At 43.4% G+C, this 72,089-nt stretch overlaps 1 protein-coding gene and 1 pseudogene across 1 annotated transcript; one reads left to right on the forward strand and one right to left on the reverse strand.

Annotated features, from left to right (window-relative positions):
* Positions 1–9,886: 9,886 nt before the first annotated feature.
* LOC106561544 (protein FAM163B) lies at positions 9,887–47,855 on the reverse strand. Its single transcript, XM_014125622.3, has 3 exons — positions 46,348–47,855; positions 13,545–13,660; positions 9,887–11,985 (listed from the first exon to the last, which is right to left on the reverse strand). The coding sequence occupies exons 2-3, from the start codon at positions 13,635–13,637 to the stop codon at positions 11,584–11,586; spliced, it is 495 nt and encodes a 164-aa protein (XP_013981097.1). The 5' UTR covers positions 13,638–13,660; positions 46,348–47,855; the 3' UTR covers positions 9,887–11,583.
* Positions 34,482–59,087, forward strand: LOC106561099 (dopamine beta-hydroxylase-like; annotated as a pseudogene).
* The last annotated feature ends 13,002 nt before the right edge of the window (positions 59,088–72,089 follow it).

Here is a 72,089-nt window from a genome sequence, read left to right on the forward strand (position 1 = left end):
CCTTCCTCTGACACCGCCTGGTATAGAGGTCCTGGATGGCAGGAAGCTTGGCCCCAGTGATGTACTGGGCCGTTCACACTACCCTCTGTACTGTCTTGTGGTCGGAGGCCAAGCAGTTGCCATACCAGGCAGTGATGCAACCAGTCAGGATGCTCTCGATGGTGCAGCTGTAGAACCTTTTGAGGATCTGAGGACCCATGCCAAATCTTTTCAGTCTCCTGAGGGGGAATAGGCTTTGTTGTGCCCGCTTCACGACTGTCTTGGTGTGCTTGGACCATGTTAATTTGTTGGTGATGTGGACACCAAGGAACTTGAAGCTCTCAACCAGCTCCACTGCAGCCCCGTCGATGAGAATGGGGGCATGTTCGGTCCTCTTTTTCCTGTAGTCCACAATCATCTCCTTTGTCTTGATCATGTTGAGGGAGAGGTTATTGTCCTGGCATCACACGGCCAGGTCTCTGACCTCCTCCCTATAGGCTGTCTCATTGTTGTCAATGATCAGGCCAACCATCAATCAATCAAATTTATTTATAAAGCCCTTCTTACATCAGCTGATGTCACAAAGAGCTGTACAGAAATCCAGCCTAAAACCACAAACAGCAAGCAATGCAGGTGTAGAAGCATGGTGGCTAGGAAAAACTCCCTAGAAAGGCCAGAACCTAGGATGAAACCTAGAGAGGAACCAGGCTATGAGGAGTGGCCAGCCCTCTTCTGGCTGTGTCGGTTGGAGATTATAACAGAACATGGCCAAGATGTTCAAATGTTCATAGATGACCAGCAGGGTCAAATAATAATAATCACAGTGGTTGTAGAGGGTGCAACATGTCAGCACCTCAGGAGAAAATGTCAATTGGCTTTTCATAGCCGATCATTCAGATTGTCTCTAGAGAGTTGAAAACAGCAGGTCTGGGACAGGTAGCACGTCCGGTGAACAGGTCAGGGTTCCATAGCCGCAGGCAGAACAGTTGAAACTGGAGCAGCAGCACGACCAGGTGGACTGGGGACAGCAAGAAGTCATCAGGCCAGGTAGTCCTGAGGCATGGTCCTAGGGCTCAGGTCCTCCGAGAGAGAGAAAGAAAGAAAGAGAGCGAAAGAGAGAAAAAGTGAGAGCATACTTAAATTCACACAGGACACCGGATAAGACAGGAGAAATACTCCAGATATAACAGACTGACCCTAGCCCCCTGACACAAACTATTGCAGCATAAATACTGGAGGCTGAGACAGGAGGGGTCGGGAGACACTGTGGCCCCATCCGACGATACCGATACAGGGCCAAACAGATATAACCCCACCCACTTTGCCAAAGCACAGCCCCCACACCACTAGAGGGATATCTCCAACCACCAACGTACCATCCTGAGACAAGGTCAAGTATAGCCCACAAAGATCTCCCCCACGGCACAACCACTGTTGTGTCATCGGCAAATTTAATGACGGTGTTGGAGTTGTGCCCTGCCGTGCATTCATGAGTGAACAGGGAGTACAGGAGGGGGCTGAGCACGCACCCCTGAGGGGCCCCCATGTTGTGGATCAGGGTAGCGGATGTGTTGTTACCTACCCTTACCACCTGGGGGCAGCCCGTCAGGAAGTCCAGGATCCAGTTGCAGAGGGAGGTTTTTAGTCCAAGGTTCCTTAGCTTATTGATAAGCTTTGAGGGCAATATGGTGTTGAATGCTGAGCTGTAGTCAATGAATAGCATTCTCACATAGGTGTTCCTTTTGTCCAGGTGGGAAAGGGCAGTGTGGAGTGCAATAGAGACAGCATCATCTGTGGATCTGTTGGGGCGGTATGCAAATTGGAGTGGGTCTAGGGTTTCTGGGATGATGGTGTTGATGTGAGCCATGACCAGCCTTTCAAAGCACTTCATGGCTACAGACGTGAGTGCCTCGGGTCGGTAGTCATTTAGGCAGGTTACCTTAGTGTTCTTGGGCACAGGCACTATGGTGGTCTGCTTAAAACATGTTGGTATTATAGACTCGGACAGGGAGAGGTTGAAAATGTCAGTGAAGACACTTGCTAGTTGGTCAGCGCATGCTCACAGTACACGTCCTGGTAATACATCTGGCCCTGCGGCCTTGTGAATGTTGACCTGTCTAAAGGTCTTACTCACATCGGCTGTGAAGAGGGTGATCACACAGTCTTCCGGTACAGCTGGTGCATGTTTCAGTGTTATTTGCCTCGAAGCGAGCATAGAAGTAGTTTAGCTTGTCCGGTAGGCTTGTGTCACTGGGCAGCTCTAGGCTGTGCTTTGTAGTCTGTAATGGTTTGCAGACCCTGCCACATCCGACAAGCATCAGAACTGGTGTGGTACGACTCCATCTTAGTCCGGTATTGATGCTTTGCCTGTTTGATGGTTCGTCGGAGGGCATAGCGGGATATCTCATAAGCTTCCAGTGTAGAGTCCCGCTCTCTGAAAGTGGCAGCTCTAGCCTTTAGCTCAGTGCGGATGCTGCCTGTAATCCATGGCTTGTAGTTGGGGTATGTACGTACGGTCACTGTGGGGACGACGTCATCGGTGCACTTATTGATGAAGCCAATGACAGATGTGGTGTACTCCTCAATGCCATTGGAGGAATCCCGAAACATATTCCAGTCTGTGCTATCAAAACAGTCCTGTAGCTTAGCATCTGCTTCATCTGACCACTTTTTTATTGATCTAGTCACTGGTGCTTCCTGCTTTAATTTTTGGTTGTATGCAGGAATCAGGAGGATGGAGTTATGGTCAGATTTGCCAAATGGAGGGCAAGGGAGAGCTTTGTATGCATCTCTGTGTGTGGAGTATAGATGGTCCAGAGTTCTTTTCCCTCTGGTGGCACATTTAACATGCTGTTAGAAATCTGGTTAAACTGATTTAAGTTTCCCTGCATTAAAGTCCCGGCTACTAGGAGTGCCCCCTCTGGTGAGTGTTTTCTTGTTTGCTTATGGCGGAATACAGCTCATTCAATGCTATCTTAGTGCCAGCCTCTGACTGTGGTGGTATGTAAACAGCAACCAAGAATATTGATGAAAACTCTCTCAGTAGGTAACGTGGTCTACAGCTTATCACGAGAAACTTTACCTCAGGCAAGCAATGGCTCAAGACTTCCTTAGATATTGTGCACAAGCGCATCATTAAGCTCGGGGTCCTGGGTCTGAACTCCACCCTGTGCAACTGAGTCCTGGACTTCCTGACTAACCGCCCCCAGGTGGTGAAGGTAGGAAACAATACCTCCACTTCACTGGTCCTCAACACAGGGGCCCAACAAGGATGCGTGTTCACCCACTCCTGTACTCCCTGTTCACCCATGACTGCGTGGCCACACACACCCCCAACTCAATCGTCAAGTTTGCAGATGACACAACAATAGTATGCCTGATTGCTAACAATGACGAGGCAGCCTGCAGGGAGGAGGCGAGAGCCCTGGCAGAGTGGTGCCAGGAAAATAACCCTCAACGTCAACAAAACGAAAGAGCTGATCGTGGACTTCAGGAAAAAGCAGAGGGAGGTCGCCCCATCCACATTGACGGAGAAGGTGGAAAGCTTCAAGTTCCTCGGCTGATGATCTGAAATGGTCCACCTACACAAACAACGTGGTGAAGATGGCTAAACAGCGCCTCTTCAACATCAGGAGGCTGAAGAAATTTGGCTTGGCCCCTAAGACCCTCAAACTTTCACAGATGCACAATTGAGAGCATCCTGTCGGGCTGTATCATCGCCTGGTACGGTAACTGCACAGCCTGCAACCGCAGAGCTCTCGACAGGGTGGTCTGCACAAAGCATTCCCGGGGGCACACTGCCTGTCCTCCAGGACACCTACAGCACCCGATGTCACAGGAAGGCCAAAAAGATCATCAAGGACATCAACCACCCGAGCCATGGCCTGTTCACCCCACTATCATCCAGAAGGCGAGTTCAGTACAGGTGCATCAAAGCTGGGGCCGAGAGACTGTAAAACAGCTTCTATCTGAAGACCATCAGACTGTTAAATAGCCATCACTAGCCGGCTACCACTTTGTTACTCAACTCTGAATCTTAGAGGCTTCTGCCCTATATACATAGACATGGAATCACTGGTCACTTTATTAATAATGGAACACTAGTCACTTTAGTAATGTTTAAATACCGCTTTAGTCATGTCATGTGTATATAATGTATTCTATTCTATTGTATTTTAGTCAATGCCACTCCTATCAAGTTATAAGGTAAGACCCAGATGCAGACTGTAACAATGTTTATTACAAAAGGGGCAGGCAAACGACAGGTCAAGGCAGGCAGGGGTCAATAGTCCAGAGAGGGTGTAAAGGTACAGGACAGCAGGCAGGCTCAGGGTCAGGTCAGGCAGAGGTTGGTAATCCAGAGTAGTGGGGCAAAGGTACAGGACGATAGGCAGGCTCAGGGTAGGCAGAATGGTTAGAACTGGGAAACTAGAAAACAGGAGCAAGCAATAGGCTGGAGCATGGAAACAAAACGCTGGTAGGTTCTCCGAACAAAACAAACTGGCATCAGACAAGCAGAGAACACAGGTATAAATAAACAGGGGATAATGGGAGACACCTGGAGTGGGGTGGAGACAGGAAGGACAGGGGAAACAGATCAGGGCGTGACGCCACCTCTAGGGACGCCACCTCGCGTCCTACTGGGCGCATAGCTGGTTGAGCGGGGTGCCGGCGCTGGAACTCAGAGATGAGGCCTGGGTCCAGGATGTCCTTAGCAGAGACCCAGCACCTCTCCTCTGGGCAATAACCCTCCCAGTCAACCAGGTACTGGAATCTCCTGCCCCTAGTCGAACCTTCAGGAGTCAAAGGGCTGTGAGACATGGTTTTAATTCTAGACACAGGAAAGGTAGGAAGTATACGGAGGGTACAGGGCGGCAGAGGGGTTAATGATCTTGGAGCGGGGGGGAAAGGTCTCGGCTTCCGGGGGTGTAGCCGCGGGACTATAGCGACAAGCACAAAGATAGGTGAAACAGATCAAGGCATGACAACTCCGACAATGCTCGTCCTAATATTTATATGTTTCTTAATTCCATTATTTTACTTTTAGATTTGTGTGTATTGTTAGATGTTACTGCATTGTTGGAGCTAGGAACACAAGAATTTCGCAACACCCACAATAACATCTGCTAAATATGTGTATGTGACCAATAAAATTTGATTTGATTTGATTTAGAGTGGCCAGACGTAAGCCACATCTCAGTAAAAGGCACATGACAGCCTGCTTGGATTTTGCCAAAAGCCACCCATGAGAAACAGATCATGAGAAACAAGAATCTCTGGTCCGATTGAACCTGAATGGCATGAATGCCAAGCGTCTGGAGGAAACCTGGCACAGCAAATCACCTGGTCAATACCATCCCTACGGTGAAGCATGGTGATGGCAGCATCATGCTGTGGGGATCTTTTCAGCGTCAGGGACCGGGAGACTAGTCAGGCTTGAGGGAAAGATGAACGGAGTCTCTGAATGTCCTTGAGTGGCCAAGCCAGAGCCCGGACTTGAACCCGATCTCAAACATATCTGGAGAGACCTGAAAATAGCTACACTCCCCGTCCAATCTGACAGAGCTTGAGGATCTGCAGAAAAGAATGGGAGAAACTCCCCAAATACAGATGTGTCAAGCTTGTAGCGTTATACCCAAGAAGACTCGAGGCTGTAAGCACTGACAAAGGTGCTTTAACAAAGTACTAAGTTAAGGGTCTGAATACTTATGTAAATGTGATATTTCAGTTTTTGTATATATATACACATTTGCAAACATTCCTAAAAATCCTGTGTTTTCCTCTCATTATGGAGTATTGTGTGTAGATTGATGACGATTTAAAAAATAGATTTTTTAGAACAACAAAAGTGAAGGGGTCTGAATGCTTTTCCGAATGCACTGTATACAATGGGGGTTTACATTTACATTGTTAACAAACAGAGTAAATGAAACAAGCTTATATTTTGGGTTGTGATGGGGTACGACAGTTGAACTAAGTTCCTGAGGAAATATAAGTTATGTTCTTCAAGATTTTTTTTTTTTAAAATTATTATTGAAACATTATCTTCCAACAAAAAAAATAGGATGGAATATTGTTTTCAAAGAAAAAAACTAAAATGTAGCTGGCTTGCTTGCTAACGTTATGTGTATGATCTTATTATTCGTATCTCAAAGCCATTTTCTTGGCTAGTTATAGCCTAATGTTAGCTATTTAACGTTGAACCTGGTTGGTTAGTTACCTGCAGATTCATACAGGGTAGTAACGTAATGAGTTGGGATTATGGTTCATGGTTTACCTAGCTAGCTAGCTACATGTCTTAACAAAAGACTCCACTATGCAAGTAACCATTTTGGCTGCGTTCGTAAATTCACTCTGAACATCTACTCCGATTTCAGAGCACTCTCGTCTGAGTGTGCCAGAGCGCAGAATAACTGATGAATTTACGAACACTCAACACCCATTGAATATGGCCAATGTCAGTAAACGTTGGCAAAAAAAGTAATTCAATTGTTCCCAGCAGCACAGTTACAGTCACCAACGCTCTGGATAACATGAAAACAGCCTAACCAGCTCTGCTAGGACGTATAAAATGGTCAGAGTTTGGGTGGCGGCTAAAGTTTAAGAGGGTGTGAACGATGCTGAATGGGTGTAGACAAAGAAGAGCTCTCCAGTAGGTACCAAAACATTAAAAGGCCTTTTTCTCAAAAATGAGGTTACAAGTTTTTCAACTTTCAAAGCAGAATTACTTTCCCATTGTTCCTCAAATTATATACCATTTTATAACTCTGTGTCTGCTTTTATCCAATGTAAAAAACACAATTTCAAATGTTGCTACATAAGCCTGAATCAAGGCAGTCGGTCACAAATGTGTGCAGTAGAGGGTTCATTTACAACTAAAGAATCTAGCTTTAAGTTACAGTGAATAATGTCTTTATAACAGTCTCAGTGACAAAATCTGATTACAGTCGTTTGAATATGTCAAATTATTGGTCATAGCAGAACAATGTGGATGCATTATAAGGTACTTTTTTACCTCTGTGACAAAAAGACAAAAAGGAGACAATGACATAATTGGTGTCCTGTCTGTCCATTGTGGTAGGTCTATTTAATTCTTACATGAACCAGGGTTGAGTCATCCTATGAGTAATTGCAGTTCCCTCTGAAATCGCATCATCCGTTTTACTGTGTGAAACACCCCACACTATCCTGACTCAATGCTTTATCAGCAAAATATGTCTCAGATTCATTGTCATGTCAGAGTCATTTCCAGAAAAAAAACATTTTATTTTCATCACTATCATCTCAAAGAGGTGTGACTGTAGCACTGGAAAGAGACTTTATAGCTGTGGTCTTTACAGAGTACACCCTGAGTTTTTAGGAGATTTCTCCATCACACTTGTAGCAGCATGAGGCCATGTTTCCCATCACTGGTCTTCAACTAGTTAGGAAGTGACTTGTTTTATATGCATTTATATATCCATCCAATGTCTGTCATCTTTGATGTCAATTACAGTAACTGTTTACTCCATATTTCATAACTCAATGGACATTATAATTGATGCTGATGAATATGTGATGTTGTATAACTCTGAGTAAATAAGATTTGAGGAGGTCTTTAGGGGGAGGTCCTTAGCCATGTCCATAGTAAATTGCCGTCACTGTAAATAAAAATGGGTTCTTAACTGGCTTGCCTAGATAAATAAAGGTTAAAGGTTAAAAAATAAAATACAAAAATGTAATTGTAAGAAAATGTATATTTGCTTTCGTTGTAACAACTACTGTAGAGATGCACATAAAATACTATAGATTTTCACAAACTTTTATTAGTAACCATGTGTTCCTTAGTCATACAGTTGAAACAATGACAGAAACATGTTTTACCATAGAGAGCTGGAAACAACGAAAGTGTATCATAAAATGCAAATACTGAAAAAAAGCAATACTGTAGTTCCGCAAAGAACACCAATACTGTAAAAATAATAATAATAATAAAAGTTAAAATAAATGTAATATAATCATGTACTTAAACCTGGAATCCTTAATGGTGAAACAACCACGTCCTTTTGCGATATTACAACAACAAAGAGGTTACTGTAAACAACAAACAGTTTTTTCCCCTCGGATATCATTGCACGTGTGATAGAAGAGCACAATATGTACTGAAATTTTCTTAGCATGCTGTGCGAAGCTCCTCAACTCCGCAACAAAAACAATAACAATGGTGGTGGGGCGGCCAGTGGCGCTGATTCCATCTTTAATATCTGTCTCTCACATACAATTCCTTATGACACTACATTTTCGGTGGGGCTCAGTTTTTAAAAGGAAGAGAAAATATTGAAAGATAATATGTATGCATACATTTATGTATGTACAGTGCATTCGGAAAGTATTCAGACCCCTTGACTTTTTCCACACTTTTACATTACAGCCTTATTCTAAAATTGATTCAATTGTTTTTTTCCCTCATCAATCTACACTCAATACCACATAATGACAAAAACATGTTTTTAGAAATTTTAGCAAATTTATTACAAACAAAAACTGAAACATTTACATAAGTATTCAGACCCTTTACCTACTACATTGTTGAAGCACCTCTCCCTGACGATTACAGCCTCAAGTATTTTGGGGAATGACGGTACAAGCTTGGCACACCTGTATTTGGGGTGTTTCTCCCATTTTTCTCTGCAGATCCTCTCAAGCTCTGTCAGATTGGATGGGAAGCGCCGCTGCACAGCTATTTTCAGTTCTCTCCAGAGACGTTAGATCGGGATCAAGTCTGGGCTCTGACTGGGCCACTCAAGGACATTCAGAGCTCTGGAGAAGGATCAAGGATCTCTCTGTACTTTGCTCCGTTCATCTTTCCCTCGATCCTGACGATTCTCCCAGTCCCTGCTGCTGAAAAACATCCTCCAGCCACCACCCTTTTTCACCGTAGGGATGGTGCCAGGTTTCCTCCAGACGTGATACTTGGCATTCAGGCCAAAGAGTTCAATCTTCGTTTCATCAGACCAGAGAATCTTGTTTCTCATGGTCTGAGAGTCTTTAGCTGCTTTTAGACAAACTCCAAGCGGGCTGTGTTGTGCCTTTTACTGAGGAGTGGCTTCTGTCTGGCACTCTACCATAAATGCCTGATTGGTGAAGTGCTGCTGAGATGGTTGTCCTTCTTGAAGGTTCTCCCATCTACACAGAGGAACTCTGGAGCTCTGTCAGCGTGACCATCGGGTTCTAGGCCACCTCCCTGACCAAGGCCCTTCTCTACCGATTGCTCAGTTTGGCCTGGGGTCCAGCTCTAGGAAGAGTCTTGGTGGTTCCAAACTTCTTCCATTTAAGATTTATGGAGGCCACTGTGTTCTTGGGGAACTTCAATGCTGCAGCCATTTTTTGGTACCCTTTCCCAGATCTGTGCTTCGACACAATCCTGTCCCGGAGCTCTACGGACAATTATTTCGACCTCATGACTTGGTTTTTGCTCTGACATGCACTGTCAACTGTGGGACCTTATATAGACAGGTGGGTGCCTTTCCAATCAATTGAATTTACCACAGGTGGACTCCAATCAAGTTGTAGAAACATCTCAAGGATGATCAATAGAAACAGGAAGCACCTGAGCTCTATTTCGAGTCTCATAGCAAAGGATCTGAATACTTACGGAAATAAGGTATTTCTGTTCAAAAGAAAATTATATATTTGCAAAAATGTCTCAAAACCTGTTTTCGCTTCATCATTATGGGGTATTTTGTGTAGATTTGTGTGTAAAAATAATATTTAAGCCCTTTTAGAATACGGCTGTAACGTAACAAAATATGGGAAAAGTGTAGGGGTCTGAATACTTTCCGAATGCACTGTATGCGTGTCTGTGTGTTTGTTTGCATGAATGCACATGATGCAAGAATAGATAAACTAAATAAAAAGGCCCATACCGTTCGGACAAATTGTTTAATTTGCTGGGATAAACAAACAAAACAACAACCGTGTTCGCTAGTCAACTGGTGGTGGTAAAAGGAAGAAGAAGAAGAAAGAGGCAAAGCATCCAATACAGATGGAGTGACAGGACAACAACATAAGGGAGCCAATCAGATTCCAGCCCCCACCCCACATTCACTCTGATTTAATCTCTGCAGTAAATAATCTGATAGAAAGAGTGGCCCGTGGGCATAAAAACACAACCCGTCTCTCCATCCCCATCCTGACTATACTGTGCACAGAGCACAGTGCTTCCTTCAGTCCTGCTTGCAGAGCTCAGAGAGAACGATCATACTCTCCCAGGCCTCTAAATCGAGTGCCGAGTTCATCCTTCTAGTCCAACAAGGCGAGTGGAGAGGGAGCTAAACCAAGTCCAATCCAATCGAATGAAGATAAACCACAAAACGTTGTTTAGATTTATTAGCCTATGGATCTCAGATTTTAGACAACACAAGGAATCCGGTGAAAATACCACGATTTGAAACTCCAGTGAACAAGATAACCATAAATTACATAATAAAGTGTATAAAATATCTTTTTTTTTCTCGTCTGTATGGTTTTTCAGCACTCATCAGACATGAATAGCATAGATGCTGTTTCACAATATTCAGTAATGATAACGACTGAAGTAAAACTTAAAAAAAGGACAACTATTTTCAAAACCCACTTAGCTTGTTTATCCCAACGGGTTAAGCCAACCCTGGACACATTCTGTTTGGTAAATCACATTAATAAATAACTTAACTTAAACGCCCCCCTTTAATGTCCTTTTAATGTTATTGCAACCCAATTAGAGTCTAAAAAAGTAGGATAACGTGTTGTGTACAGTGCTGGCTAGGATTATTTCCATATATCACTTCCTTCGTATGTAAAACACACACCTCTCATCCTAACTTAATCCACATTGAGATTAAGAACAGAATCCCAATCTCCTGCTTTATGTACAAGAAAAGATCAAGCCATCACCACTGGTTGGTCTTCCATGAGAAGCAGCAAGTCTCTAATGCTCTCGTAGCAACACGGCTCTCTCTCTCCCCCCAAAAAACTGCATGTAGAAAACAGAGCAGAGGACTCCACCCCCTACTTTCCAACACAAGCCTTTTATCTCCTACATTTTTATGGTCTTTGACATGTTGTTCCTCCTCTCTTCCTCAATTTCCAAACCATGATGCGATGGATGAATAATCCATAACTTGGGATGTGATCTGCTCCGGCCCCTTTCTGGTGATCAGGCTGGAGATTGGTGGAGAGACACACTAGTGCGAGTAGCCTCCATAACTCTCCTCCTTATCACCATGGTTTCTTGGTTTCTTTAGCAGCAACTACACAAAGTCTGTTTTTTTGGTTATTTAAAGGTAGAGTTGATTTGGTGGATTTAAACCAGAAGGTGGTTTAGGTTTAGGGTAATCCAACAGTATGAGTCCAGACAGTGTAGAAACTCTATGGTATTTCAGGGTCAACCTCCTACTGTACCACAGACCAAGCAGAATGAGGAGAGGACAAACTCGCAGATTTATCTTTTCACCAGTTAATGTGTGGTTATAACTGAGAGTAAGACCGAGGTTCATGGGAGAATCACAGTCCCACTATCTGTCCCCATTGTATTATCCATCGATTTCCATGAGTCCTCAATGCCACCGGGTAGCGCTAATGCCGCTAAACGTCAGTGCTGATGCTGCAGCTGCGGTTGAACATGTCCTTCATAGTGACCGACCGGGTCAGGTTGAGTTTGTGGTAGCTGGGCATTTCTAAGGGCAGGTCCAGGTCATGTTGCTGGACACTGCGGTAGCTGATGCGGTCGCCGCCGTTCCGCAGTCCGTCCGGGTGCTGCAGGTAGAAGGGCAGCTCATGGTGCGTGCACGACGGGCAGAATGTCTGCGAGCGCGTCAGTTTACGCGCCAACGGCGGTGTGAAGAGGGCGGGGCCGTTGGGATTGGAGGCGGCGGCCGACGCCGCCACAATGTTGTGATTGGAGTGTACAGGCGGGAGGCGGGACGTCACAGCGAAGTCGGGCTCCTCCTCCTCCGACTCCGACTCCTCCTTCTTACAGCAATAATACTGTCAGGGAGACAAGAAACGAGGAGAACTTCAATATTCACTGCATATCCTTGAGAATAAGACATCTTCTACTTCGTACAGCATTAATAAGGTCAGAGAGAGGGAAAGAGGGGAGACTGAGGAGATAAGGACATTAATAATCGCAGCATGTCTATCACAAAGAATAAAAAAAAGTTTTAGGTCTATTTGATCTGTGACCAACCTGGGTCAAACAAGAGTGTCAAATACTTTAAGACTTAAAAGTCTCTTTTGGAAAGTCCATTACCAACATGAAGAGAAACAATAATTGAAGAGAAACAAAACATTCAGGAGATGATACAAAGAGCAATCCATTAAAATGTACAGCTATAGTACTTGAATGAGATGGCAGGCCTGTTTTAAATCTATGCTGCCTTTATGAAACCGTCTCATGTGGCACACATTGAAGTTTGGTAAGCTGTTACCAAACATTACATTGAGCTATTACACAGCATTACACTGAGAGGGAGTCTGGAAAAGAGAGTAAGCATGCATGAGAGAGAGATGGGAGATTAACCTAGTATTTATACAATTACACTAACATGACTCTGAGAAAAGGAGCTGGGTGTCTATCTTTTAGCTGAATAGAATAGGAATGGATGGTTAGTTAATTAAATGTCATCTCTTTCTGACCCACTTACTGTCTTATGGTAATACATTGTAATGGAGAAAAAAATTCTCAACACACCCCACTCTCCCCTACCAGGTTTTACACTATAATTTAAGTAAGGTTCCAAACATACCCCCACTCTCCCCTACCCAGTTAAACACACTAAGTCTTTATACCTTATAATGTAAAAAGTGGCCAAATTTACCCCACTCTCCCCTACCCAGTTAAACACACTAAGTCTTTATACCTTATAATGTAAAAAGTGGCCAAATTTACCCCACTCTCCCCTGCTCAGTTCTCTACACAGCCTTTATACACTACATTGTACATCTTGTCTCAAGTTATCCCACTCTCCCCTACCCAGTTCTATCTACACACTGAAGGTTTGATGATCACAAAACATCAGATATTCCAGAACCAAAGAACCCTTCTGCATCAAAACATGTAGTCTAGTGAGAGAGTTCTGAACGCTCTGAGAAACACTCATCCAGCAAGCTGTGCGAGGGGGAACATATCCAAGTCTGTATGTGCAGCTTGAATATACAAAGGGTGTGTGATGTTGTGATGTCTAACTGCTTACGGAGTGTGTGGTGATTGTGACGTGGAGCTTCCTGTACCACATAGTCTGACCTCGGAGAAGAGGGGAACAGTCCAGAGGGGCACATCTTGATGAAGACATGTTTGCTGAAGCGCGTCAGTGCTAAAGGAAACTAAATAAAGGCTTTTCAAGTTTAGATTGAATTACATGGTGTGCCATGCCTTTTTGTTTTTGGCTTTCAGTTTTACTGACGCAGATTATTAAGCACCCAGTCAGAGGTCTCAATCAGAGGTATAGAGTGACTTGATGCTTATTGTGACAGTAACGGTTCAGTGACAGCACATGGTCTGACCACAATGAAGAGAGGACTAGAGGGTTGTAGGAGGGGCTTACCTGCAGCCTACAGTAACACAGTACTGCGATGATGCACAGTAAGATAACTGTAGCTAAAATACCGCCTGTGATGACCACTGTCCCGGCTGTCATTCGAAATCCTCTCCATCAACAGCCTACAGAATAGAAAGAATGAAAGAGGAGGGGGGGGATAATTGAGAGAGAGAGAGAGAGAGAGAGAGAGAGAATGGAAAAAGAGATAGAGGGACAGAAAGGGTGAAGAGATAGATAACGAGGTAGAGCGAGAGAGAGAGTGCATTGTGTTCATTAAGTGGATTAACTCTGTGTCATCCCCAGTAACGCTCATTGAATTATCCTTCCTATACATAATCTAGACTTTGTCTCACTGCTTGAAACACAGATAGAGGAGATAAAGAAACAGGAGAATGAGTCGTGGAGGGACAGATAGAGAGAAGGATGAAAGAAATGGGATGAAAGGGGAGGGAGGGAGAGATGGGGAGATTGAAGGGAGATGAATAGAGTGAGACGGAGGGCAAAGAGGTATAAGTGGAAAGACAGAGCGTAGAGCGATTGAGAGGAGTGATAGAGAGGGAAGGGAGGAGAGATGGGAAGACAGCGTGATATAAAGAAAGAAGGTCAATATAAGCTGTGCGGTGAGGTTGGTTGGTAGGACGGAAAGATGGAAAGATAAAATAAAAGGAGAGGGAGAGGATGGGTGGAAAGGTTTTGAGGAGAGCGATGCAGAGATGAGAGTAGAGGGACCAGTTCATAAAAGAGATAGGAAAGGGAAAGGGGGATACCTAGTCAGTTGTACAACTGAATGCATTCAACTGAAATGTGTCTTCTGCATTTAACCCAACCCCTCTGAATCAGAGAGGTGCAGCGGGCTGCCATAATCGACATCCATGTCTTTGGCGCCCGGGGAAAAGAGATGGAGAGAAAGAGGTAGAGGTTTGAGGAGAGATGGATGGAGAGCCAGATGGAACTGAGGGATGGAGAGCGAGAGAGAGCAAGAGAGAGAGGTTTGAGGATAGATGGATGAAGAGATGGAGCAGCAAAGTGATGTGTTCTTAACAGAGAGGATGAGAGGGAGCTGTGTGGGAGTAAGGTCACAACCTCTATGACATAATATATTATATGAGTGTGACGAGGACTAAGTCAGGGTCCACTGGGCAGTCAGGGATGGATGACCCCTGAACCCCGAACCTTACATAGAGGTCAATACAGAGACAAATGAAAACAGAAGCGCTGACAAGTATTTTAATCAAAACTGAGAGCCTCTTTGGCAGTGACCTTTGTCCAGGCCATTCAGAAGAAGATTCTAAACTCAGCTGGGGGGGTGGGGGGGGGGGGGTCCACCAGATGCATTAAGTACTGCAGTGCATCTCCTCCTCATGGACTGCACCAGATTTGCCAGTTCTTGCTTTGAGATGTTATCCCACTCTTCCACCAATGCACCTGCCAGTTCCCGGACATTTCTGGGGGGAATGGCCCTAGCCCTCACCCTCCAATCCAACAGGTCCCAGACATGCTCAATGGGATTGAGATCTGGGCTCTTCGCTGGCCATGGCAGAACACTGACATTCCTGTCTTGCAGGAAATCACACACAGAACGAGCAGTATGGCTGGTGGCATTGTCATGCTGGAGGACCATGTCAGGATGAGCCTGCAGGAAGGGTACCACATGAGGGAGGAGGTGGTCTTCCCTGTAACGCACAGCGTTGAGATTGCCTGCTAACACAAGTGATTGGGAGATTTTAATACGGTTTTAAATACCTCTATGGACCGTAAAGGAAATCACACTACAAACTATCACCCTCAGGCACTTAAGGAAATCATGAATGTCATGGATATATTGGAATTAGTGGATATATGCAGGCTTAAATACCCAGACCTAGTGAGATATACATGGCGGAGGCTCAATCAAGCTTGATTACTTTCTTATGTCATTCTCTCTGGCACCAAAAGTTAAAAAAGTGATGAGAGGGGACAGAATGCGGTCGGACCATCACATAATTGGTATATATATTACTCTGACAGAATTTCCACATGGGTGAGGGTATTGGAAATTTAATCGAAGCCTACTGGATGATAACTTGTTTTTAACTAGGACAGAAGAATTTATAACTTACTTTTTCCTACATAACACAAGTACAGCAGATCCCGTTTTTGTGTGGGACACTTTTAAATGTGCCTTTAGAGGCCATGCAATTCAGTGCTCATCTATAAAACAAAAGCAATTTAGGTGAAGAGAGTCCATATTAACAAAGACAATTGAAGAACTAACAGTACAGATAGATAGCAATAAAAACTGTACCATAGAGGTTCAGAGTAAGTTAGAGGAAAAACAAAAAGAAAGGGAGGAACTTATTCAAGAAAGATCCAGTGTAATTTATTATAAAAATAAAGCTAACTGGATGGAATATTGGGAAAAATGCAGACCAATTATTTTTCAATCTTCAACATAGAAATGCTACCAAAAACTTTTCACTGCAACTTGTTACAAATGATGGAGCCTCATGATTCACCGAATTATAATTTGAAAGAGGAAGTAAAGTACTTTAAGGATCCTCTTAAGGATCCGCCCATTTTTTCCATTTTCGCATAGAATGCCCAAATCTAACTGCCTGTAGCTCAGGCCCTTAAAACCTATTTAGGATAGGGGGCAGTATTGACACGGCTGGATAAAAAACGTACCCGATTTAATCTGGTTACCACTCCTACCCAGTAACTAGAATATGCATATACTTATTACATATGGATAGAAAACACCCTAAAGTTTCTAAAACTGTTTGAATGGTGTCTGTGAGTATAACAGAACTCATTTGGCAGGCAAAAACCTGACAAGGTTTCAGGCAGGAAGTGGCCTGTCTGACAAGGTGTCGTTCTTCTTGTCTCTGTTTATTGAAGAGTGAGGATCTTAGCTGTCCCGTGACACTTCCTACGGCTGCCATAGGGTCTCAGAAGGCGGCAAAAAGCTGAATCGTGGCTTTGCAGGCTCTGGCTGAAACAAAGTAGCGCGTTTGGGTAGTGGCTGGTTACAGTACTGTGAGACTCAGGCGCGTGCCCGCGTCGACCGAAAGCTTTGTTTACTTTCCTCAGTTTAGCTAAATGGACATTCCCGGTCGGAATATTATCGCTTTTTTACGAGAAAAATGGCATAAAAATGGATTTTAAACAGCGGTTGACATGCCTCGAAGTACGGTAATGGAATATTTAGATTTTTTTTGTCACGAATTGCGCCATGCGCACGACCCTGATTTACCATTTCAGATAGTGTCTGGGACGCACAAACAAAACGCCGCTATTCGGATATAACGATGGATTATTTTGGACCAAACCAACATTTGTTATTGAAGTAGCAGTCCTGGGAGTGCATTCTGACGAAGACAACAAAAGGTAATCAAACTTTTATAATAGTAAATATGATTATGGTGAGTGCTAAACTTGCCGGGTGTCTAAATAGCTAGCCCGTGATGCCTGGGCTATGTACTTAGAATATTGCAAAATGTGCTTTCACCAAAAAGCTATTTTAAAATCGGACATATCGAGTGCATAGAGGAGGTCTGTATCTATAATTCTTAAAATAATTGTTATGCTTTTTGTGAACGTTTATCGTGAGTAATTTAGTAAAATGTTAGCGAATTCCTCCGGAAGTATGCTAGTTCTGAACGTCACATGCTAATGTAAAAAGCTGGTTTTTGATATAAATATGAACTTGATTGAACAAAACATGCATGTATTGTATAACATAATGTCCTAGGGTTGTCATCTGATGAAGATCATCAAAGGTTAGTACTGCATTTAGCTGTCTTCTGGGTTTATGTGACATTATATGCTAGCTTGAAAAATGGGTGTCTGATTATTTCTGGCTTGGTACTCTGCTGACATAATCTAATGTTTTGCTTTCGTTGTAAAGCCTTTTTGAAATCGGACAGTGTGGTTAGATTAACGAGAGTCTTGTCTTTAAATAGCTGTGAAATAGTCATATGTTTGAGAAATTGAAGTAATAGGATTTTTAAGGTTTTGAAAATCGCGCCACAGGCTTAAAGTGGCTGTTACGTAGGTGGGACGAATTCGTCCCGCCTAGCCCATAGAGGTTAAGCAAGGATATGCATGTTATTGGTACCATTTGAAAGGAAACACTTTGAAGTTTGTGGAAATGTGAAAGGCATGTAGGAGAATATAACACAATAGATCTGGTAAAGATAATACATAGAAAAAAAACAACCGTTCATTTGTATTTTTTTGTACCATCATCTTTGAAATGCAAGAGAAAGGCCATAATGTATTATTCCAGCCCAGGTGCAATTTAGATTTTGGCCACCAGATGGCAGCAGTGTATGTGCAATGTTTTAGACTGATCCAATGAACCATTGCATTTCTGTTCAACATTTTGTATCAAGACTGCCCAAATGTGCCTAATTTGTTTATTAATAACTTTTCATGTTCAAAATTGTGCACTCTCCTCAAACAATAGCATGGTATTCGTTCACTGTAATAGCTACTGTAAATTGGACAGTGCAGTTAGCTTAAATTCTTGTTATTCTATCTGCCAATATTAGATATGTCTATGTCCTGGGAAATGTTCTTGTTACTTACAACTTCATGCTAATCACATTAGCCTACGTTAGCTCAACCGTCCTCTGGCTGGGACACCGATCCCGAAGCAGTTAATGTTTTCCCTTCAGTCTCCTCCATCTCCACTAACCGAAGCTAATTGTATGGATTATTTTCCTATTAACAATGTAAAATGAACATCTGTACAGAAAGACTCATGTGAAGGCCAAATTATAGAGGAGGAACTTCATGATGCAATTAAAGTCCGGGAAAACTCCAGGGCTGGATGGCATACCAGTGGAAGTATACCAAACGTTTTTTGATATACTCAGAGGACCATTATTAGCATGTTTTAACCACTCCTTAGCATGTTTTAACCATTATTAGCATGTTTTAACCACTCATTAACAGAAGATTATCAGACACGCAACAAGAAGGTCTGATTTCATTATTATTGAAACAGGATCCAAGTGGTATATATAAAGATCCAGTCCATTTAAAACATTGGAGGCCTCTTACACTTCAGTGTTGTGATGCAGAAATTCTAGCTAAATGCTTAGCGCATACAATTGAAAAGGTTTTGTCGGATATTATTCATTCTAATCAGACAGGTTTTTTACATGGACGATACATTGGAGATAATATAGGACAAGTACTGGAAACAATAGAATACTATGAAATATCGGGGAATCCAGGCCTGGTTTTCATAGCTTACTTTGAAAAGGCTTTTGATAAAGTACGGCTGGAGTTCATATATAAATGCCTGGAAAGTTTCAATTTTTGAGAATCACTTATAAAATGGGTTAAAGTTATGTATAGTAAAGCTAGATGTAAAATAGTAAATAATGGCTACATCTCAGAAAGTTTTCAACTGTTAAGAGGAGTAAAACAAGGTTGTCCACTATCAGCATATCTATTTATTATTGCCATTGAAATGTTAGCTGTTAAAATTAGATCCAACAATAATATTAACCTCTTACATCTAGACGTTCCACTAGCGGAACACCGCTCCAATAGCCAATGATAGGGCGTGGCGCGAAATACAAACTCCTCGAAAATCCGAAAACTTAAATTTTTCAAACATATGACTATTTTACACCATTTTAAAGACAAGACTCTCCTTTATCTAACCACACTGTCCGATTTCAAAAAGTGTTTATAACGAAAGCAAAATATTAGATTATGTCAGGAGAGTACCCAGCCAGAAATAATCAGACACCCATTTTTCAAGCTAGCATATAATGTCACAAAAACCAAAACCACAGCTAAATGCAGCACTAACCTTTGATGATCTTCATCAGATGACACTCCTAGGACATTATGTTATACAATAGATGCATGTTTTGTTCAATCAAGTTCATATTTATATCAAAAACCAGCTTTTTACATTAGCATGTGACGTTCAGAACTAGCATTCCCACCGAACACTTCTGGTGAATTTACTAAATTACTCACGATAAACGTTCACAAAAAATATAACAATTATTTTAAGAATTATAGATACAGAACTCCTTTATGCAATCGCGGTGTCCGATTTTAAAATAGCTTTTCGGTGAAAGCACATTTTGCAATATTCTGAGTAGATAGCCCGGCCATCACAGGCTAGCTATTTTGACACCCACCAAGTTTGGTACTCACCAAACTCAGATTTACTATAAGAAAAATTGGATTACCTTTGCTGTTCTTCATCAGAATGCACTCCCAGGACTTCTACTTCAACAACAAATGTTGGTTTGGTTCCAAATAATCCATTGTTATATCCAAATAGCGGCGTTTTGTTCGTGCGTTCAAGACACTATCCACAGGGTAACGAAGGGTGACGCACCGGCGCGTTTCGTGACAAAAAATGTCAAAATATTCCATTACCGTACTTCGAAGCATGTCAAACGCTGTTTAAAATCAATTTTTATGCGATTTTTCTCTTGTAAAATAGCGATAATATTCCGACCGGGAGTTGTTGTTTTCGTTCAAAGACTGAAAATGTAAAATGGACTCTTCATGTGCACGCGCACACCCGTCTCATTGTTCTCAAATCGACCACTATCCAAATGCGCTACTGTTTTTCAGCCAGAGACTGCAGAGTCATCATTCAACGTTCTGGCGCCTTCTGAGAGCCTATGGGAGCCTTAGAAAGTGTCACGTTACAGCAGAGATCCTCTGTTTTGGATAGAGATGGCAAAGAAGGCCAAGAAATGGTCAGACAGGGTACTTCCTGTACAGAATCTTCTCAGGTTTTGGCCTGCCATTTGAGTTCTGTTATACTCACAGACACCATTCAAACAGTTTTAGAAACTTTAGGGTGCTTTCTATCCAAATCAAACAATTATATGCATATTCTAGTTTCTGGGCAGGAGTAATAACCAGATTAAATCGGGTACGTTTTTTATCCGGCCGTGAAAATACTGCCCCCTATCCTAAACAGGTTAAGGGATTAGAAATCCATGGTTTAAAAACAATTAGAATCCCTCCACAGCCTCATAGAGGATCTAGATAATTTTTCTAACCTCTCTGGATTTAAACCAAAGTGTACTATATTACATATTGGATCACAAAATAAACGCAACTTTTACATTACCGTGTTATTTACCAATAAAATGGTCTGATGGGTATGTGGACATATTCAGTATACATATCCCGACAAGAAAGAAATGATCTCACTCTAATACATTTTAATAAAAAGTTTGCAAAAATAGATAAGATCTTGCTACCATGGAAAGGAAAATACCTGTCTATTTTTGGAAAAATCACCCTGATTAACTTTTTAGTCATATCACGGTTTACCTATTGCTAATGGTTTTGCCTACACCTAGCGACCTGCTTTTTAAATTATATGAGCAAAAGATATTCAATTTTGTTTGGAATGGCAAGCCAGACAAAATTAAAAGGGGCTATTTATATAATAAATATGAATTCGTAGTGCAGAAATTATTAAATATTAAAGCATTAGACCTCTCACTAAAGGCATCAGTCATACAAATGTTATACTTAAATCCAAAATGGTTCTTTAGTAAATTAGTAAGAATGTATCACCCCATGTTGAAGAATGGCATTTTTCCTCTGTATTCAGATTACAACCGGTCACTTTCGGTTATTTGAAAACTAAATCATCTCCAAAATATTGTTATTTTTTAAACAAGCCATAGGTTGCAATTTCAGTTTAATCCAACTGAAAAGACAGAACAAATAATACAAAAAATATTATAGTTAAACTCAAATATACTAATTAATAAAAAATAAGTATTTTTCGATAAAAAAGGTATAATCTTTGTAAATGATATCATAAATAGGACTGGTAGAATTATGTCACTCATGCAGCTAGCACAGACTTGTGGAAATGTCTGCTCTACCCAAAATTACAACCAACTAATGGCAGCATTACCACAAAAATAGAAGAGGCAAGTGGAAGGGGGAAAAGTAAGGAACTTGTCTGTCGGCCCTGCATTAAAGACCAAAACTGGTTCAAGAAAGTTGTGATAAATAAAAATACATACTAGTTTCATTTAAGGACCAAAACATTGACAGCTGTGCCATATAAATTGCAAAATAGTTCAGAAGAGATTTTCGATGTACCGATTCCATGGCACATGGTCTATGAATGGTTTATGATACAACGCCTGATTCAAAACACAAAAATACATTTTTATTCTATTTTTTATGCATTTTTTATTTAACCTTTTTTTAACTAGGCAAGTCAGTTAAGAACAAATTATTATTTTCAATGACAGCCAAACCCGGACGACGCTGGGCCAATTGTGCACCGCCTTATGGGATTCCCAATCATGGCCGGATGTGATGCAACCTGGATTTACATTTAAATTATTATAAAAAATTCTTGCAACCAATAGAATGTTATATATATGTGGGATACAATCTTCCGAGCTCTGCAGATTTTTCTGCAAGGAGGCAGAGTCATTAGATCATTTATTTTGGTACTGCCCATAGGTAGTTCGTTTTTGGTCACAGGTCCAGGAATGGCTGAAGAATTGCAACATTTACCTAGAACTAACACTGCAGATAGCAATACTGGGTGATTTAAAAAGTCAGTCAATCTATCAATAATGTAATATTATTTTAGCAAAAATGTTTATCTTTAATTTACAATCTGTAGAAACTATGAGATTAGAAAGGTTCAGCACTTTTGTGAAGCATCACAGCACAGTTGAAAAATATATGGCAAATGGGCCGAAACAGCACCCGTGCCAATATTTTCTCCAAACACTGACTTCTCGGGCATATCCCTTAACTCCAAACTCCACACAGTTATCACATTTCCCAGTGAGCAAACCATTTCTATACTTACAGCATTCATATAAATTCATTTTTATCAGGTTTTTGTTTTGGCAGACCTTACTTTTGTTAGTGAAATTTGTCAATAAAACTCATGAATGCAACTATTTATGTCAAATTGTTTTGTGTTCTACTTATAGTCCTGGTTGTCCTGAAAAGAAGATGGTAAAACACTTCATTGTGAGGCTAAATATAAGGGCTGGACATGCAGATAAATTAAAGTCCTGGGGTCTCAGGACTGATAGGTTTAACCTCTGTGTCACACCCTGATCTGTTTCACCTGTCCTTGTGCTTGTCAACCATCTTCCCCATTATCCCCTGGGTATTTATACCTGTGTTTTCTGTCTGTATGTGGGTGTTCGTCTTGTTTTGTCAAGTCAACTAGCACGTTACTCCGTGCGCCTGCTTTTTCCTTTTCGCCGTTTTTTTTCTAGTCCTCCCGGTTTTGACCCTTGCCTGCCTTCACTCTGAACCCACCTGCCTGACCATACTACCTGCCCTGACCTCGAGCCTGCCTGCCACTCTGTACCTCCTGGACTCTGACCTTGTTATGATCTTTTGCCTGTCCACGACCATTCTCTTCCCTGCCCCTTGGATACTAGTAAATATCAGAGACTCGAACCATCTGCCTCCCGTGTCTGCATCTGGGTCTCACCCTGTGCCCTTATACTCTGACCTGTGGCTAATTATGTTGCGGGTGCTAAATTACCCAAACCTCACACAGACCAAGAAAATCTGATCAGACTCCCACTCACAGAAGATTGAGGAAGCTACCAATGCAAATACCTTTTCCCTCAGTCTTCTGTGAGTAGGGGGTCTGATCAGATTTTCCTGGTCCGTGGGGGTTTGGGTAATTTAGCACATGTACAGTATGTGCCATAATCACACAAACTCACGTGCACGCGCAAGGAGAGCCACAGCGCTGTGGAGGCCGAACCCCTAGTGTCCCCTAGGGATGACCTAATGATAGTGTGTGAGAGATGTGTTGCCGTAACACGACGTGCCGCGTTAATTATTTACCACAGACACACTGGAAGGCGTGTAAGCAGAAAAACATAAGGAGTGTCCTGCCACAAACTACAGGAGACACACCATTGTTCAACAATGGAGAAATCTTGTTGGCTCAGCTCCTGTGTGTCTTATGGAATAACAGATGTTAGGGGTGGTGTTGTGTACAGTACACACACACACAATGCAGACATGCTCACAGGTACACACAGTGGTACAGAGACAGAGACACACTCAAAAACAGACAATAGGCACACACACACACACACACACACACCTCTCTCTCCCCCTCCTTCTCCTCCCCTCTCTCTATCCCTCTTTCTCACTCTCTTCTACACCCAAACTGACATACAGTAGTTCTAGCTCTAACACACACAGACAGTGGGTCGGAAGGAATAAGTTGGTACGTTAATGAAACATGGCACAAACCACAATAGGAGTCTTGCCAATTACTTTCGACCATCATAAAGTTGAAAAGGGAGAGAGAGAGCGAATACACGGGGAGGTGAAAGACACGCACCGGGAAATAGGGATACTACCACAGGGGCTGATTCAACAAGCTAGCTCAGAGAAATCAAATAATTAACTAGAAGTGTTCTCACTCCTCCTATAACGTTCTTTATTTTTAACGGTGACAACCTAATATCATCCAACGGCTGTCTCTCTCTCTGATGAACCGTCTGGTTTCACGGCGCCTCAGAACGGGACTTGACTGGAAGTCTCTAGCTAGCCTATGTGGATTCGCCAGAAAACGCTGGCATTTGGCTTTCCCCTGGAAAAACTGAAGTGGGAACTCCGCTCAGGCATCTTTCTACGGCTGCTACGTTAGGTTAGTCTATTTTCCTGGCTACCCAGGAAAACTCATTTTATTCATCATTAGCTTTGATACTCTGATTGGTTAGAGATGATCCAATCGCTGATGATTTTGCTCTGTACAACACCCCTCATTTTGACATCGCCACAATCTACTTCAACGATTGTAGTCTCAGACTGAATTATGTAGCCAACGATAGAGCAGTGGAAGAATTCAGTTAGTCTATAGCGTCGGGCAATTAGTCTATAGCAGGAGCATACGAAACAATCGCTGGTTTTAATTGGCTGATCTCTCAGTCCATCGCCATCTAGAATTTGAGATCAAACCAGATGTGATGTGTTCAAGAAACATGGCTTAGACCACATCTTGATTTTATTATTCCTGGTTATTGCTCAATCAGATCTGATAGATCAATTGGACAGGGTGGGTGGTTGTGCTACATTCATAAGGGAAGGTCTTGTATATCATAATATACCTGTCCCATCTGAATATGAATGTGTGATGGTGGAAATCTACAGTCCAAGTAGTAACATTAAGTTTAAAAACAAATTACAACCCTTGTCGTCAACTATCTGTAGCAATGTTTGGTGAAACATCAAGAGATATGGTGCGGCGGCTTTAATGCACAGAATAGTTTATGGGGAAGCACACATACAGATGCTAATGATACTATTGTGGAAGATAGGATGGAAACAAGAGCATCAGTATGTCTTAACGATGGATGTGGTACAAGAGTTGATGTTGTTAGAGGGGTTACATACTGCCTGGACCTCACAATGGCTTCTAACTCTATTGCATCTATGTGTGAATGGAATGTAATGAATGATTCTGTTGGATCATTTCCTGATTTTGTGTACCGTGAACCTTGATGTTACTATTCCAGATAGGGTACCGTTCAGAAGATAGTGCTTTCATAAAGCAGACTGGGAAAAGTTTGGTGATCATTGCTTAAAAATCTGTTGGAGAGTTGTCTTTAGAGAGGCCGGTTGATGTTTGTGCTGCCCCTGTGATCTCTCTGATTTTGAGTGCTGTGAATTCATATGTACCAGTGAGTGAAGTGGGTGAGGAAAAGAAGATGGTTCCTTGTTGGACTGAAGAGTGCACTGCGGCTATTCGAGAAAGATATAGGGCTTACAGAGGAATATGACTCCGAAAAATCTAGTTGATTTTGAAAGGAAGAGAGCTTTAGTACATAGGGTCATTACGTCTGTCAAGAGCAATGCATGGAGACAGTTCTGCTCTAAAATAGGCAGGGGTACTGAGCTGTGGGATGTATGGTCTATATTGAAGAAGATTACTGGAAGAAGCAAGTCCACTCGAATTACAGTTTTGGTTGTGGGTCAATAAAAGACCCTAACTGATGAAGAAAAAACTGACTTGTTGGGAAGACATTTGCTAGGGTACATAGTGGGGTTATTTTGGATGCAGTACATAAGCAATGCAGGTGTGAGATTTGGAATGTTCATGTGTATAAGAAAAGGGATACTGTTGACTCTTCTTTGGAGGCTGGTTTCACTATACATGAGATGCGTTCAGCCTTAATAGGCTGTGGATATACAGCCTCAGGTCATAATCAGTTGTGCTAAGTAATGTTTAAGCATCTTTTTTTAAATTGTTTAATTTTTTTAACTAGGCAAGTCAGTTAAGAACAAATTCTTATTTACAATGACGGCCTAGGAACTGCCTTGTTCAGGGGCCAGAACAACAGATCTTTACCTTGTCAGCTCAGAGGATTCGATCTAGCAACCTTTCGGTTATTGGCCCAATGCTCTAACCACCAGGCTACCTGCCACCCCGCTCATCTACCTGATGAGGTCATACATGTTCTCTTGAGATTATTTAATACGTTTTGTAGTGAGGGGGTATAGCTTCTGGTTGGAAACGTCCGGTAATATTACCTTTTGTAAAGCCTGGTAAGGACCCTCCATGTGCTGATAGTTACAGACCAATAGCACTGACCTCTAACTTGTGTAAACTGATGGAAAAGATTGTCATATTTCCTGGAACATTAAGGTTTATTGAGTCAATGTCAACGTGGATAGCGTAAAGGTAGATCTACTTTGGATGCATTAGTAAAGGTGAGCAATGAAGTTGAAAAAAAACTCTGAAAGAAGTGATGGCTACTGTCTTTTTTTCCTTTGAAAATGCTCATGACACTGTGTGGAGAGAAGGCCTACTGATTAAGATGGAAATACTTGGTATTGGTGGGAGATTATATAACTGGGTTTGGCCTTCTTATTTAATCTAGGGTTGCTACCCAAGCCGGCTGGTCAATCTTTCTATCCATTTCATCTGATGCCTATGGAGTAGACACTGGAAGTCCTCAAGGCAGTGCTATCAGTCCTATTTTGTTCAACATTATGATTAACAATGTGTTTTCAATGTAGGTAGGGGTATTGGGGCTTCCCTATATGCTGATGGTGATATTTGGAAGAGGGGAAGGAATGTCTCTCATGTGATCAAATCTATTCAACAAGCTATAGTGGATGTTGAAAGATGTATGTTCTTCTTGAAGAATAAAGTCGCTGATAATATACAGTTGTTTCTGTATGGACAGCCTATGGGGAAGGTTTCTAAGTACAAATAATTGGGTCTATGATTCAATGAGTGATATACTGTATATGGAAAGATCATGTCATACATTTTGAAACAAAGTGTAAGAAAGTGGTGAATCTTATGCGCTCGGTCTCTGGATATGAATGGGGTGTTGATAGATAATCGTTGATGGATATTTATAGAGCTCTGATCAGGACAATTTATTACGGGTGTATAGTTTATGGAACACTGAAGTGAATGGTCATTGAGGTTGGACAGGGTTTGGAAGGGATTTGGGGGATGGGGAGGGTATATTAGAAGTTAGTAGGACTCTTTTTATTTTCTCAAAAGTACTAAGTTAGGTAGGAGGATTTAGAAATGTTGTAAACTGTGATTGACCACACACTCCAGCACAGTAGGTGGTGGCATGAACCTTTAACGTTTGTTTGCGGACCACCATTATCAGTGGCGGTTCTAGACCATTTCAACTGGGGGGGCCAAGCTGGGGCCAGTTGTACTGTTAGAGGGGCCAGTTACATTAGGCGTTATTGTTGTCATATCGTTTTCTTCACTGCATTGCAGGCATTAGTTATGTAAAAATTATTTCATACTCTACATTTAGGGGGGCCACAAGGGGGTCCAAAATTGTTGTCACAGGGGCACTGCCCCCCCCCCCCCCCCGCCCCCAGAACCGCTAGTGGCCATTATATCATAGAAGAAGAAGATTTGAACAAGGAAGTGAGTTCAGAAAATTTGAAAGTAAGCATCTTAGAAATAGTTTTCCCATATTAATTTTATACGCCCGAACTCAGAATCCTTTCAGCTTCCCAAAAATAATATGGTCAATTTGATATAAGATTGATTGCAGATTGCAGATTTTCAACATTTGTCTAAGTCCCATCTAATACAGCTGTAGCGGACTCACTCCCTCTCCTGCCTCAATTTAAACCACACCCCTTTCAAGTTCCACTTTGCTGCACAGTGTTACCAGGCTACATGAGCCCGCAATTTGAGCCTGGGACGAGGTTAGTGACAACCCAACAACTTGAATGTTCTTGGCTTGGCTGTCTCTTCATTCTGTAAGGACAATGTGCATAGAAAGTACACAATTCAGCCTCACCGTACAAACCTCCCTGAGCTCTATCTCACCAAGAACCCACCTAATGTACCATAAAGTGCCAGAAGAAATGGTGCTATAACCAAACAGGTTTTCAATGGCTTGGTTCACCCTCAAAAAGGTCATATAGGACCGCAAAGTACTCTTATTTTTAGCAGTACACACCTAAGCACAAGAGACCATTCGTTAGCCTTACAGAGCCACCTCCAGTCCATGTCAATAGTAAATAAATCCAATCCTAACAGTAGAGATGTACTGTAAAACCTTTCGTTGTACTGTACGGATTTTAATTGATGCAACTCCTTATTTTCCCCTCCACTGAATCGGCTCAAATAAGAGAATAATTCAAAAGTTATTTGTAGGACAGAGAGATACACTAATTTCCTGAACACATGAATGACAATGGAGGGGGAAAGGAATGGATTGGACATCCTTGCCTGCATCCCAAATGGCACCCTATTCCTAAAGGGCTCTGGTCAAAAGTATTGCACTATATAGAGAATAGGGTCCCATTTGGGACACAACCTTATGTGGACCGACCTATACTGCACTGCATAACCCTTCTCTAGGCACCATCTAACCAAATAGCATTAGTAAATGATAGATAGGCTTTGTCGCTATGCCTTTAAATGTAGAAACATTAAGACATTTCAAAATGGATGAAACATATACCTGGGGGAATATTGTTGATTTTTTTTCACCTGTTTTTTCACCTGTTCAGACCTTCAAGTAGATTTATTTGTAACGCCCTGGCCATAGAGAGGGGTTTTTGTTCTTTATTTTTGGTTAGGCCAGGGTGTTACATTGTTCAGGGCGTTCTATGTTCATTTTTCTATGTTTTTGTATTTCTTTGTTTTGGGCGTGTGTGTGTGTGTGGCTCCCAATCAGGCACAGCTGTAGTTCGTTGTTGCTGATTGGGAGTCACACATAAGGAGCCTGTTTTTCCTCTGGGTTTTGTGGGGGATTGTTTCTGTTTAGAGTGTTTCCTAACAGGAGTGTTTTGTTCATTTTTGTAGTGTTGTCTTTGTTCAAATTACATTTCAAGATGAACACTAACTCCGCTGCACCTTGGTCTACTCTCTCTTCCGACAGCCGTTACATTATTCCGGGACATTAGGCAGCCTTTTTGCGTTACGCTTTCAGTTTTTATTACAGAGAGTTATTGAGTTACTTGAGGATGGTGATATCTAAAAAGCAATCGCAGCTGAGCACATGACTGACCAGCTAAAAAACCCTTGGATCAGCGGCACACAGAAACGGAGATTTCCTGATTGCATGAAAAATAAATGCTGTCGCTACTTTGCCTCCAAACCAAGTTGCATGAACCGTAGAGCCGACTGAAGTTGGAAAAAAAATTAACCAACACTTTTTACTTTAAAGATCAATCTTTACATTAGGCTGGCCTTTGAAATACTTCAATAAGTCCCAGTATATAGGCCTACTGACCTAGGTAAGGAATCACAAAGCAGCCAGCGTCCTTGTTGTACCGTATGACTAAAATCAATAAAAAGCTTTTCCCTGAAATATTCAGACTCTAAACTGACACTTATTAGAGTCTGGGTATGGAGATGTTCTAATAAAAGCCTGTCAATGCAATCTATTATAAACTACCCACTTTCCCTCCTTCAAAGACACTTCTCCCATCTTTTGTCTTTTTTTTCTTAACCCCCTTCATTTTCTTCTTCAAGGACACCATGCCATCTCCCTGACACCTGTCCCTCTGCTCTGACAGACTACAATTAGAACATATTTTCAATGCTTTGAACCTCAGCGCTTTCATGAGCATTAGTCCACATTGTGTCTCTCCTTTCATCTACGTCTCTCTCTCTCTCTCTCTCCCCCTCTCTTTCTGGCCCTGTCTCCTCTCTTTCACCGTTTCTCTCTCCCTCTCTCCACACCCTCTGTGGTTTCTGGTGGATACAATGTCTCCATGGCAACCAGCAGATACAGTACCTGAAACAATTCACAAGCTTATTTGAGCATACAGGTGCAGCGTGTGTGTGTGTGTGTGTTGACTAGATGTATGGGGGTGGAGGAGAAGAGTGGAGGATAGGAGATAGGGCGAGAGAGGACAAATGCAACATGAAATTCATCAAGATAAACAAAATGTACCTGAGCGGAGCGAGCGTCTGCTAGCTCCAGGATATTGTTCATTATGCTTCCTGCTCTTCATTTCTTTCCCTTTCACACGAAACATGTTACATCCTTGTCTCATGGGTTTCACCTCTATCCATGATAACAGCCAGTAAACTAACACCTTGTCTCTTCCACCATGGCCTTTACATTTCAATGTTGTGACGGAACATTCTTCTGAGTCAACACACTAACAGCAACAACGGACTCAAGGTTAATTTGTGACTGTGACTGTATCCATAAAGTTCTAGGACGGGACATGAGTGACTGAGTTCACCAACTTAACATGAATACATTGTGAAATGGACTGTTATATAAGACCACTGCTACGTCCCAAATGGAACCGTACTCTCTACATAATGCACTACTTTAAAAGTAGTGCACTATATAGGGAATAGGATGCAACCCATATAACCATTCAACCCTTCAACCCATGTCTAGCTAATTCATCTATGATATGATTGCACTGTATGTATAGGCTATATACAGTCAGGTCCATAATTATTGGCACCCTTGATAAAGATGAGCAAAAAAGACTATCAAATAAAATATTAAATGAAATATTATTTTATACTAATGAAATAACTCCCCAAAGAATATACTGTTAATCAACGCCCAACCCACCACTGGTGTGCGTGGCCAAAGACCTCTATTTTCATGTCATCTGACCATAGCACCGCCTGGAGTTTGATAAAACATCATTGGCACTTGGATTGGAACCGGTGCTATGGTCATTTGGCATGAAAACAGAGCTCTTTGGCCACGCACACCAGCGGTGGGTTTGGCGTTGAAAAACTCAAGCATATGCAGAAAAGTACCTCATACCTACAGTAAAATATGGTGGTGGATCTTTGTTGTGGGGCTATTTTGCATTGTTGTGGGGCTATTTTGCATTGTTGTGGGGCTATTTTGCATTGTTGTGGGGCTATTTTGCACTGTTGTGGGGCTCTTTTGCATGGCTGGCCTGACTGTCATAGCGGCTATATGAGTCAGCGGCAGATCTTGCCTCCATGGGGGTTGAGATGAGATGGGAGTGCTGGGTGGGTGGGATAGCGTTAGTCGGTAACAGAGCCATTTTATGCCGTTGATGTTTGCATTAGTTATGTCAGATGCTTGCCCTGTGTGTGTGTGTGTGTGTGTGTGTGTGTGTGTGTGTTGTGTGTGTGTGTGTGTGTGTGTGCTTATATTCTAACACCACACTCTCAGAAAAAAAGATGCTATGCAGAACCTAAAAGGGTTCTTCGGCTGTCCCCATATGATAACTCTTTGAAGAACCGTTTTTGGTTCCATGTAGAACCCTTTCCACAGAGGGTTCTACATGGAACCCAAAATAGTTCTACCTTGAACCAAACTGGGTTCTTCTATCTGGAACCAAAAAGGATTCTCTTATGTGGACATCCAAAGAACCCTTTGAAACCCTTTTTTAAAAGAGTGTATAGGTTGCTGAGTAAAATAACAAACGGCAACATCCTGTGAGAGAACTTGGCAGAGATTTCAGAGGTTTCCTGACTTCTTACGTGGCTCATGTGAACATTTTGACAGGAGAAGCAAGAAGCTGTGTTTGTCCGTCATCCATCACACTAACCAGGTTTCCATTCACAGTTTTTATGCGAGTAAAGTCATGATGTATTAAAAAAAGTGTGATGGAAACAGGAAGTGTCGGTACAGTTTTAGAAATGTTGACGGACCAGTTAGCGTCGTCTGGGTTAGGAAGGGTTTGGCCGGCAGGGATATCCTTGTCTCATCGCGCACTAGCGACTCCTGTGGCGGGCCGGGCACAGTGCATGCTGACCAGGCCAGGTGTACGGTGTTTCCTCCGACACATTGGTGCAGTTGGCTTCCGGGTTGTATATGCGTTGTGTCAAGAAGCAGTGCGGCTAGGTTGGGTTGTGTTTCGGAGGACGCATTGCTCTCGACCTTCGCCTCTCCCGAGTCCGTACGGGAGTTGCAGTGATGAGACAAGACTGTAACTACTACCAAATGGATACCACGAAATTGGGGAGAAAAAAGGGGTAAAAAAATATATATATAAAATCCCCAAAAAAATACATTAAAAAATTCTAAAATAAATAAATACAAATTAGTGGACCTAATCACCTTCCTGTTCAAGTTCCCAGTTGTTTTGAAAGCACCATAAAAATCAGAGAATGCCAGACTTTGATGACAAAATTGCACACGAAGGACCACCGCGCCACCTTCCTGTTCAAGTGAGTACAGCACAACAAGGTGAGTCCAAAAATGTATTGTATGCTGCTGCATAAATTATGTAATATGCCAGGGAGATATGTATACTGTAGCTTCGAAAAGTAATACTAAGTGTATGTTGTGTAGTAAGATAGTATGTTGTGTAGTGTAGTAGCCCATGTGCCTCACCCTAATAATTTGGTCTATTTACCCCTCTTCATTTCGCCTACTGTTCTGACTTGGTGGTGCATATGTAGCCTATAACCTGTTTTAGAGAAATGTAATCATCAAATATTGTAAGAGATTTTATTATCTGCTTATATGCCGCCTTTATTTATCCTACGGTTCTGACTTGGTGTACAGGGAGAGCACTGTAAGAACGGCTCATGTTCTGAATTCTGTCGCTGTACATTTCAAAAGTGCTGAACAAATAGTTATTTTGACTACGTCCGTCCTAGCTCACTCATTAATGTCTTAATCGAAATTACGGATTGCCTCTTATCTGCTTGTCGTCCCCTTATGCCATAGTTTGTAATCTCAATTGTCATTAGAAACCACATTTGTTTAAGCAAGTCAGCCATATCAGCTATGTTTCTTTAAAAGGCAGTAAATGAGGCTGAATGAACTGTTTCGCTGCCAGACAAGGCTCCGCTGACAGCCAGGTGTAGCAGTGGTAAGATGTTAGGACTGCTGTTGGGACAGCTTTATGTAGGCCCTAACAGTTTGTGGGCACCATTTGTCACTGGTATAGTGCAATTAATGTATTGTTTAGTGTTATGTTGTGTAGTGCTAAAATCGCCACTGAATTCTGTACATTTTGCCATGTCTAATGTGTATTCATGCAATATTTGAGTGACAAAAAAATTACTAAAATATCTATGGGCTAAAAAAACGAAATAAAAAAACATTAGCTGACGTGGGCTAGTTGATCTGGACATTTCGGACAAGTTCTAAATAGCTCTGTAAGGTATGCAATGACTGACATGACAAGAGGAACTGATGATGCATTACCCAATTTCGAAATCTCACCTTATGCATTCTACTATTACAACTTTCAAGAGTAAGTTTAAAGCCTGAGTTCCTTTGAAAAAACAAACTACAATGCAATGCAGGAAATGTTCAACTTGTAGTGAATTTGAGGTTGAAAAAAGCTTCTGAAGTTTGTAATTTGCACTTTTTTCCCTTACGAAAAATATGCCAAACCCTACAAAAATGTCCATTAATTATATTCAACATAATATTTTGCATTTCCTGTTGCTGCAGGATTATTTTCCTGCTGTAGCAAACTGTCTCAAATTAAGATCCCATATCTGTACAGACTTTTATTCGCAACAAAGTTAGTCTGATGGAAACACCTCTGGTGGTAAAATGTCCATTTTTTTATACAGATTCTATAATATTTACATGAAAATCTGTCACAAATTGGATGGAAATCTAGCTAAAGATTAAGACATGAACACAACAGTTCCCTCTTTCTTCCTCCTATCATCCCGTCATCTCCCTCCTCCAGCGTCTGTGAGGCATGGCGCAGTGGTGAGGCAGGTGGCGGAATAGAGAGATAGAGAAAGAGAGAGCGCGCACCCGAGAGAAAAAAGAGAGAGAGATCCATCAATCCCCACCGCGACTGGACAAATGAGGCACACAAGGGGTGACGAATGAGTGAGATGGAGAGAAGGGGGGGAGGATGAGTTTATCAGAGAGACAGAGACACCACAGGGCCAGATGAACATGATGCTGCCAGTGACACGGTGACACAGCTAAAATATGCCCAACTGACCATGACAGTGTAAACCAACTGTTATACAGGCTTGGGAGTTCATCAAGTTCCATATTTTTTTATGTGGTGGTGCCGCACCATGAATTATTGCAATGCACCTGAACATTTCTCAGAACTATGGCACACAGTTTTTCCTGGGTCATATCACATGGTGAGAAAGAAATCCGGGCAAAACATAACGCACAAATATATTTCCATTATACATGTTTTTTTTGTGTGAGCTATTTCAGTAAAATATAGACTGATGGTGGATACCCAACCCTATACTTCCAAGGGGGCCAAAAAGACTGAGCCATATACTTACTGTGAAAGCCAATTTATGCTTGATCCAAAGATGTGGTCGGAGGCTTCGTATGGAGGGTGTGACGTAATTGCGGAGCCTCCGGAGGCATGCAGAGGCCAAATCAAATGTTGTAACAATGCGGATGGCTCCGTATAGCTACGCATTTACATGATTGGTTGACGGTAGATGAGGGCGGGATGTCCTGTATAAACACAAACTCACTTCCTTGACAACCTCCTTCACAATAGCTCTGCTCTGCTCCGCTAAGCACAAGAAGTATGAAAGCCCTGAAGTTTGCGGAGAGCGGCATCGCAGTAAATGGTGTACAGCCAATTCCGACATCAGATTGACCATGCAACGCCTTTAAGTCAGATCTGTATCTGAGAATCCTTTTGACAAAGACAAACTTGTTTTGCCTGTGGCCCCCCTGTCAGGGGACATATACGACATGATGTCTTATATGACATATGCCAGCTAGTCTATGTATACAGAACGTACACAGCTCGAGAAGCCAACACATTCAGTACATCAGGATTATGGATTATGCTATGCCCATTCAACCGTCCCCAACCTTGCCCTCTGACAGGTCAACATGACATCCTTACTATAACAGACACATCAGTTCACACCCCTTGGAGCACAAAATGTCAGCCTGTAGTCATGGCAACAGCATATTAACATGCACCCTTGGCTTCTGGTGTTGAGAGGCTGAGGCGAGTCGTTACAACCCACGCATTCCATAGTGCTGTGATGCACCTAGTTAGTGTTTGTGTGAAAGACAGGGCCAAGAAGTTACACACCAATTCACACATAATTGAGACAGGCAATTCAATTAAGCCTGAATTGCAGTTTTGTGATCTTGTGATTCATCAGCATTGTTCCAAGATGACACACAGTAAGAAACACTGACTGAGAGGCAGACACGTACAGCTCAAACACACAACTGACAATGGTCACCATCTAGCTACCACCAACCAATCTATGGTGTGATGTCTGGCACCACACGACTACATGGTGAATAACTCAGCTGAAGGAACACACAGATAAAACAGGAAATAGATCAGACATCAGACACAGCTGACCAAAGCTTTGTCCTGACCTGGAGCAAATTGTGTTCCCACATTGTGTATGCCTCCAGGACGGAAGACGATTGATGGAAAAATGAATAGAGAGCAAATTGTGAGCAGAGTCCAAAGGTTATCTATTTACAGTGCCTAGCACTAATTAAACTTCGAGCAGAGGAGTTTCCATCTAAAACCAAGAAGACCTCATACACTACCGTTCAAAAGTTTGGGGTCACTTAGAAATGCCCTTGTTTTTGAAAGAAAAGCAAAAGAATGTGTCCATTAAAATGACATCAAATTGATCAGAAATACAGTGTAGACATTGTTAATGTTGTACATGACTATTGAAGCTAGAAACGGCAGATTCTTTATGGAATATCTAGATAGGCGTACAGACGCCCATTATCAGCAACCATCACTCCTGTGTTCCAATGGCACGTTGTGTTAGCTAATCCAAGTTTATCATTTTCAAAGGCTAATTGATCATTAGAAAACCCTTTGGAAATTAAGTTAGCACAGCTGAAAACTGTTGTCCTGCTTAAAGATGCAATACAACTGGCCTTAGACTAGTTGAGTATCTGGAGCATCAGTATTTGTGGGTTCGATTACAGGCTCAAAATGGCCAGAAACAAAGTACCTTATTCTGAAACTTGTCAGTCTATTCTTGTTCTGAGAAATGAAGGCTATTCCATGCGAGAAATTGCCAAGAAACTGAAGGTCTCATACAACGCTTCGTACTACTCCGTTCACAGGACAGCGAAAACTGGCTCTAACCAGAATAGAAAGAGGAGTGGGAGGCCCCGGTGCACAACTGAGCAAGAGGACAAGTACATTAGAGTGTCTAGTTTGAGAAACAGACGCCTCACACGTCCTCAACTGGCAGCTTCATTAAATAGTACCCGCAAAACACCAGTCTCAACATCAACAGTGAAGAGGCGACTCCGGGATGCTGGCCTTCTAGGCAGAGTTCCTCTGTCCAGTGTCTGTGTTCTTTTGCCCATCTTGGGGCAGTCTGAGATATGGCTTTTTCTTTACAACTCTGCCTAGAAGGCCAGCATCCAGGAGTCGCCTCTTCACTGTTGATGTTGAGACTGGTGTTTTGCGGGTACTATTTAGCCTTTGAAAATGATAAACTTGGATTAGCTAACACAACGTGCCATTGGAACACAGGAGTGATGGTTGCTGATAATTGGCCTCTGTACGCCTATGTAGATATTCCATAAAAAATCTGCCGTTTCCAGCTACAATAGTCATTTACAACATTAACAATGTCTACACTGTATTTCTGATCAATTTGATGTTATTTTAAATGGAGAGAAAATGTGCTTTTCTTTCAAAAACCAGGACATTTCTAAGTGACCCCAAACTTTTGAACGGTAGTGTATATTGAGGCCATTTATTTCATATGATGCAAGAGACATAGGATTAGGATCGGACACATGCATTTTCACTATAAACTGATAATTACAATGCCATAATAACGCTATAACTAACAGCTCTATATTAGAATGGAATCTAGAATCATCAACAGTTTATATAATATGAAGACTAGAATCATCAACAGTATAACATGACGACTAGAATCATCAGTTTATATAATATGAAGACTAGAATCATCAACAGTATAATAAGGAGACTAGAATCATCAACAGTATAATATGACTACAATCATCAACAGTATAATGACAGTAGAATCATCAACAGTATAATATGACTAGAATCATCAACAGTATAATAAGAAGACTATAATCATCAACAGTATAATATGATTAGAATCACCAACAGTATAATATGACTAGAATCGTCAACAGTATAATATGACTAGAATCATCAACAGTATAATATGACTAGAATCATCAACAGTATAATATGACTAGAATCATCAGCAGTGGCCACAAGGAATTCTTCTAATCATATCTAGCAGCCTCATACTGGATATAATGACTGTAGTTGGAGGGATTATGAAGAGACACTATTGGAAAAACACCTCCAAGAGGCAAGCAACAGGGCCTGGATATCATAACTATGCAAACAAGCTTTCAGTCTAGCATTACATTACGTGTGTGTGTGTCTACTTCCATCAACAATACTGTCAACTGAGCTCTCTGTCTGTCTCTCTCTAACACATCTTACAAACAGCCATGCCACTCCTGGACCAGAACGCTGAGAATATAATAACTCACTGCCATGGAACAAATTTAATTCACCTTGGGTTTTTTTATTCTCAGGAGTCTCAGGAAAATTAAAAACAATTAAATTACACTAGCTCCCCGATGCCATACAATCAGAGAATCCTAATGATTTTCCCTCAATCTTTTTCGTCTTAACACAGGACCAATCAAATCAGACCCAATCAGAGAGACTGATGGTTATTGGTTGGTTTCAGCTTGGAGGGCGGGGTCAGGTTAGTTGATACCCCAGGCAGAGTAGGAACTGGGTTTGTACAGACAGACAACAGACATTTAGATGCACAAATACACATACATATTGTAAAACAGAGACATAGAAGCATGCACACAGACACCCACAGACCTACAGTACCTGTACCCAGCCAAACCTTATAATACACAAGAGGCAGGCAACAAAGATGACATGAGTGGGTAGGTTTCTGAGAAAAGATCCAAGACCCATGTTACATCATGATAACCTTGTTAGCTAGTCTTCACTTCCAAATGACCCCAACAGTGGGCTAAGGCCTTTCTCTTCGAGCAGGAGGGGAAGATCGAACAGTAAGTAGCACATTGTCAGCAGACAGACGGACCCCCCCGCACACACACACACACCACACACACTTTGCCTAGAAGGCAGACAGCTTAATGTCAACGTAAAGATCCTGGCAAGCACACAGACAGACACTCCATAAGAAGAGCTCAGCTTTCCAAAGTGTCATCCGTCACATATACAATACCATACCCAGAATACCACATTGCATTGAATCACATGATCTGTACTAAAATGAGAACATTACAAAAGAACACTATCGATCACCATCTCCATCAGACAGACACGGCTGTTGTTGTATAGTGAATATCTGTGTAAAGAACGTACACCATGCAGGATTACGCCATGTCTGGAATTCAATGATCTAATCGCCCGTGAACCTTTAAAGAATTGGTCTGTGCGGTGTGAAACTTCACTGTCTTGTTAGTGTTGATTATTCACTGCTATACATCATTGTTGGTTCTAAACATGGGGTACTAGTACCCACAGACCATATATAGGTGCTATATAATATCAGCCTATCTAGTGTTCTATATCTATGCTAGTACCCCTGAGGATAAATGGACTAAGCCTTGTTAAACCAGCCTGATCAAACCAGCCTGATCTCGAGAGCAGCTCAAAGGAAAGTGAAACTTAACGTGAGCAAAGCAGTCAGCCTAACCTGGCCTATTCACAGTGTACAAAGTGGGGAAGACGCATAAGAGAAGGGCTGCGAACCAAATTATTATTATAAATTGTGTGGTTAACTGTATAGATAAAAGGCAACATTGTGCTGCCCTCTTCATTGACCTGTCAAAGGCTTTCAATACTGTTGATCACTCGTTGCTAATTCAGAGGCTTTCCTCAATTGGCCTAGACCAGGCTGCATGTAACTGTCTTAACGATGACTTGACAGATAGAACTCAATGCATATCTACTGATGGCGTCAAATCAGGTTTCCTGTATATTATGAAAGGTGTCCCACAGGGCTCGATTCCAGGTCCTATACTTTTTACATGAACAATATTGACGTGTCTGTAAAAAAATTGTAACCTGCACTTGTATGCCGATGATACTGTTGCGTATGCTATTGCCCTCACGGTTGAGCAGACTATCTGAACTACAGTCTGCCTTCATTGTATTACAGAAAAACTTTATTGACCTGAAATTAGTATTGAACGCAGGTAAAATGAAGTATATGTTGTTCTCTAGAGCGCATGAAAATAACTCTGATGATTTAAGAATATGTACTTTATATGTCTATATTGATCGTGTCCCTGCTTACAAATATCTGGGCACTTGGATAGATGAAAAGCTGGTTTTTAATAACATTTTACTGCAGTGGCCAGATTAGGGTCACACAGAGTGTTTCTCAGTAGTCTTGAACAAATCTACTTTGAAACAAAAGTATACACCTCACACACATGGTTAATAAGGGCTTAAAAAATATGACACTTGTACCATGTCAGATACAGAGTTGAAATGTATAACATTTTAGTTTGCATCCCAATATTACACTTTATATACACATCACAGAAAACTGAAATATAACAAAACCGTTTAACATAGAAACACCGGAATTTCAGTGGGTTTTCAGAAATAATGTTTATTAATGAAGAAATTATGAAAAATATTAATAACATTACACCCATGAGGCCAATAGAGGGCAATTTGGTAATTTGACTGCAGGAAAGGGTTTAAAAACCATATTGACGAGTTAGTTAAGAAGCTAAGAATAAAAATGGGCGTCTTCTATAACAACAGGTCCTGCCTCCTGCTAAATAGAAGAAAGCAGATTATTCAGTCAACGTTTCTATGGCGCACATCTATATGAATGCAGCTGGCGCTTCATTAAAGCTGTTAGATGCAGTTTATCATAACGCTTTATTAAGCGCAACAGTTTCAGTACTCATCACTGCATTCTCTACCAGTAAGTTGGTTGACCCACTTTGATGTCACGTAGGTTGATACATTGCTAGGTTTTCATTTATAAAGCCCTTTTTACAAAAAGCCCCACTGTATCTAACATCGTTACTAAACTTTAGACATAAGAGTTACCACACCCGGTCTCAGGGACGGCTAACTCTAGAAATTCCTTTGGTCTCTACTGAGTTGAGTAAATCAGCTTTTAGTTTTTATGCACCTTACTTGTGGAACAATCTTCAAAATGTTCTTTCATTTGATGTTCTGGTCCCTCTAGGGCAATTCAGAAGGCTGATTGAGGACCTTAATACTGATTAATGTGTTTGTTTTTATGTCCTTGTTTTTCTTTCGGCTTGCATTTTGTATTTATAGTTTGATGTGTGTATTTTCTGTCATTTATGTAATTCAGGGTTCATCTTTAAAAGAGACCTTGGTCTCAGTATGACTCCCTGATAAAATAAAGGTGAAATACTTTTTTTTTTTTTTAAATGGCACCCTATTCCCTATATAGTGCACTATTTTTGACCTGGGTCTCGATTCCCAAAGCCTTCGTAGCATTAAGACCACCGTTAGAACTGAGGTGTTTCCCTGAGCCTTCGTTAGTAACGTGGCTCTTTTAACCTTCGCACGTCTATGATTGATCCAGACCACTCATAGAGCAGCCAAAGCGCATCGTTAGATGCTTTTTTTGCCCTTCCTCATCACTTTATTCACAGAAGATCTCAGCTAAACATAGAATCAATATGTTTATGCTATCTGTCTGACTGTGACTACCAATATCTTCAGAACGAATTTGACTACAAATACAAAGTTGCCAAAGTATTGGCAATTGTTACAACAAGTGAAAGATAAAATGAAAACTGAGATGATGGCATGAAAATATTGGCTAAAATGGGCCTACATAGGCTATTTCAATCCTATTGAAATAAATGTCGTGTTGAATCAATTTAGTTTTTGTAACTACACTACTGTCTTTCGTTTTTGCCTCAATCGGTTTCATGATGTTTTAAAACATGTGCACAGTGATGTGCCCAATCTGTTATTTAGTGCATTATTATTGGGGAAGCACAACAAGCTGCCTCAATAGCCTATTTACAGCCATAGGTGGTCATTTCTCTCTAGGTCAGGAGCTGATCCGTCATCAGTATTGTGGAATAATTCTAATGTTAAAGTACGTTTTGAATGGAGAAAGCTGATCCGAGAGCAGCGCTGCTTTTCTTTTTATCCGATCAGTATCCAATGACCCACTTAGCGAACGTTCTCGCTACGTGATTCTTGTTTGGGAAACACTTCAAAAGTTCTCTCTGGTACTTTTGTATACTTTTTAGTCAATATTTGTCCCAGAAAATGGCATACTAAGTCACAAATGTGCAGATGTGGGCATCATATTATTGCTCTCGCTCTCTCTGCTGTGTGTGCCTCATGCTATCTGTCACTCAAATGCAGAGGGGCTGAAGCTCATTGGCTGAAACTCTAATTGCTAGTTGACTGGCCCACATGGGGGGGGGGGGGGGGGGTAAATGTCAAGAAAATGGTGCCACACAGCTAGAAAACAGTTGCTTTCAAACTAGGGATTTCTTGGCTAATTGAGGTAAGACAGTAATTCTGCTCATAGAACTACACATCCAGCCCAAAGTGGGAGGTTTAGAAAACACTTACTAGTCGCCAAAGTACAGGATAATGTCTTTAAGTTACATGCAACTGGGAAATTAGGCCCTGATCCCTATAGGCCCTAGCCAAAAGTAGTGCGCAGGGTGCCACTATGGACGCGGCCTTGGCCTATAATGGCCAGTTGCACATGAGGAGGTACTCTCTGGGCAGAACAACATGTAACCGGGGCCTGGGTTACAGTAACACAAAAAGGTTGAGACTGTTGGCTGGGTGAATATCAACAGAGGTCATTTATTAGAAGCTGAAGGTTAACCCCCAAGCTCTGCTTTCTATTTTACTGGAAAAGCTGTCTCCTCTAACTTCTGTTTACCAGAATGAAATAAAAAGCCCCTTTGTCAGCACACGCTGTGTTTATTTTTTGTCTCCTCTCCCTCTTCCTCTTTACAGAGTGGCTTCTGTATGGCAAGCGTGTACAGTCAGCGGCTGTGCATTGAAACATCGCTAGGAGAAGTGTCTGATATGGACTTAACCACTATGTTCTGACACACAGATGCACTGTTGTAACCTGCTGTGTCTTTCTCCATACATTCAACAACAACATGCACATTCAAATTGCTCCCGTTAAGCCAGGACATCCTAACAAAAGATACATTTTAATCCTCCAGGAGTCATCCAACAGCCATCCAAGAAAGGAGTTGAGATGTATCCCGTCTGCCTACTGTGCAAAGAACATATGATGCTGGTGACAACAAGGTTGTTTGTTTGATTCTTACGTGTGCCATATCCTGAATATTTTGCGTGTGTCACAGTTAACCGACATTTCTGTAAGTCGCTTTGGATAAAAGTGTCTGCTAAATTACCATACGATCATACCACGCTCAAAGTCACTGAGGTCACTCGTTTTGCCCATTCTAACATTCTGTGTACCTAATAAACGGGCCACAATATTGAAGAACCATCCAAGAAATGACTTGCGAAAGATCCTGTATGTACTTCGTCCTGTATGAAGAACATGTCACAGAGCATGTGACATTCTGGGTTATAACACAGACTGGGGAACATTACATCCCAGTGCCTTGATATCCATTGAATTCATTTCCGCAGGCCCTTTCTTTAGAGGCTGGTGAGTCTAATGTGGAGACTTTGATGTCGTCCAAAATGGCACCCTATTCTATAGTGCACAACCTTGGACCAGAGCCCAGTCAAAAGTAATGCACTGTATTGGAATAGGGTGCCATTTCAGATGCAGCCTTTCATGTTGTTCGGTCATAGCCCTGCTGGAGGAGGCATGGCAACCAGGTCTCTAAGCACCCTCTGACTGAAGCTGAGGGCTGAGGCCAGGGCTACATGATGATGGTAGTCGAGGAGGGGCCGGAGGAGGAGGGGGGAGGACGTGGGGGGGCGAGAGGAGAGAGGGGACATGTGTAGCATGCTGGGAGGATGATGGCTGCTGCTGGGAGACTGTGTGTGTGTGTGTGTGTGTGTGTGTGTGTGTGTGTGTGTGTGTGTGTGTGTGTGTGTGTGTGTGTGTGTGTGTGTGTGTGTGTTTCTTCGTGCGTGTGCTACTTTCCTCTGAACCCACTCATCAGTAGAATGTTTTTGTAGTTCCCCTGCACGTTTGTGTTCAGTTTGTTCAGTTTTCCAAATAGCCTATATCTGTTACGTAGGCAAGGAGACACATTTTATTTTCCTCACACAGAAAGTTAACGTCTTTTTTTTTTTTACATTCATTGCGAATGACAACAATTCCTCCGTCAATTAGAAAAATCTTTCCGACATTCCCCACATTGATAACCACCAAGCCTCGGTGTGAAATAGTAAATTGTTCCATATCTCCACACGGTAATGCGAACAGGCGTGCGCGTACTGGATGTGATTTGATTTTAAATCGAAGTTACCTGCTGCAGTATATCTCTGAGTTCTGCGCTCAGCTCTTTTGCTGCCAGCTGCTCTCTGTATATCATTGCACATATGGAGCCCCATAAGCCCACCATTCTAACCCACTAGCCTATAGTGTGCGGTCGGTGTATTTTGCAGACGCATAGCAGGCCTAGCCATTCACCTTGACTCAAATGCAACGGTCAAGTGCAGCCTTTTCCCACGATCTAAGGGCGCCCTCTCATTGTTTGAATTTTATCGATTTTTCAGGTTAACCACATTACAATGATTTTGAGATAAATAAAATATTCTAATATCGTTTTTGTATCAAATGAAAAAAAAAAATCTGTATAGATTCTTTTTCACCAGGCTTTTTGAAATTCTCCCGCGACCCCATTTTCATATCAGGCTACCCCACACGGGGGTCGCAACCCCTAGTTTGGGAACCGCTGGTATAAGGATAATGAAACTGTAAGACTGACATACTTGTCAATGAAAAATATGGTTTGCAAAAACAAATTCTGCATGTCATGTCCAAATACTGTATGGATATTATTTCTCATCTACTATTCCTTCTAATCAACACATCAAAATGCATTTTTTTTGCTGTTATAATAAATGGTTAGTTAAAATGACTAAATGGTGTATCTGATGTATTGGTGACTAAAAAAACATTTCTCATGGTATTTCGCAGGAAAACTTTGATTTTGCATGAATGACTCAGGGGTGAAAGATGTGTTTAACTCCAATGAACGCAAAATCAAATGTTCTGAGTATAAGACAGGGGCATTACACGTGTTATTAGTCTAGAGTTTTAAAATATACCACTTACATCTGAAACAAATGTTCTGAGTATAAGACAGGGGCATTACACGTGTTATTAGTCTAGAGTTTTAAAATATACCACTTACATCTGAAACAAATGTTCTGAGTATAAGACAGGGGCATTACACGTGTTATTAGTCTAGAGTTTTAAAATATACCACTTACATCTGAAACAAATGTTCTGAGTATAAGACAGGGGCATTACACGTGTTATTAGTCTAGTCATTTCTTCCTCAGTGTCCTCCTCCTCCTGCTGCTGCTTCTCCCCCCCCCCCCCCTTGCTGGGATGACCCTTTGGAATGGGCTTGTATTTATCGCAATCACTCTTGCGATGAAGACGGCTCTGTCCATTAGTGTGTGTGCGCAATGTGTAAAGGTGTCACTATATGAGGGGGATGGGAGATGGAGACAATAGGGACAGGGAAGAGGGGAACTGTTTAACATTATCATTGAGAATATGCCCTTCCCCCAATTCAGTCAGCCTTCCCAATCAGTAGTAAGGGAGTACGAGACCAGAAGGCAGGCAGGCAAGGAGGGAGGGAGGGATGGATGGAGGGGGGCAGGCAGGCAGTGAGGGAAGCAGGCAGTGAGGGACATAGGCAGGCAGGGACATAGGCAGGCAGGGACATAGGCAGGCAGGGACATAGGCAGGCAGGGACATAGGCAGGCAGGGAGCAAGGGAGACAGGCAGGCAGGCAGGGAGGGAGGCAGGCAGGGACATAGGCAGGCAGGGAGCAAGGGAGAAAGGGAGACAGGCAGGCAGGGAGGCAGTGAGGCAGGAAAACAGTCACTCATTGCTGTGTTTCCAGGGGGCCAAGAGTGTTGGAAGGGTCACAGAACGAGTCACCACTGGGGATAACAGATTCCGCCCCTCCTCCCTCTCCTCTCAGAGAGACACAGCATCAGGGATGACATATGACATCACTGCTGGTGACTGTTGCAGACCCGGCCTAATCGCCCCCTGCCTGCTGTCCTTCACAGACATTGTGACCATGCTGGGGCTCTCATGACAGACTGTTACACACATACACTCAACAAGGTTCTGGGTTCAAGGTATAATGCAGACACTGCCTCCATAACCTTCATCAGACTTCCCCTGCCTGATGTAACATGGAAACCCTGCTGGTGCAGGCCCGGCCTGTCACCATTATAGAAGCCAGTCCAAGCATCACTGAACGTCAACTTGTTAGGGAATGTCAGTTCTAGTGATATTATTTCTATGGCCTCCACAGCTTTAGGCCCCATGCCTGCTTTAGCATGGTGTCCATGCTGGCACAGACCCTGCTTCCAACATAGAAATACAATGGGAACGTCCATTCCAGCCACTCTCTTGTCTATGGCTTCCCTAGCCCAGCTTGCTGTAGTCTTGTCTCCATAGCCTTCCTCCCCTGCCTGCTGTAGACTTGTGTTAGCATCATGGTGACCAATGACCATGCAGACCTCTCTGCAGGCGGTTCCACTGTCACATAAGGGCTGCATCATAACGCAGCATCAGATACAGACTATTTTATGGAGAGGAGAGCAGCAGTGAGACAGAGACAAGCACACAAGGAGGAGGAGGACATTTGAGTCTGGTTTGATCATACTACTTAAGTTTTGTCAGTAGCCAGCCCTAAACAGTTGGGTACATTCTGCAAAACCGTTTAAACTCTGAACTCTCCCTGCTTAACTAGCGTGTCACACACACACACACACACACACAGAGAGTAGGGAGCTATACGCTAGATTCAAGTTTGTGCACTTCAGCACCATGGACAGCAGCCTAAATGCTTCTGTAGAGAGAGGAAACTCGAAAACCCAAGACTTCAATTATTCCAAGTTGTGATTGTTTGATCGTAGGCCTGTGGCATGATTCGTTTTATGAAATGTGTAACAACAGTGCCTTCGGGAGATAATCAATAGCCAACAATTACTCTAAATGTCAACCCAAAGAACAACAAAGCATGGGTACACCTGATTATAGCGTCATCCAATAACACAAAACTACACTGCATTTTTAGCTTGATTCGAGAAAGATAAAGTTTAGTCATGCTAATGTCGAGAAAGTATACGACTAACAACATCTACTTCAGGAGGAAACAATCTGGACACACGTTCTAGGCAAAAGCATGCTGCTGGAGCTATGGTTAGGCTAACACCTTACCTTTGCAGATATTTGAAATGCACCGGGTCGCATCTGAGTTGTTGATGGCTCGTGAGAGCTCTATTCCGACCATCAGTGAGGCTGGCACATGAAACCCCGAATGGTCGCGGGGCAGCCTCGCGTGATACTGATTAGCTTCTTGCCACTGCTTCAGTGGAACCAAAACAGTTATGGTGACCTCTTTCCTTTCAGCAAAGTGACCAGTCCACAAAACCGTTACATGAAGAACTATGTCATACGAACTATGGAAAGGATTTAAGAAGTAAAAGGTGAGTTCACAATGTCTACCAAAAATCACAACGAAATAAAAACTCAAGAGTCCACACGAGCTACCACGTTTAAATCGCTGTTGTCCTTTTAGTTATTTTCACGTTGTTTATTTGTTTTGCTTGTGTAGCTCTCCTCTCATTCCGATATCCTCCTTCATTTGGCGATAGAAAAGTCCTAAAGCCAATTCCAGGCTCCTTTCAATGCATATGTAACGCAAAAAAAATAAATCTAAACGTCTCCAAAGCTGCTTATGCTAATCTCAAAATAACCTACATCAAAAGAGTCGACCAAATGTGTTTTTATAAGGCAGTCATGCACCATCAGCGTCCACTTGGATTAAGTTTGATAGGTTGTAGGCTATTGTGACTGCCTGGTATCTTCAAAATACGGTCCCTACACCGATACCGCATATAAGGACAGCAAGTCTAACGGTCATGTGGGGAAAACACGACAGCTCCATATTACGAAGCAGTTATTCACCATTAAAAGGGGTCAGATTTCCAGTCTTCAGGGCTTCTTTGAGAAATAACAGTCAAGGATGTGAATCTGTTATTTTCCCCCTACAAGTCTTGGCTCAACTGGTAATATGGTCACGGACGCTTGTGGCTGCAGTTGGTAAATCCAGGCAGCCAGCTACTGTAGCCCGTATTGCTGACACTCGGTCAGATTCTTCTGCGGGGTAGTCGCTCAGTAATTTTGGATTGTCGTGTACTGCGCGTTGTAGCCTGGCTTTGTAGCCTATTTTCTTGCGCTCGCAGACCAAATTAAAATTAGTAGGCATTAAAATGATCGGCGTTGGGGGTGCTCCAATCGAAGGCGTTGAGATGGAGACAGAACAAACACACGAAACACGAAATCTCACTGCTGAATCCGGTAAACCGCGGATGATCATAGAGCAGTAGTCGTTAAATCAGCGGTTCTCCTATGCCCAAATGCCCATTTAGAGTATGGAAATGGTAAGACTGTGGCAAGTTGAGTAATTAAGAAATCGACTCTTGAGATTCAGCCTTCGGAAAGATGTCGACGTGGTGAGAGTTAGATTCGCCACCTCTTCTGTCATTCTCATCTTCGATAGGACGACTATATAAGAAGATCTATTCATCAGTTTAATTGCCCACTTTTCATGAAGCGGTTATGAATCACTGCAATTTAAATAGGCTAGACTAGCCTGGTTGCCAGTCTGTTACCTTTGGCACATGACATGGAGTACAAGGAGTGGAATGTTAGCTAAACAGACCGGCAACCAGGCTAAGACTAGGCTACTCGCACGGCAAGTTTCTGTACACTTTGGTAGGTATTAACATAGTCTGTTTCTATATTTCTGACATTTCTCACAGCAGCCCCATCAACATGTGACACACACACAACTGATTGAAGTTTGTATGTTTCAGCACCATGGACAGCAGCTACACGCATTTATGAGCGTCATAAGCCTTACAATTCATAATGAATTATAGCCTACAACATTTATAATCATGCATAAAACATGTATATATACTTATAAGCATTTATAATGGCTTATTCATGACAGTTATTATAAAGTGTAACTGAAGAGCAAAGAGCAAAGAGAAAGAGAAAGAGAGAGAGAGAGAGAGAGAGAGAGAGAGAGAGAGAGAGAGAGAGAGAGAGAGAGAGAGAGAGGAGAGGAGAGGGAGAACCCATACAGAAAGAGCTGAGCTAGAGCAGAAGAGTGGAAACAGAGAGAGCAGACTGGAACACAAAGAACACATCCAGCCTAACCAACGAACGTGTCTGGGGGCCAAAACAAGCAGTGGTCCATCTGGTGGTCCTGGCTGCTTCAGGAGTTTCAGCCAGAATGGTAATGATCAGTGACTGGGCTACTTAGCGGGTGCTGAGCCCCACTGGGTAGCTAGGGTATGGCTGGGTACTGCTGAGATGGCAGATCAAATGTACATAACCTATTACAAAGTTTAACGTTGAAAGACCGTAAAATGTCCATTAGGCTGGTGCTGAGCCCCACTGGGAAGCAGGTAGTTAGGAACGCCATTTGTAGAAAGGATGGTTGGTGACGTGAAGTTGGGGGGAGGTAGAGAGGGGTTTAAGATATTGCTGTCTAATTCCTTACTGTCTGTATTCCCTGATCATTTCAATTGAATCAAATATTGATCACAAAAATAGGAGTTTTCATTGAAAGACAGGAATATGCATTTGTAAAAGATGCATGGATTCTCTAAAATCTCTTCGCCCCACAAATCTGTTTACAGTAATTAGAATTGCTTTAGATTTTGGCTACTTATATGGGGCGGCGGGTATTTTAGTGGTTAAGCGCATTGGGCCAGTAACCAAAAGGTCGCTGGTTCGAATCCCTGAGCCAGCAAGGTGGAAAAATCTGCAGTTCTGCCCTTGAGCAAGGCTGTTAATGCCTAACAACAACTGTTCCGTGGATGTCAATTAAGGCAGCCCCCCACATCTCTCTGATTCAGAGGGGTTGGGTTAAATGTGGAAGACACATTTTGGTTGAATGCATTCAGTTGTGCAGCTGACTAGGTATCAGCTTTCCCTATATAGACATACTGTACAACAAAATGAGACGATTTGGATAGCAAAGAAGGATCGGGACAAATATGGAAAAAGCAAATGAGACAGTGTCTGGTAGAAAACATGAATTAGATTACGATCACAGACCATCTCACCTCACTTCCTCACCCCCAGAGCTCATCTCAGAGGGAAGAAAGTTTTATTGCATTAATTATTCAACTTCCAAATATTACAGGAGGGAGGCTGAGATTGGGCTGTGTTGTAGTGACAAGGCTCTGTATTATTCATAGATGGAGGGAGACAGAAGGGAGGTTATTTTATTCTGCTCTGTTCTATTACTCCAGTTCGCCCTTCCACACAGACAACCCACAGGCCCCTCTAGGACTGCTTTATGGTACTGGATGTTAATTAACCTCTATGTATGTGTGAGTGTGTCCCAAATGGCACCCTATTCCCTATGCAGTGCACTACTTTTGACCAGGGCCTATCGGGTATATAGGTCTAAAGTAGTGCACTACATAGTGTAGGGAATAGAGTGCCATTTGGGACACCGCCTATGGTAATTGTTAACCTCCATGGTCCCAGGCCCCCTACACGTTGCCCAATGAGGGAGCAGATTCACAGCTGGCAGTCACATGAGGTCAATATCTCTATATTGCACTGTGAGTGTGACATAGTGTTTCTTACTACAGCCACATATACTGTTTATAATTCATGCTACAATATGGCAAAAAATGTATCTATTCTGTACTGAACTATATTCGACTTTAGTTCCTAATATATACTGTGTTATTCTATATTATTCTACTGTCCCATTGTCACGCCCTGATCTGTTTCACCTATCTTTGTGATTGTCTCCACCCCCCTCCAGGTGTCGCCCATCTTTCCCATTATCTCCTGTGTATTTATACCTGTGTTCTCTGTTTGTCCGTTGCCAGTTCGTCTTGTTTGTCAAGCTTACCAGCGTTTTTCCTGTCAGCTCCTGTCTTTTCCCACCCTCCTGGTTTTTTACCCTTGCCTGTCTTGACCCTGAACTCGCCCGCCTGACCACTCTGCCTGCCGTCCTGTACCTTTGCCTCTATCTGGTTTTCCGACCTCTGCCTGACCTGAGCCTGCCTGCCGTCCTGCACCGTTGCCTCTGTTGCTGTAATTAACATTGTTACTTCAACATGGTCTGCATCTGGGTCTTACCTTATCCTGATACCCATGTCCAGACCGGTAAGGAAGTGTCCTGTCCCATCCTGTGCTGATCTGTCATGTCCTGCTTTATCCTCTCCTATGCAGTCCTGTCTGAAAAGAGAACAGTATGCTGGGATGTTCCAGGAGTGACTGGCTTGTACCAGGGAGCGTCTCTCTCTCGCCAAAGCAAGTGAAGTGGATAATAAACAAGAGTGAAATAAACAATATAAATTAACAGTAAACATTATACTGACTGAAGTTCCAAAATAATAAAGACATTTAAAATGTCTATATACAGTGTTGTAACGATGTGCAAATAGTACAATAGTTCTTCACTGGTTGCCCTTTTCTCACTGTGGTATTTCAGCTGGTAGGTAGGATCTCTCTCTCTCTCTCTCTCTCTCTCTCTCTCTCTCTCTCTCTCTCTCTCTCTCTCTCTCTCTCTCTCTCTCTCTCTCTCTCTCTCTCTCTCTCTCTCTCTCTCTCTCTCTCTCTCTCTCTCTCTCTCTCTCTCTCTCTCTCTCTCTCTCTCTCTCTCTCTCTCTCTCTCTCTCTCTCTCTCTCTCTCTCTCTCTCTCTCTCTCTCTCTCTCTCTCTCTCTCTCTCTCTCTCTCCTCTCTCTCTTCTCCTTCTCCTCCTCCTCCTCCTCCTCCTCCTCCTCCTCCTCCTCCTCCCCCCCCCCCCCCCCCCTCTGTGGCATGCATTTTGTCTTGCAGCTGCATCAGTCAGGGATTCAGAGAATCAATACAGTGTCAGACAGTCAATACAGTGGGCGTGTGTGTGTGCCTGGTGTCTTGTCACGTCTCACAGAGTGAGAGGGCATCAATCCCAGCAGACCCTGGCCTCCGGGGCTCCGGCCCTCATTACATTACTCATGCTGCCTCTCTAGCTGTGTGTGTGTGTGGCTCTCAGCTCCACTCATAACCTCCCCCTGCCTCCATTCCTCCCTCCGTCCTTCATCCCTCCCTTGCTCACACACTCACCTTCAAACCCTGATGGCCGTGGGGGCTAAGGCTAACCTTTTCAGCAAACAAGAAGGTGTCCGTGTTTCTTGATTTAGAAAAACACATTTGATAGCGTTCTGATTGTTGCTTCCTTCAACCCTGGAGGAATGGGCAGGACAATTGTTGGGGTTAATGGTGTGTTACCTGAGAGAGAGAGACACACACACACAGAAAAGCAGGACAATAGTGGAGTTAATGTTGTTTTACCTCAGAGATATTGTGCATCCTGCTGTTTGAATTAGCTTCCTCCAAAGCCAGGTGAAAGGTGATTGTTCCTAGAAAACTGACACCTGGTGAGATTTCAGCAACTAGGACAAATAGCTAGATGTGTGTGTATACTTCTATCTCTCTCGCACGCACGCACGCACACACACACACACACACACTCTATTCTCATTACAGATCTTTTTTTGTCTTACTCCAGACGAAAATAATGACTCTATCCCCCTACCAGGACTACATCTGGCATGTTCATTAAAAGGTACTCATACATTTACATGCACACTAAGGTTTTGCTATTAAACGGATTATGGCAGTAGGCAGAATATGGCATTAGTCACGTAAACACCTTACTCTGCTTATCTTAATTGGCGTACGGTCATAATCGAAGTAAGCATACCCCGATTAAAACACCTGGATTTCTAAGCTATCGTTCAAATTATTAGGACATGTAAACGCCTTAATCGGAGGCGTTTACATGTCCTACACAAACTTTATATGTCCGAACTGGAGTTAACCATTGAGTGTCTGGAGAAAGGCATGATTTCATGTCACAACAAATTAAAACCAAAACCAAACTAAACAGAATTTTGCATTTCCTGATATCATAATCTCAAAGCAGTTGTCATGGCACAAGGTCCCAGAGTTTTGCCTGGTCAAGTCATGCGGTCAGGAAGAACTCCTAGCTGGCCCTACAATGGCCCATGTACATGTTGGGATCAGACAGACAGTGACTAAAGGTCAGAGATTCAGTGCCAGACTTGTACAAAAGCTAAAGAACATACGCACATCCAGATACCTTTTGGCAGGTGATGGAGTTATACTGTAGGTGAATTCATGAACAATGAAAAGGAAAACTCTGCTGTTCGTGCTCCCAGGTGATTTTATTGATACAGCGTTTCAACCCTAAAATCCAGCCAAATGTCTCCAATTGGCCCACAAGGCCAAAACCAGGGGAGATTGAATAGGGAATAAAACTCAGTTTGTCCAACTGGATTGCCATTGATAATGTCCATGGTCTATTAGGATCAATTACGGACTGGCAGATGTCGAGAATCGTGCTTGACCCGAAGGGCTTAAAGAAAACAAATCACATTTTGGTCAACAAACATAACGTCATTCAGCCAGATAAAGAGTCGGAGGTCACATGGGATTGCCTTTTAAGAGTAGAGAGAGGGACGAGTCGGGTCCCAGAGACAGTCAAATTCCGAAGGAGAAACAACAACCAAGAGGAGACGGGTCAGAGAAGGAAAAAAAAGAGTTGGCGCCCAGTTTTCGATAAAATTCAATCAAGAGAAAAAGACTGCTTAGAAAAAGGAACTAAGAAGACAGGATACTGTGAAAGACTTTGAGACTTTGGCATTAGACACCGCCTGGAGATGAAGAGTATAGTGGAGGATGGTAAATTGTGAAAAAACAGACACCTGTAATGGACTGAAAGTGTAAGAACAACAGAAGACCGACAGGAGGAAGAGGAATACTTCCGCACTGACAGTCCGTATAACAAAGCAGACCATCCTTGGAATGAGGAGATAAAGGTAGAGAAGAGGAAGATGGAGTTACCTTAAACAGACCAACCTACTGACACACCGGCCAACTGACCGACTAACCAACTCACCAAGCAACCGACTGACCGACCAACCAATACAGAATATCGTGTGTCCCAGGTTAAGAGTCTCCTCGACAAGGACCTGTGGCTGCAGGACGTGACTCTGATGTACCTGACCGTATTAACCACCCTGGTGGTGATCCTGGTAGCCTCCTACCAGGTAGATCCTGCTACCAGCCCCTCCTGGGGAGGATCCACCCCCACCTCCACCCCCCTGCTGCTGCCCTACCACATGCCCCTTGACCCCCGTGGACATGGACACCTCCACCTGTCCAGGAACATCTCCTACCCCCTCTGTACCTGGAGGTGCGGGGCAGCGAGATGAAACACGGCCTGGTCCTGGGGATGTCCGACTGCGGGGAACTCACCAACGCTGACGTAGTGGTCCTGTAGGATGATGGCCACCAGTTCTACTTTGGGGTAAGGAAGGGCACTAGTCCTACTTTGTATCCCAAACCCTATTTCCTATGTGGTGCACTACTTTTCACCAGGTTTCTGGTAGGTAGAGAGTGTGATGCTGACTAAGGTTACGGGTTTGATTTCTGCATAGGCGGCATAAGGTCAATCGTGTTCTGAGTTCAGCTCTGCCCCGAGGGCAGAACAAATGTGACAAACAGCTCTAACCTTAACCAATTGGGATAACTTGCCTAAACATAACCCATCCCATTTGTTTCTGCCCACGAGGCAAAGCTGCCCCAAGTACAAGCTTGAACAAGGAAAAAGCAAATCTGCCATATTGTAGCTGGTTCATTCTGATGGTAGAGAGTCAGGCAGGATGTGCCTTCATCATAATCATCCTAAAGTGGGGAATTTTTCACAAGATTAGATAGATGCATATGGACAAAGAAAATATGTTGAATGTTGAAACATGAAGATACCAAGTGTGAAAACAAATGACCTGAAATACTGTATACTTAATAAACTGTTACAAACATATGATCATCCAAATGTTAGCTATATATCTTGTGACTCATCAGATATGAACATGGAGAAAATCAGATTTCCTCAAAATAAACATTTCATATCAGCTACATTTTGCAATGCTCTCAAAAGAACGTCTCTCACTTTCCACGTGAGGACAGGAGTCTCATTATAGGAATGATCCCAGCCTACTATCTGTCTATGTGGGATCCTCTTTTCCCAGCACTCCTGTCTGTCTGAGAAGCCGACTTATATGTGCTCGATGAGTTCCATAGCAATAGCCTGACAAAACACTCGCCCACCCAACACTTCTTCCAGCCTCCATCTCCCTCCATCGCTTGTCCCATCCCTCCCTTCATCCCTTACACTTCACCGTCCGTGCATCTACAGCTCGGTCAGGCTGACATGGCTCTCTTTCTCAACTCCAGACCACCTCACCACCTCAATCATTCTCTGCACCCTCCCTCTCTCTCCCTCCCTCTCCTTTCTCAGCTCCTTTCCCCTCTCTCTCTCCTTACTCCTCTCTCCCTCCTCCCTCCAGACCACCTCCATCACTCTTTCCACCCCTCCCCCTCTCTTGGTTGGGAAAAGAAAGGTCACAACGGTGTGCCAGCCCACCCCCCCCTCTCTCTCTCTCTCCATCTTTATCTCAGTGAGTGGATCTGGTGGTTTATTCTAAACCATCGCAGGGCAGCACACATACATTATACATCCCTTTTCACTCCTCCTGCCTCTACCTTTACCCGTCCCGGGCCTGTCTGCCCGCCTCTCTGTGAGGAGCTGCTGCTTAGCTGCCGCCTTCTATCCAAACAAATCTTGAATGGCCCCTCTGATCCCTGTACCGGGGAGGAGGTCCAACAGGGACGGATGAGGGGAGAGAGTGAGGGATGAGAAGGTGAGAGAGAGAGAACTCCGAACATCTGTTAAAAGCCTGGGACCACTGTGGTCACAACAGCACAATGAAACCGCTCCAAAATGGAGACTGAGGTGCACAGAGCCTAAGTAACTCTGACACATGGAGCGTCCCTGGTTCATTTGGGCTTTTTACTAAATGTGTGGCTCTTTTTGGAGTCTTTACTCTTGGACCCATCCCAGAGCCATCATACAAGAAAAGAAACCTGGTCCTGGGTGGAGGGTTCTATTTCGGGGCGTGTTACATGCGGACAACGTGATTGGAGGAGACAGACTCACCTGTTACGATTGGCTCCTGGGATATGTATCTTGCCTGCTCACCTGAACGTAGGGTTAGGCATCCACAGAATGATGTCACATATGTTTTGTAAATACTTACTTGGCTATGAGATGTTTCCACTGTGTAAATTTTTCTCTGGGGTTCTTGAATTGCAATTGTCCAGCATGTGGGCTGCTGTCCACAGTGCTGAAACATACAAAATGGACCTAGTATCTGACCATCATCTTGTGCGTGTGTTTGTTTGTGTGCGCATGTGTGTGTATGCATCTCTCTCACTCTCTGTGTTACTCCAGGATGCGTGGAGTGACAGTCAGGGTTGTGTGAGTCTGGACAGCCAGCAGGACTACCGGCTGATGGCAGCCACTCAGACACCTGAGCGATTCTCCCCGCTGTTCAAGTGGTCCTTCAGCACCTGCGACCCACAAGACTACATCATAGAGGTGAAAGAGAGAGAGAAAGAGAGAGACAGATCAGTGGCAGGTGGTAAGAGCATTTATTTTTTGCACCTGTGACCCCAGAGAGCTAACACATAGAGATAACATATTATTATACTGTTCTGTACTGGGAGGGTGGGAGGGAGGGAGAGGAGGGGGGAGAAAGAAAAGGGTTGAGACAAAAATAAAGAGAAAGAAGGGGGAGAAAGAAAGAGGGGAGATATAAAGAGAGAGAGAGAGAAAGAACACTAGTGGGTAAAGATAGGCATAATATAGAGACTGATCTTTGTGCTTGCTTGTGATTGGCAGGAGGGCACTGTCCACCTGATCTACAGAGTGTTGGATCGGCCAATCCGCTTGCTCCAGCAGCTCAAACTGTCCCAGATCGAGACGGGGGTGCAGAGAGCCCGCCTGCTCTGCCCTGACACCCCGTCCCCCTCCCTGCTCCAGGACATACAGACCCTGGAGTTCCGGAACACCGACGTCAACATCTCCACCCAGGAGACCACCTACTGGTATCACATCTTCCAGCTTCCCCCCAACAGGACAAAGAACCACATCATGATGGTTGGTAAACTGCTAAACCTAGTCCTATACATGATGGAACCTTATAATTAGAATAACTTTTAGTAATTCCACAGAATTTGAATTACTCTTATTAATTATATTTCTATGGCTGGGACATCGATGCCCAATCCTAAATCCAACTGTATTTTTATTTATTTTATTTCACCTTTATTTAACCAGGTAAGCTAGTTGAGAACAAGTTCTCATTTGCAACTGCGACCTGGCCAAGATAAAGCAAAGCAGTTAGACACATACAACAACACAGAGTTACACATGGAATAAACAAACATACAAAATAATACAGTAGAAAAATCTATAGACAGCATGTGCAAATGAGGTAGGATAAGAGAGGTAAGGCAATAAATAGGCCGTGGTGGCGAAGAAATTACAATATAGCAATTAAACACTGGAATGGTAGAATGTGCAGAAGATAAATATGCAAGTAGAGATACTGGGGTGCAAAGCAGCAAGATAAATAAATAAATACAGTATGGGGATGATGTAGATTGGATGGGCTATTTATAGATGAGCTATGTACAGGTGCAGTGATCTGTGAGCTGCTCTGACAGCTGGTGCTTAAAGCTAGTGAGGGAGGTAAGAGTCTCCAGCTTTAGGAATTTTTGCAGTTCGTTCCAGTCATTGGCAGCAGAGAACTGGAAGGAGAGGCGGCCAAAGGAATAATTAGCTTTGGGGGTGACCAGTGAGATATACCTGCTGGAGCGCATGCTACGGGTGGGTGCTGCTATTGTGACCAGTGAGCTGAGATAAGGTCGGGCTTTACCTAGCAGAGACTTGTAGATGACCTGGAGCCAGTGGGTTTGGCGACGAGAATGAAGCGAGAGCCAGCCAATGAGAGCCTACAGGTCGCAGTGGTGGGTAGTATATGGGGCTTTGGTGACAAAACGGATGGCACTGTGGTAGACTGCATCCAATTTGTTGAGTAGAGTGTTGGAGGCTATTTTGTAAATTACATCGCCGAAGTCGAGGCTCGGTAGGATAGTCAGTTTTACGAGGGTATGTTTGGCAGCATGAGTGAAGGATGCTTTGTTGCGGAATAGGAAGCCGATTCTAGATTTAATTTTGGATTGGAGATGTTTAATGTGAGTCTGGAAGGAGAGTTTACAGTCTAACCAGACACCAAGGTATTTGTAGTTGTCCACATTTTCTAAGTCAGAACCGTCCAGAGTAGTGATGCTGGACGGGCGGGCAGGTGTGGGCAGCGATCGGTTGAAGAGCATGCATTTAGTTTTACTTGCATGTAAGAGCAGTTGGAGACCACGGAAGGAGTGTTGTCTGGCATTGAAGCTCGTCTGGAGGTTAGTTAACACAGTGTCCAAAGAGGGGCCAGAAGTATACAGAATGGTGTCGTCTGCGTAGAGTGGATCAAAGAATCACCAGCAGCAAGAGCGACATCATTGATGTATACAGAGAAGAGAGTCGGCCCGAGAATTGAACCCTGTGGCACCCCCATAGAACCCCCATAGAGACTGCCAGAGGTCCGGACAACAGGCCCTCCAATTTGACATACTGAACTCTATCAGAGAAGTAGTTGGTGAACCAGGCGAGGCAATCATTTGAGAAACCAAGGCTGTTGAGTCTGCCAATAAGAATGTTGTGATTGACAGAGTTGAAAGCCTTAGCCAGGTCGATGAATATGGCTGTACAGTAATGTCTCTTATCGATGGCGGTTATGATATCTTTAGGACCTTGAGCGTGGCTGAGATGCACCCATGACCAGCTCTGAAACCAGATTGCATAGCGGAGAAGGTACGGTGGGATTTGAGATGGTTGGTAATCTGTTCGTTAACTTGGCTTTTGAAGACCTTAGAAAGGCAGGATAGAATAGATATAGGTCTGTAGCAGTTTGGGTCTAGAGTGTCTCCCCTTTGAAGAGGGGGATGACCGTGGCAGCTTTCCAATCTATGGGAATCTCAGACGATACGAAAGAGAGGTTGAACAGGCTGGTAATAGGGGTTGCAACAATTTCGGCAGATTATTTTAGAAAGAGAGGGTCCAGATTGTCTCGCCCGGCTGATTTGTAGGGGTCCAGATTCTGCAGCTCTTTCAGAACATCAGCTATCTGAATTTGGGTGAAGGAGAAGTGGGGGAGGTTTGGGGGAATTGCTGTGGGGAGTGCAGGGCTGTTGACCGGGATAGGGGTAGCCAGGTGGAAAGAATGGCCAGCCGTAGAGAAATGCTTATTGAAATTCTCAATAATAGTGGATTTATCAGTGGTAACAGGTAACAGTGCTCTAGCCCCTGGGCATTCGAATAGATTCAAGAAAATTGGATAAGTGGATAAGTGTAATCAATATGACAATACCCCTCCCCAACCTTATTGCGTAGCCCCACCCAATCTTTTGGATAGGTGCCAGGAGTTGATTTGGAATTGGGCTAAGGAATGAGTAAAGTCAACACAATGGAGTCCATACCAGAGCATTTTCCCCCTCCTCCTCTTCCTCCTCCTCATCTTCCTCCCCGTCTTCTTTCCATTACAAGTCAGTGGTAAACCCAGGTAACAAGGCCATAGTGCACCACATGGAGGTGTTTGAGTGTTCTCCTGAGATGGATATGGTCCCCCAGTACAGCAGATCCTGTGACTCCAAGATGAAGTCAGCCAGCCTCAACTACTGCCGCCACATCCTGGCTGCCTGGGCCATGGGAGCTGAGGTAACCAAACACTGCAGGGACGGCACCAGTCACACACAAACACGCACACCGCACCTGGGTTCAAATAGTATTTGTTTTCTTTCAAGTACTTTAGCTGTGCTTGATTGAGCCTGTCCGGTGCAATAGAGCCAATATAATACTTCCAAAAGTGCTATTTCCACCCATCAGACACTCCAAGTAGGTTCAATCAAATGCTCAAAGTATTAGAAGAAAGACCTGAGTTCAAATAGTTTATTCTAACACAAATGAATACATATCAATACTGCCTGGAAAATATTAATTAAAGATCATGCAATTTCCACTTCACAATAGGTGGTCTTAATGTTAATTATATAGGCAGATACAGGGAAAGTTTGTGGTGTCCCATGTGACTCAGCTTGCAACACCAGGGTTGTGGGTTCAATTCCCACGGGGGACAAGTACGAAGAAGTATGCACTCAGTACTGTAAGTCGCTCTGGATAAGAGCATCTGCTAAATGACTCAACTGTAAATGTAGGTACACACTGTCACTGAGGCTGTAACACAGTAAAATCATCCTGCTCAATTCGTTGATTACCAACAACGATGAGACTGCCTACAGGGAGGAGTTGAGAGCCCTGGTGGAGTGGTGCCTGGAAAATAACCTCTCCTTCAACGTCAACAAAATGAAGGAGCTGATCGTGGACTACAGGAAACAGCAGAGAGAGCACGCCCCCATCCACATCGACGGGGCTGCAGCGGGGAGGGTCAAAAGCTTGAAGTTCCTCGGTGCGCACATCACTGACAATCTGAAATGGTCCCTTCACAGACAGTGTGGTGAAGAAGACGCAACAGCGCCTCTTCAACCTAAGGAAGCTGAAGAAATTCGGCTTGGCCCCTAAGATCCTCACAAACTTCTACAGATGCACCATTGAGAGCATACTGTTGGGCTGTATCACCGCCTGGTGCGGCAATTGCACTGCCCGCAACCGGAGGGCTCTCCAGAGGGCGGTGCGGTCAGCCCAAAGCATCACTAAGGGCCTTCCCTCCAGGACATCTACAGCGACCGGTGTCACAGGAAGGGCTCATCAAGGACCTCAGCCACTTGAGCCACGGCCTGTTCGACCCGCTACCATCTAGAATGCGAAGAACGTACAGGTGCATCAAAGTTGAGACTGAGTAACAGATTTTATCTCCAGGCCATCAGACTGTTAAACTGCCACAACTAGGTAGCCTAGCGGTTAGAGTGTTGGGCCAGTAACCCGAAATGTCGCTGGTTCGAATACCTGAGCTGACATGGTGAAAGTGGTTGGGGGTGTTAAAAATAATTGTCCCTTCTGACATTTTCTGAATCTACAAGAAGTTGGGGAAACAACCATATAAAACTGGTACACCACCACAACATGCCATAGCGCAAATCTCCCATAAGTAGATGCCTTAGAACAGTGCTTAAGAGGTAGCCATACCTCTGGTGGAACGAGCCTTTCCGGGCTGTAAGACTTTCCATGACAAAGACTGACCAAGTGAAAGCTATGACCCCTTTTTGATGTCACTTTTTAAATCCACTTCTATCAGTGTAGATGAAGGGGAGGAGGGAGGTTAAAGAAGGATTCTGAAGCCTTGAGACATGGATTGTGTATGTGTGCCATTCAGAGGGTGAATGGGCAAGACAAAAGATTTAAGTGCTTTTGAACGGTGTATGGTAGTAGGTGCCAGGCGCACCGGTTTGAGTGTGTCAAGAACTGCAATGCTGCTGGGTTTTTCACTCTCAACAGTTTCCCGTGTGTATCAAGAATGCTCCACTACCCAAAGACATCCAGACAACTTGACACAACTGTTGGAAGCATTGGAGTCAACATGGGCCAGCATCCCTGTGGAATGCTTTCGACACCTCCGTGGTCTTGAATCAATAGTTAGAGTGCTCGTAGTCTGTTTTCCGGGGCTTCACCGGGGACTTTATCCCTATAGTTAGCCTACAGCATGTCAAAGATGAAGTGCATTGCGGTTATATTACCCATTAGGCCTTTTTAATCTGGCTGCTTCTGAAACATTTTAGTAAGGATGTTATTATAAGTTGAGTAAACCAATGGTGAAATTAGCTGTGCCAACTAACTTTAACTTGCATTTGACCATGCTACGTGGGTCACTGTTTGTTGCATACAATATTTTCTTTGTGGATTTAAACAGGATAGATGTTGCTCTCCAGTTTTAACTGTGATGAAACTTAAATGGATGTGGGGTCCTCAGATCCTCAAAAAGTTCTACAGCTGCACCATCGAGAGCATCCTGACTGGTTGCATCACTGCCTGGTATGGCAACTGCTCGGCTTCTGACCGCAAGGCACTACAGAGGGTAGCGCGTACAGCCCAGTACATCACTGAGGCCAAGCTTCCTTCCATCCAGGACCTCTATACCAGGCGGTGAGGAAGGCCCTAAAAATTGTCAACGACCCCAGCCACCCTAGTCATAGACTGTTCTCTCTGCTAACGCATGGCAAGCGGTACCAGAGTGCCAAGTCTAGGTCCAAAAGGCTTCTTAACAGCTTCTACCCCCAAGCCATAAGACTCCTGAACAGCTACCCAGACCCATCTTTTACGCTGCTGCTACTCTCTGTTTTTAATCTATGCATAGTCACTTTAACTCTACCTACATGTACATATTACCTCAATTACCTCGACTAACCGGTGCTCCCGCACATTGACTCTGTACCAGTATCCCCTTTATATAGCCTTGCTTGTTATTTTACTGCTGCTGTTTAATCATTTGTTACTTTTATTTAATATTTTCTACTCATCTATTTTTTACTTAACACTTATTTTTAAATATTTTCTTAACTTCTTAAAGCATTGTTGGTTAAGGGCTTGTAAGTAAGCATTTCACTGTACCTGTTGTATTCGGCGCATGTGACAAATAACATATTTTTATTTGATGTGGTTGAATTTATTCTGCCACTGTGAGACACTTGTACTTTGGAACTGTCTGTGAAACGATGTAGGCTATGGCTTACCGGCGTTAAATTGGCTATCACGGTGCCATATAAACGCATTTCTAACGGGTTATAGAGAAAATAAAACAATTCATCGCAAAATTGGTTGTAAAATAGTTTTGCCTGGCTTGGCTTCCCCATTGATTTCACCCACACATTGTTACTGTCCACCACCCAAAGGACATCCAGCCAACCTGCCACAACTGTGGGAAGCATTGGCGTCAACATGGGCCAGAACCCTTGTGGAATTCTTCGACACCTTGTTGAGACCGTGCCCCGACGAATTGAGGCTGTTCTGAGAGCAAAAGTGGGTGCAACTCAATATTAGGAAGTTGTTACTAATTTTTTGTAGACTCAGTGTATTTTCCAAAACAATAGCCTCCACTATCTCAAGATAGCCGTTAGGGATATGCATCTTTCCCTATGAAGACGATTCGATACAAATCTAGATACATGGGCCCCAATACAATACGTTTTTAGAGAAGTATTACATCTCTTAGCTTTCCAGTGGCTCAAGAGGCCGCCATGAGAAAGCCTCAAGCACAATAGACATGTCCCAGTGACGGGGCTAAATGCTTAAAGACTGGTTTTGCGTAAGCGACGTACACCCTCAAAAAGCCATATCAGAGAAAGAAAAGACATAAAAGACATCACATGGGTATATTAGTCCATCACCATTATATGAGTTCTGCACCACGGGGGACCTTGGTACTTTTCAGCATCTGCTGTGGAAATGCCTGGGGTGGTTGAATTCTGGGGGAAAGTCAAGGATGTAATCTCTGTACTTACAGATAAAATAATGCAATTAGAGCCAATAGTGATGTTGCATTGTGATGACTGATTTGCACTTGTCAGAGCGCCACCGGAGAGTGTGGTTGGCAGGAACCATAGCTGCTAAGAAAATGATTATACAAAAGGTGGATTCCACCTCATCAGTTACCATTGCAACAATGGCTGCTCACGTCTAAGGAAATTGTTCTCATGGAGCTCTCCACGGCCAGGATCCACAGGGCCAAGGTGTCCACTCTGGACACATGGAAAAAAAGCAAAAACTGACATTTCTGAACTCTTAACCAACAGGCCTTTACATCCATGAACGTGTATCAATAATTTGTCACTATTTCTGAGGCTATATGATGTTTTCAGTAGATTTACAATGTTATATGAATTTATTTGCTTTTATCTCATGATTTATTTCACATTCTACCAGATTGCCGGTGGGGTATGTTCCTTATGTTAATCAAACCAGACAGCACCGTTTTAATTTTGGATTTATTTATCGACAGGCAGGGGGACACTCCAACACTCAGACATAATACAAACTAAGCATTTGTGTTTAGTGAGTCTACAAGATTAGAGGCAGTAGGGATGACCAGGGTTGTTCTCTTGATAAGTGTGTGCATTTCAGTTTTCCTGTCCTACTAAGCATTAAAAATCTAATGAGTAGTTTTGGGTGTCAGGTAAAATGCATTGAATAAAAAGTGCACTATTTTCTTTAGGAATGTAGTGAAGTAAAAGTTGTCAAAAATAGAAATAGTAAAGTACAGATACCACAAAAAAATGACATAAGTAGTACTTTAAAGTATTTCTACTTAAGTACTTTACACAACAGAGGGTGCTACCCTACTGTGTAACTGTCGAGGCATTTGTGACAGGCAAGAAAGCCTGGACCTTTGGAGATCTTCCCTCTGTCCCCAAAAAAGTATTGCAATGAAGCATATAATCCTTGGGTGCAGAGCATCTGTGTAGGTCACACCACTTCCCCAAAAACGCATTGCCTGTTTGTTTTAGGAGGGACACTGGCACTCTGGATCTTAAGAGTGGCCGGCTTGTTGCATTTCAGATTTATCCTCCCACACGCTACTGGGTTAGGCTGTCAAATCTCTGTATGTTTAGGTCAGCAGATCCCTGTGTAATGGTGGCTACAGGACTGGTTATAAAGACAGTGATCTCTGCTAACCAGGGTGTCCCTGGTCATGGAAGGGGCTTGACGATGAGGGATAAACCTGTTACTTTGCTCTGCTTAGATTGGGGATGTCAGGCATAGGAGAGAGAAAAAGCATAGGGCATTACCCTTGATAGGGTGAGAGTGTGTCCCAGCTAACCGGGATACCTCGTAATGTGTCAGAGGCATATGAGCATAGGGTTTCTTGCAAAACATGCTTGATCCTCTTGGACTGCTCCTTAACAAGTGGCAATAGGTATGGCTATGCCGCTAGGCATGCACAGCTCACCGCATGATCATCAAACCAAAGACAAACTTTCAAAGGTTGTGTACTCTCAGTGTATACATACCATTCACACTGATATGGGGGCTAGGCCCACTGTAAATTGCATTATGGCTGTGCATGGACATGCCAAACATTGTCAATAAGCAAGATTAAGATGAAGGCCTAAAAAGTGAGAGAAAAATTCAACACAAAATGAAACAAGAACTTGTTTTAAATAGGCTGTCTAAATACAGTTACAGGCACCATCTATAATTGCTCCCGTGGGCATATTACAGTACATAAAAAAAACTAACAACGCAGACTTTGAGGGTTTTATGCACATCCAAACTCTTCACAGTAGCTGGACAAAGATCCAACATAAAGAGAAAGAGAGAATGTCCACTTAACTTTATAATGCTCCCAAATGTAATGTTTTAGAAACATATTGGAATCATCTTACAGATCGCACTCACACTTCAGAATTTGCTTTGCATGAGTGCCACGGACATTCTCACCATACTACCAGGAAGGTTCCCCGGTATTCACCGAGGTTCTCATCTCTTGTTTCATGATGAGCATGGGCACATGTAGCCTACATCATCGAGGGGGTTTTACGCATGGATAAAAAGGGAATGTCAGCTCACTTTCGCTCCTCTAAAACTTGATATTTTATTAATAAAGCTTTTGTGATGAATTTTTTTTCCCATGTGGTCTCAAACCCTTTATCAACGTTATTGACTATATTTACATGTTTGTCATTTAGCATACGCTCAAGGGCACATCTGCAGATGTTTGACCTAGTATGCTCGGGGATTCAAAACAGCAACCTTTCGGTTACTGACCCAACACTCTTAACCGCTAGGCTACCATCCCCCTACTACTGGATTGTATTGGTCAGGACAAAATTAACAACCTTCTTTGAGAGGAGGGGAGGTTATGCTTGGTTTTTAATCAAATAAAACGAAAATGGGGGGAAAAAATAATCAGTTTATGTTTCTAAATAGGAAGTATACAGGCACCAAAAGCATATTACTCTTGTTCCATGCGCATATGGTAAGTGTGTGTCACGGCTGGCGTTTCCGCTGTCAAAATTCATGCCATAACCAACTTTATTACTGCCAAAACCAGTTTTAGGTTTGTTTTAACAACCCCTACCAGCGCTACCTGAAATTAGCACTTTGTTTAATGGACACACCTCAAATATTTCCTGAGCGCAACAAGCTGATATAAAACAGGTAGATTGCCAATCCTTGCACAACAGTTTGAAAATGTTAAAGTTACAGTTAACAAGTTATGTTGTTGCCAAGGCGCCCTAGTAGCAGCCACGCAGAGAGCTCCTGTAAATATGTACATATACAATTATTTGTACGTTTTTTTAGCAGCAGTTTTGTTTTTGATAACATTGAGTTTTATTGCATAGTTCTGGTGGTTTTGACCCACAGATTTGCAGATGGACTGGCAGGTCAACTCTTTTTGGCTTGGCTAGCTAGCTAATTGTTTTTGTTCGAGTGTTGAATCTGGACACTGTACCAGTTTTTTTTTTGTTACACCAGGCTGCTGGTTCCTGATCTTTTGAAAACATCAATTCAACCTGAAGCTTGAGAGGAATGGGACATGCAGTACTGAGGCAGAGGGCTTGTAGTGAGGACTGGCTACTACCCTGAACAGGGTCCTGGACTACCTGACGGGCTGTCCCCAGGTGGTGAAGGTAGGAAACAACACCTGTGAGGGCCCTAGCGGAGTGGTGCCAGAAAAATAACCTCTCCCTCAATTTCAACAAAATGAACAAGCTGATCGTGGACTTCAGGAAACAGCAGAGGGAGCACGCCCCTATCCACATCGACGGGACCGCAGTGGAGAAGGTGGAAAGCTTCAAGTTCTTCGGTGTACACATCAGTGACAATTTGAAATGGTCCACCCACACAGACAGTGTGGTGAAGAAGTCGCAACAGCACCTCTTCAACCTCAGGAGGCTAAAGAAATTTGTCTTGGTCCTTAGACCCTCACAAACTTCTACAGATGAACAATTGGAGAGCATCCTGTCAGCCTGGTACGGCACCGTCCGCAACCGCAGGGTTCTCCAGAGGGTGGTGCGGTCTGGCCAACGCATCACTGGGGGCACACTGCCTGCCCTCCAAGACACCTACAGCACCCTATGTAACAGGAAGGCCAAAAAGTTCATCAAGGACATTAACCAACCAAGCCACGGCCTGTTCACCCCGTTATTACTGTAGAAACTAAATACATTACAACGGAACGTTTTGATTAGTGTATGTTAGCTAGCTACATAGTTGTATTTGTATCAAAGATAAAGGTAATATAAAAGGTGAACGCAACCATTGCTAGCTAGCCATCTCTAGCAGCTAGCAGTACTGCATCATTTTTAGTCAAGATTTTTGCAACGTAAGCTTAACTTTCTGAACTTTCGAGACATGTAGTCCACTTGTGTAGCTAGCAGGACTGACTTTGTGTTAGCTAGTCAACGTTTAATCACTTCTGCGTTATGAAAGGAACTAGACAAGGACACGTATGATCCATTGGTAGTTTGTTGTAACCAAGTAATGGTGCTAACATAGTGTATTGGTGCTAACCGTGTGTTATTAGATGCTAGCATGCTAGTTAGCTACGGCGTCATAGGACACGGTGCACTGGGTGGGTTTCACGGAAGAATACTGTACCAAGTTATCTAGCTGAATAAACTAAGTTTGAGCCTATTCCTGGAAACATTGAACCACTGTAGTTTACATCAATTATATTTCTAAAGTGGAAGTTGGAAAAGTTATATGAGTGTTTCAGTGAATTGTTAGTGAGGGAGGCCCTGCGCTCTCGCTTCCCCAGTTGTTTAGTTCATTTTCATTCCAATCTCCTTTGCATTGGCGTAGCCTCTCCTGTAGCCTGTCAACTATGTCTCTGTCTATCCCTGTTCTCTCCTCTCTGCACAGGCCACACAAACGCCTCACACCGCGTGGCCGCTGCCACTCTAACGTGGTGGTCCCAGCGCGCACAACCCACGTGGAGTTCCAGGTCTCCGGCAGCCTCTGGAACTGCCGGTCTGCGGCCAACAAGGCAGAGTTCATCTCAGCCTATGCTACCCTCCAGTCCCTCGACTTCTTGGCGCTGACGGAAACATGGATTACCACAGAAAACACTGCTACTCCTACTGCTCTCTCCTCGTATGACCACATGTTCTCGCATACCCCGAGAGCATCTGGTCAGCGGGGTGGTGGCACTGGAATCCTCATCTCTCCCAAGTGGAGATTCTCTCTTTCTCCCCTGACCCATCTGTCTATCTCCTCATTTGAATTCCATGCTGTCACAGTTACCAGCCCTTTCAAGCTTAACATCCTTATCATTTATCGCCCTCCAGGTTCCCTTGGAGAGTTCATCAATGAGCTTGACGCCTTGATAAGTTCCTTTCCTGAGGATGGCTCAACCCTCACAGTTCTGGGTGACTTTAACCTCCCTACGTCTACCTTTGACTAATTTCTCTCTGCCTCCTTCTTTCCACTCCTCTCCTCTTTTGACCTCACCCTCTCACCATCCCCCCCTACTCACAAGGCAGGCGATACGCTTGACCTCATCTTTACTAGATGCTGTTCTACTAATCTCACTGCAACTCCCCTCCAAGTCTCCGACCACTACCTTGTATCCTTTTCCCTCTCGCTCTCCTCCAACACTACTCACTCTGCCCCTACTCAGATGGTATTGCGCCATCGCAACCTTTGCTCTCTCTCTCCTGCTACTCTCTCCTCTTCCATCCTATCATCTCTTCCCTCTGCTCAATCCTTCTCCAACCAATCTCCTGATTCTGTTTCCTCAAGCCTCTCCTCCCTTTCTGCATGCTTTGACTCTCTATGTCCCCTATCCTCCCAGCCGGCTCGGTCCTCCCCTCCTGCTCCGTGGCTTGACGACTCATTGCGAGCTCACAGAACAGGGCTCCGGGCAGCCGAGCGGAAATGGAGGAAAACTAGCCTCCCTGCGGACCTGGCATCTTTTCACTCCCTCCTCTCTACATTTTCTTCCTCCGTTTCTGCTGCTAAAGCCACTTTCTACCACTCTAAATTCCAAGCATCTGCCTCTAACCCTAGAAGCTCTTCACCACCTTCTCCTCCCGCCTGAATCCTCCTCCCCCTCCCCCCCCTCCTCGGATGACTTTGTCAACCATTTTGAAAAGAAGGTTGACGACATTCGATCCTCGTTTGTTAAGTCAAGTCAAACGACACCGCTGGTCCTGCTCACGTTGCCCTACCCTATGCTTTGACATCTTTCTCCCCTCTCTCTCCAGGTGAAATCTTGTGACTTATGACGGCCGGCCGCCCAACAACCTGCCCGCTTGACCCTATCCCCTCCTCTCTTCTCCAGACAATTTCCGGAGACCTTCTCACCTCGCTCATCAACTCATCCTTGACCGCTGGCTACGTCCCTTCCGTCTTCAAGAGAGCGAGAGTTGCACCCCTTCTCAAAAAACCTACACTCGATCCCTCCAATGTCAACAACTACAGACCAGTATCCCTTCTTTCTTTTCTCTCCAAAACTCTTGAGCGTGCCGTCCTTGGCCAGCTCTCTTGCTATCTCTCTCAGAATGACCTTCTTGATCCAAATCAGTCAGGTTTCAAGACTGGTCATTCAACTGAGACTGCTCTTCTCTGTGACACGGAGGCTCTTTGCACTGCTAAAGCTAACTCTCTCTCCTCTGCTCTCATCCTTCTAGACCTATCTGCTGCCTTTGATACTGTGAACCATCAGATCCTCCTCTCCACCCTCTCCGAGTTGGGCATCTCCGGCGCGGCTCACTCTTGGATTGCGTCCTACCTGACAGGTTGCTCCTACCAGGTGGCGTGGCGAGAATCCATCTCCGCACCACGTGCTCTCACCACTGGTGTCCCCCAGGGCTCAGTTCTAGGCCCTCTCCTATTCTCGCTATACACCAAGTCACTTGGCTCTGTCATATCCTCACATGGTCTCTCCTATCATTGCTACTCAGACGACACACAATTAATCTTCTCCTTTCCCCCTTCTGATAACCAGGTGGCGAATCGCATCTCTGCATGTCTGGCAGACATATCAGTGTGGATGACGGATCACCACCTCAAGCTAAACCTCGGCAAGACGGAGCTGCTCTTCCTCCCGGGGAAGGACTGCCCGTTCCATGATCTCGCCATCACGGTTGACAACTCCATTGTGTCCTTCTCCCAGAGTGCTAAGAGCCTTGGCGTGACCCTGGACAACACCCTGTCGTTCTCCGCTAACATCAAGGCGGTTGACCGATCCTGTAGGTTCATGCCTGTAGGTTTGACCCTGCCTTACACAGGAAGCGGTGCAGGTCCTAATCCAGGCACTTGTCATCTCCCTTCTGGATTACTGCAACTCGCTGCTGGCGGGGCTCCCTGCCTGTGCCATTAAACCCCTACAACTCATCCAGAACGCCGCAGCCCGTCTGGTGTTCAACCTTCCCAAGTTCTCTCACGTCACCCCGCTCCTCCGCACACTCCACTGGCTTCCAGTTGAAGCTCGCATCTGCTACAAGACCATGGTGCCTACCGAGCTGTGAGGGGAACAGCACCTCCGTACCTTCAGGCTCTGATCAGTCCCTACACCCAAAGAAGGGCACTGCGTTCATCCACCTCTGGCCTGCTCGCCTCCCTACCTCTGCGGAAGCACAGTTCCCGCTCAGCCCAGTCAAAACTGTTCGCTGCTCTGGCACCCCAATGGTGGAACAAGCTCCCTCACGACGCCAGGACAGCGGAGTCAATCACCACCTTCCGGAGACACCTGAAACCCCACCTCTTTAAGGAATACCTGGGATAGGATAAAGTAATCCTTCTACAGGTGCATCAAAGCTGAGACTGAGAGACTGAAAAACAGCTTCTATCTCAAGGCCATCAGACTGTTAAATAGCCATCACTAGCCGGGTACCATCCAGCTACTCAACCCTGCACTTTAGAGGCTGCTGCCCTATTTACATAGACATGGAATCACTGATCACTTTAATAATTGGAACACTAGTCACTTTAATGTTTACATACTGCTTTACTCATTTCGTACAGTGCCTTGCGAAAGTATTCGGCCCCCTTGAACTTTGACCTTTTGCCACATTTCAGGCTTCAAACATAAAGATATAAAACTGTAATTTTTTGTGAAGAATCAACAACAAGTGGGACACAATTATGAAGTGGAACGAAATTTATTGGATATTTCAAACTTTTTTAACAAATAAAAAACAAAAAATTGGCCGTGCAAAATTATTCAGCCCCTTTACTTTCAGTGCAGCAAACTCTCTCCAGAAGTTCAGTGAGGATCTCTGAATGATCCAATATTGACCTAAATGACTTATGATGATAAATAGAATCCACCTGTGTGTAATCAAGTCTCCGTATAAATGCACCTGCTCTGTGATAGTCTCAGAGGTCCGTTTAAAGCGCAGAGAGCATCATGAAGAACAAGGAACACACCAGGCAGGTCCGAGATACTGTTGTGGAGAAGTTTAAAGCCGGATTTGGATACAAAAAGATTTCCCAAGCTTTAAACATCCCAAGGAGCACTGTGCAAGCGATAATATTGAAATGGAAGGAGTATCAGACCACTGCAAATCTACGAAGACCCGGCCGTCCCTCTAAACTTTCAGCTCATACAAGGAGAAGACTGATCAGAGATGCAGCCAAGAGGCCCATGATCACTCTGGATGAACTGCAGAGATCTACAGCTGAGGTGGGAGACTCTGTCCATAGGACAACAATCAGTCGTATACTGCACAAATCTGGCCTTTATGGAAGAGTGGCAAGATGAAAGCCATTTCTTAAAGATATCCATAAAAAGTGACGTTTAAAGTTTGCCACTAGCCACCTGGGAGACACACCAAACATGTGGAAGAAGGTGCTCTGGTCAGATGAAACCAAAATCAAACTTTTTGGCAACAATGCAAAACGTTATGTTTGGCGTAAAAGCAACACAGCTCATCACCCTGAACACACATCCCCACTGTCAAACATGGTGGTGGCAGCATCATGGTTTGGGCCTGCTTTTCTTCAGCAGGGGCAAGGAAGATGGTTAAAATTGATGGGAAGATGGATGGAGCCAAATACAGGACCATTCTGGAAGAAAACCTGATGGAGTCTGCAAAAGACCTGAGACTGGGACGGAGATTTGTCTTCCAACAAGACAATGATCCAAAACATAAAGCAAAATCTACAATGGAATGGTTCACAAATAAACATATCCAGGTGTTAGAATGGCCAAGTCAAAGTCCAGCCCTGAATCCAATCGAGATTCTGTGGAAAGAACTGAAAACTGCTGTTCACAAACGCTCTCCATCCAACCTCACTGAGCTCGAGCTGTTTTGCAAGGAGGAATGGGCAAAAATTTCAGTCTCTCGATGTGCAAAACTGATAGAGACATACCCCAAGCGACTTGCAGCTGTAATCGCAGCAAAAGGTGGCGCTACAAAGTATTAACTTAAGGGGGCTGAATAATTTTGCACCCCAATTTTTCCGTTTTTTATTTGTTAAAAAAGTTTGAAATATCCAATAAATTTCGTTCCAATTCATGATTGTGTCCCACTTGTTGTTGATTCTTCACAAAAAAATACAGTTTTATATCTTTATGTTTGAAGCCTGAAATGTGGCAAAAGGTCGAAAAGTCCAAGGGGCCGAATACTTTCGCAAGGCACTGTATGTATAATGTATTCTATTCTACTGTATTTTAGTCAATGCCAAGCCGGTGCTCATTGAGCAAGTCGAGGAAGCTAAACTCCTAGGTATAACATTATTCTATCAATGATAATGGACAAGTCATATTGACAAAGTTGTTGTGAATATGGGTAGGGGAGAGGGGTATAAAAAGATGGTCTGCATATTTTACAAAAACATTTTTACCGCAGTAGGCGTTCAGGCTCTGGTCTTGTCCCATCTTGATTACTGTTTGGTAAGATTCTAGACGATTCACCTTGCCCTTAACTGCACATACAGAACTTACATCAACGACATGCTCGCCACTCTTTCCCGGTTGAGGGTTGACGAGACATGAA

The sequence above is a fragment of the Salmo salar genome, chromosome 01 (genome assembly GCF_965601325.2).
Source record: "Salmo salar chromosome 01, fSalSal1, whole genome shotgun sequence".
NCBI classification, from domain to species: domain Eukaryota; kingdom Metazoa; phylum Chordata; class Actinopteri; order Salmoniformes; family Salmonidae; genus Salmo; species Salmo salar.

Coding starts and splice junctions, on each gene's coding strand:
- LOC106561544 (XM_014125622.3), bottom strand. CDS start 13,637: ATGACAGCCGGGACAGTGGTCATCACAGGCGGTATTTTAGCTACAGTT. Junction 11,986..13,544: donor TGTGTTACTGTAGGCTGCAG/GTAAGCCCCTCC, acceptor TCTCCCTGACAG/TATTATTGCTGTAAGAAGGA.